This window comes from Canis aureus, chromosome 24, assembly GCF_053574225.1.
Source record: "Canis aureus isolate CA01 chromosome 24, VMU_Caureus_v.1.0, whole genome shotgun sequence".
Classification (NCBI taxonomy): Eukaryota; Metazoa; Chordata; class Mammalia; order Carnivora; family Canidae; genus Canis; species Canis aureus.
In genome coordinates, this window is record NC_135634.1 from 34,540,506 (window position 1) to 34,612,594 (window position 72,089).

Consider the following 72,089-nt stretch of genomic DNA (forward strand, 5'->3'; position numbering starts at 1 on the left):
GTTTCTTGGGGAAGAGTTGGCCTAATGGCTTTTCCTAATAGTGTTATTATTACATTTTCCAACTTAGAGAAATTAACTACATCTCACACTTGGGCAGAACATAAATAACAAACTAAAAAAAAAAAAAAAAGGACATAAATAACAGACTAATACTCTGTTCCCATCAGGCATTCTCTATCATTAAATTTGTGGCATAATCTTAGAGATATTACAAAGATCTGAAAAAAATCACATTTTACCTTACATTGATTCTTTTATTTTTATTTCTTTTTTATTAATATAGAATTAACATAGAATAAGACATGTAGATCTTCAGAGTGCTCAGTTTTAGTTTTTTTTCCAAAGATTTTATTTCTTTACTCATGAGAGACACAGAGAGAGAGAGGGGCAGAGACACAGGCAGAGGGAGAAGCAGGTTTCCTGCAGGGAGCCTGATGTGGGACTCGATCCCGGAACTCCGGGATCACGCCCTGAGCCAAAGGCAGATGCTCAACCACTGAGCCACCCAGGTGCCCCCAGAGTGTTTAGTTTTAACAACGGTACACACAAGCTGAAACAAGATACAAAAATATGGACATTAGACACACCCATCAGCAGCACTAAGGAAAAATGGTAAATCTGGGTTTAATACAGCTCCTCCCTGAGCTAGCTTTTATGCCACACACAGTAAATTTCCTGAGTAAATGAGATTCAAGTACAATTTGTAGAGAAAAAATTCTCAACACGGAGCCTGTCCAAGTCTGATGTTAATTTGGATGTCAACTATTTTGTAAATTTGTCCACATCCTTAGATATTTTCTCATTACAAAGGTAACTCATGTTTATTGCAAAAGCAAAAAAATCAGAAAATACAAAAAAATCCTAAAAAGAAAATACAAAGGGCTATTTACAAATATAAAACATTGTGTCTTTGTAATAAAAGGAAAAGATCATCCACAATCCTATTATGCAGACAAAATCAATATTAACTTTGTGTCTTACAATCTTCTTCCAAATACATGTTTGACAGGTAGATATAAGCATGTATGTCCTTTTTTATTTTTAAGTGGGATCTTACTATACATACAGTTTTATCTTAGTAGGTGAAATAAGGAGCTTCTGGCTTGAAGTTCAGCACCCACTGCACGGACTATACATCCCTCCCTGCAGAGACTGTTGCTCCCTGGACAAGCTTACGGCCAACCTCAAGGCCACCTCGTCCAGAACCTTGCCTCACCTGAGAAGCCTACCACCGAAGAACCCCTCGTGAGCCTGTTCAGCATTTTGTAAACTGTTTGGAAAACTGACAGGAACCTTCTGAATGTCGAATTCAAAACTTGTAAAACACCGTAGGAAATTTAGATATCAATATGCATAAGTCTCTGTCTTCTGGCCAATTACTGAGCTCCCAGTGTGAGCAAATGCTTCTCAGCAGTTGCTGGCATGAGGTGCTTGCTGCTAATGCCATAATCGTCTGCCTGTGAAGATCAGCGTGGAGGTGAGCAAGTATTTCTAATCCTGTCATCGAAACTCAGTGTGATTGAGGTTGTGCACTGAGGAGTTGGATTTCCAACACAAAATGACTACAGTATAAAGCAACAAGATAAATTTCTATGGGCAAATGTATTCAAGGTTCTTATTTTATCTATTGCTTTGGTTAATATTTTCACAGACCTTCAAAGCCCCATGGTTACAATTCGCTGTGCCTCCAATATAAAATCTCTTTCTTTTTTACAAAGAAACATTAGCTTTTTAATCCTCAAGTAACACCCCCCCCAAAAAAAATATATATGTATATATATTTCCTCTCTTGAATAGAGCATAGATCCCAAAAAGAATGAAGTAACCAGAGATCCTCTCCAGACAATATGTAAGACAGGGGCTGTGTTAACAAAGGGAGAGGAGGCGAGAAAAGGAAAAAAGGAAAGAAGAAATTGATTCCCAGTAAATTCAGCCAAAGAAAGCCTGTGATTCAGCAAAAGAGAGACATGGAAGATTTTGTGCAGCTCACAGGCGCGCAGATCACTGCCGCTGGGAAAAGGCTACTCCCTAATCTCAAGCTTCTCAGCCTGCCAGGAGCTGAGGAACATTACTCATAGCTATTCCTCCTTTCTTTTTAGGAAATCCAGCTCCAAGGGAAGATCCCAGGCTGTCTAAAAGAAGCTACCTATGAAGAAAAATGAGAACAATTAAGCCCTAAATCTGTACAAGAAACTTTAACAGCTGAGACTCGAAAACGAAAATGGAGATAATGCTAATGATTATGTTTTATAGCCTCGACATGCCTTACATCTGGAAGACTTCCAAAGCCCTCAGCAGGTTGTCACATTGATAGAAGGGGCCCCTGCTGAGACGCAGCTGCTTCTGGGGAAGAGCCGGCATCTGGAGAACAGCTGCATATCAATCCCTGAAATACACAGAGCAGGAAGGCAAGAGCAGTCCTCTGCAAGGGCGCCCCTTCCACCTGGAGCCTCCCTCCTCGGCTCCAAGGATTCAGAAAGGCTGAGGCGACACATTTGCTAACTCATGGAAATCCAATAAAAGCTTAACTATCTCTAAACTCTGGGGAAGGAGACGGTCTGGACGGGTAAGCTTTCTACTTAGCTGAAGGGTTTGGACACATCGAAGCATTAACTTTTGTTTAACCATTAAAGACAAAAACTTATCTAACATGTATCATTGGATTCCCTGACAGTCTCAATTCAAATGGACCAGAAATTCCTAATATTACACTTTGAATTCACCCAGCAGCCTCAGTATGAAAAGATTTATGATACATTTGGTGGGCTTTTGTTATAAAGAGGCATCCAAATCATTGTCTATGTACCTTTGTTTGTGTGTTTACACAGACACACACACACACACACACATGCACATACTCACTCATCTACAGGCTTAGGGAGAGGCAGGGAGAAAAGGAGGCAGAGAGGGAGAGAGAGAAAAATGACACTATGACAAGAATTAGCAGACTGCATTGCTAGTTCCACCCTTCCATTAACTAGCAGTGTGACCTTGAATTAGTCACCTCAACTTTGCTAAAACGAGGGAGGATCATTAGATGTTCTTTAAGGTCAAATATTAATGCCAGTGATTAAGAATTATATTATTCCAGGGGCATCTGGGTGGCTCAGTGGTTGAGCATCTGCCTTTGGCTCAGGTTGTGATCCCGGGGTCCTGGGATTGAGTCTCACATCAGGCTCCCGACGGGGAGCCTGCTTCTCCCACTGCCTAGGTCTCTGCCTCTTTGTGTCTCTCATGAATAAATAAATCTTTTAAAAAAAAAAAAAAGAATTATATTACTCCAAATTCCATTCTTCTCCCTCCCTTTCTATTTTTTCTTTCTTTCCTTCTTTTTCTTACTCTCTTCTTCCTCTTTCTTTATCTTTCTTCCTTCCTTCTTTCTCTTCCTTTCTCTCCTAGTTGTTCATCATTTTAAATGTTAAAACACATGACCCAAGTAAGCTTGAAATGCAATGCAGCCCAAATGAACCCCAAGGTGCACGAATTGAGCTTGACATGAGGTGTGCATTTTCAACTAGATGGGATGGCACCTGCCCTCATGGATCTTAAATCTTATTATAATATTGTTAAAACACCTTCTAAGATCACACTTCCTCAGTTCCCCACACCACATTTATGAATACATGTGTTGGGAAGATAGGAAAGAGAGATCACCATAGACCAAAATATCCTGAGAAGACTTCTTGGAAGCAGTGTATGGAAATAATGTAAGATTTGGATTGAAAGGGTTAAGGAAGAGATGCTCACTGGGACTGCAGTGTGTACAAAGTCAAGGGCATACAATACCCACAGTCTGCACGGGCTCAAGAAGACCCAGAGCAAGGGTCACACACCCAGATGCCCCTGGGGGCAGCTGAAGCAGTCCCAGGCTCTACACCAAGGAGTAGTGCAGACTATAGTGAACCAGAGAGCCTAGGCTCAGCCTAAGGACTTTGCTGGGAATTTTATAAAATATTGACTGAGCAAAACAAAGAGATCTCCAAGCAAGATAAACCCATAGAACCACAGTTTGTGAGCTGGTGTAATTACTTAAATGGCTCACGGTTTTATTTATTTTTTTTTAAAGAAGTAAAAGGAATCAAAATTGTATGGCCTTCATAAAAAAAAAAAATGAGTCAACTTAAGGTCTTGATGAATAAAACATGATGAGGTTAATTTTAAATCCCTTTTATGCTATCTGTCTCCTGGAGAATTTTCCATTGTCCTTGTACAATAATGTAAGTTATCACATTGGGGATTTTTTGCTCATCTATAAATAGCTCCTTCACCCATAACCCAGGGATGACAGCCTACTTTTATTATTTTAAATGTGTCTCTAACTATGAAAAAGCTATTTCCAGGAAGTCCAAATCTCACAGCAATACTGCTGTCATATTCTGAGATGCATATGTTGAGCAAATGTTGCAATAGAGAAGGTTTCTGTGCTGTGCCTTATTCTGATTCAGCAGAAGAAGGAAAAATGAGAAAGAAAACTGGCACCATAGGACTAGGAAGAAATCTTAGCAGCCAGTGCTAAGGGTAGTTACCAAAATCAGGAGCCAGAAGAGTTCCTATTTGTTCTCCAGAGGGTCCCCAGGACTCGAGACAGGCCAAGAGATAAACAAAACCGTATTGCAAAGATCCATATTTGATAAACTGTGTTTACAGTTAAAGTTATTTGCTTCTGTAAATTCAATTATCTCTTCTATGAGAAACCTTGTCCAGGAAAGAGGAAGCTTTAGCTTTAAGAATGTTAGGATTTCCATTCTAGGAGGAAGCTGTTACTAAGCCAGAGCTGGAAGCAGAACACTGTAGTCTGAAAGGATTGAGTATTTCCAATAGTGTTGGCAAGACCCAGCTCACCCCACACTCTGAGGCTGTTACCACCCACCAAGCACCCCACTGCTACCTATATACCCAATCCACATTTGACTACCCACAACCCCAACAGACTATGTTGAAGGCTGGGCCCTACACTGAGAAAGGCTTGTGATTGATAATAAATCTGGATTTGTACAAATTCTAGCTTGGATAGGGCAGCCTTGAGAAATCAGTCATCTGACCACCGAGGTGCTATCAGAGACTGCCTTTGCACACGAGACCAGTCCCCTTGCACTGTCTTGGGAATCTGCTTGCCAGCAGCCTCAGACAGACAGCCTCCTCCTGGAACCTGTCCCAAAATAAAAAATAAACTAAAACCAAGAACACAACAATTAATCCAGAATGAAGTTACCTCTCTCCAGAGAGACTGGTGTCCCATTATCCACCAGAGAAGAGGAATAACTCATAAATGGGATTTACCCAGGTCTTCACTGGTTCATTTGGACACTTTCAAATGTCCTCTGCTCCAGTTTGGCGGTTGAGAGCTCAGGGACTGAGACTCTAGAGAGTCACATGGCCAGTGATAAAATCCTCATTCTGCAGCTAATTGTAACTCAATTCCTTTCTGCCTCAGTTTCTCCATCTACAAAAAGATGCTATAGTAGCCCTACCATCTTGCAGAGCTATTGTGAGACACATAATAAGGCATGGGAAGCACTAGACCAGGGCCTGACATATAGTAAGTGCTCATTAACAATGGGCTATTCTTATTTGCATCATCTTTCAGGTGCCCAGGACCTACGCTCTTAGAGAGACAACAGTCTGCTGCACACAGTGCTGTTTGCCGTTATCCTTGATTACAACTCCACAGACATCCTTGATTACTGTCCTCTCTAGCATTTCATCCTCATAGGGCCAAGGGCTTCTACTCTTCTGACCTCTCTGCCAAGTCTGCCTCCCCTTCCAGACTTTTCTGTCCTGCCCTCTAGAACCCCTCTTCTATGGGATAATTTGTCTACTCATCCTACATCTGCTATCATCTTGGGTGATTTAAGCATCTCCATGAAAGAAGGTATATGCAAACATCCAGTCTAGGATTGTAAACTTCAATGTCAGCGGGAGCAAAGCAGGGAATAAGGGTGAACAAAACAAGCCAACCTAGCAGTGTAACGAGACAGAGCATAGTGGCATTACCATTAACTGAGAGAGGCAGGGAGGGGCCAGACTAGAGACTGAAGGCACCCCATCTCAGCACCAGCAGGATATGTCACATGAGAATGCAAATTTCTAGAGAAAATAGAAATCCAAGATCCTTCAATGTTGGCAACTATTTCAACTTTAAAAAAAAAAAAAAAGCAGATTGCAGGCCAAATAAAATAAGTCCATGGGCCAGATTCTGCTCCTGCACAGCCACGTTGAAAACAATGCCTCAGCTCCCTGTCTCCTAGGCAGCATCCTTTTTCTCCTGAGCTCCACATCCTCTCTGCACTGTCCTCGAGGTCTTTCTTCCAACCTTGCTTTCATCCAGGAGGTTCTTACACATCCCCCAGATATCACCGTAAACATCACCTCCACAGCTCCCCATTTCCTATTGCTATGATATTATAATTTCCTCTTTTTAACTTTCTATTTGCTTATCTGGATGCTCCTATAGGCTTTAAGCATGGGAAAGGCAGGCACGTTGCTGGCCTAGTCACCACCATATCCCTGTCGCTCAGCAGAGTGCCTGGCACACCGGGAATGCTCAAAAAATGATTTTAAAGAGAATCAAAAAAGAATTCATCAATCCTTGCTTTGCCCTCTAATCTCAATGCTGAAATCCATATGTGTATTTCCTAAATTCTGTCTTCACCTGGATAGACCCTCAGAAGCTAAGATTTACCACATCTGTGGTAGTTGTAAAAAGATTTCCATAAATTCTCCCTTCAAAAGAGGTGGGGCTTAATTTTTCTTCCTTTGAGGAAAGGCTGGATTTAGCTACTGCTTCTACCAACAGAATGCAGCAAGCGTGTTGGGTGCCACTTTCCAGATTAGATTATGGAGAGACTGTGTGAGTCCATTTGGGCTGCTATGATAGAATCCTACAGACTTGGGAACCTACAAACAATGGAAATTAATTGCTCCCAGTTCTGGAGACTCTAAGTCCAAGATCAAGGTTCCAGCATGGTCTGGTGAGGGCCCTCTCCTAGGTCACAGACTTGTTGTATCTTTACAGAGTGGAAGGGGTGAGGGAACTCCCTGAAATCTCTTTTCTAAGTGTGTTAACCCCATTCACGAGGGCTTCACTCATGATTTAATCCTAGTTCCTAATCTCTTGGAGGTTAGGTTTCAAAATGTGAATTTTGAGGGGACACCTGCAGTCCATAGCAAAAACTATGGCTTCTTTTTGGCTCAGTTTCTACCTTCCTCCATCATTCCCTCCCCCTCTCCTCTTGCCCAACTTTGTGCCTCTCTCTGGCATCACTTGCTTTGGAGGAAGCCATGTTGGGGCAGTTCTGTGGAGAGGCCCATGTGGCAAGCAACTACAACTCCTGCCAACAACCATATGATCGAGTTTGGAAGGGGATCCTCCAGAGTCAGTCAAATCTCTAGATAGCAGCACCTGGGCTGGCAGCTTGACTGAACCCATGAGACATCTTGAGCTGGAACCTCCCAGCTAAGCCACTACCTGATTCCTGACCCTGAGAAACTGTGTGATATAATAAAATTTGTTGTTTTAAGACTATGGTTGGGGATACTTTATTACACAGCAAGAGATCACTAATAAAACACCTCAAAATCGAAATAATTATTATCCTTCCTCCATCCTCCCCTCCCTCATTTCCTCCTCTGAAGTCCCTTGGTTCTATTAATAGCTCAGTCCTTTCAGGTCACTGAGATTACAAACTCCAGGTCCTCTTTGGATCTCCTCTGTGCTTCTTTGCACTCCCTACCTGACTTGAGACCAATACCACGGCATACACTGCCCATTCCCCCCTCTCCATTCCTTTTGCTGTCTTCCCACTTCACACACTGCTTACCCTTTTCCTGGGTTTCTTAACTCATTCCTCTAGCTCTGATCTTTCCCTCTCTGATGTATCAGTCAGATTTCTAGGTAAATTTTTAATCAAATAGGTCATTCTCATAATCAGAAACTTTAATAGTTTTCCATTATTAACGGAAAAAATCCAAATATCTTAGAACAATACAACCTGGACTGAATTCTCTTTTCCAACTTCACTCCTCACTACCATTTTTCAAATTTTCTAAGCTCATGCAAAAAATACTTCTGGAACAGTATTATGAGTTTGTTGCTCTTGTCCCAGATATCCATTGCAGTTAAATACTATGCCCCAAACTTAGTGACTTAAGCAACTGCTTTGGTTTGATCATGATTGTATGTGTTAGAGGTTTCAGCAAGATTTGGCTGGTTTGTCACTGATCCACACAGCATCTACTAGGCTGGAGGAATCTGCTTCCAAGGTGGCCTCTTCACCTATATCTTGGTGCCTGCTGTCCTTTCTCTCCACATGGCATCTCATATTCCCACGATGACTTTGGCATCTTCCTGATGGTCTCAGGATAACCACAAGGTTACATGGTGGCTAGTTTCCCACAGGGAGTTTTCCAAGATTGAACATTCCAAGTGATTCAAGCTTCTTATGACTTATTCTTGGCAGTCAAGCAGCATCACTTCCCTATTGAATGAATTTCAGGAACAGTCCAGGTTCAAGATAAGAGAACTTCACAGGAATGTGATTAAGGTTAGGTGTCATTCAGGGCACCTGGGTGGCACAGTTGGTTAAGCATTCAACTCTTGGTTTCAGCTCAAGTAATGATCGTAGGGTGGTGAGATTGAGCCCTGCATTGGGCTCCATCCTCAGTGGGGAGTCTGCCTAAGATTCTCTCCCTCCCCCTCAGCCCCTCCTGCTTGTGCTAATTCATGCTCTCTCTCTCTGAAATAAATAAATCTAAAAAAAAAAAAAAAAAAAAGGTTAGATGTCATTCTTTGACACCAAAGAATGAGGGGATGGGGGTCATCTTTGCAGACTAATTACCACTGTACTCTTTTCACTTGCGAGAACCCTTAGAAAAATTTGAAGATATTGGGAAATGGGTTCTAAAAATAAGAAAGACAAAGGACATTTATGCATACATAAATTTTTCTTTTTCTTGAGAACTCAGAAGCAAGAAGTGGTGAAATACATTAAAAAAAAATATTCTGCCACTCCTTTTTTTAGGTAAGAGGGAATGAAACAGGTTCTGGCATGAAACAATTTGTCCTGCTATACCAATGAGTACAAGTTGACAAGTAGTCCTCATATTATTGAATAAATGGTTTGAAAGCCATATTCACTATCAACAGTCAAAGAGTGATAAAGGTGAATCATGGTTATGAGGCCACATCTAGAATGTAAGTTAAACATTTTATAACTGCAATTATAATTCAACAAATATCCATGGTACTGATGTGGGAAATTAGCTCCCATTTTACCCTATACGTCCCCCAGATAATTCTGAGAATTCCATGGGGTCTTTATCTCTGGACTCCTAGTCTTCTAGGCACAGCTTTATTTTGATGACTGTCCCCACTTTTGCCCTCACTGGACTCCATAAGAGGCTGCTGCTCTCTCTTCACTTTCAATAGACTCTCCCCCCCCCCGCCCCCCATTTAGGTGTAGATCTTCTCACAAATCATTTGGATGCTTAGATTCTATTTTATTCAATTTTCATGGATCTTTATTCTCTCTTTTCTCTGAGAGAATGCTAAAAACATGGTTTAACTCTAGCACCATCCTCTTTAACTAATTGTATAGCTGGACTAAAGAAGAATTTCTCTTTCAGTCACCAAGTCATAGTACACATTGAGCTTTTACTGTTTACCCTGTGGGGTGACATGTCAAAGACAAAAAGAGAAGGCATTTTTAACTTTCAAAGAGGTTTTTACCCCCTTTGGAGATACAAGACTGATGAACACATGTACTCTAATGAGGATAGACCACTGGAGAAGGAGCATGGAGATCAGTTCAGCCCTTTGACCCTAGTGTGACCTTGCAGGGTCAATTGTGTCAGGCCAGAACCTGTTCCAATTTATCAGTCACCTATTGTTACAATATGGTGAATATGACGCATCCTTCAGACACCTACCATGTTCAGTCTCATGTTTGGCTATGTGTTCTTTGCTTATCCCACTGGATGAAAAATCCATTGAAAGCAGAGAGTAAGACAACACAGCATCTTCAACAGTGCCCTGCAAATTGAGGAATTCTCAATAAATCTTTGTCTACTTGAGATCATACAAGTGTTCAAATCTTAGTTCTCACATCCATCTAGTACTGTGTGACTTTGGGCTAGTTATGTAACCTCTGTCAGTACAAGTTTTCTCCTCTGAAAAAATAGGGTAATAATATCTTCCTCATAAATTTGTTGTGATGATTAATTGAGAAAAGAAATACATGCAAAACTGAGCGAATAAACCATAGAACACAATGAATAAATGAGGTGTATAAATCAAGCTATTATTATTTTGGGCAGGTTGTCTCTTCACCATGAGTCAGTCACCTCCTGCCCCCTTCCCCAGGAAGTAAGCCTAATCATTACTAAGGAATTCTGAGGACTGAGTATATTTTTGGCTCTCCCAACACTGAAGCCTAGGCTGGGAACCATTATGAGCTTAAAAACTCATGTTAGCATTCATCCTTCAACTGGGCACACTAAGAAAGACATACCTCATAGTCCTAACATAAACCCACCACTATCATGTAATGAAAGAAAACCACTCAAAACATGTTTCCTACATGAGCCCACATGTTGGCTAAAACCTTTCAAGAGCTCTATTATCAAGACAAATTCTGCATATCCTGCCAGGAAGGAGATCAAGGAAGAGAGTCAGGGAAGGACACATTTGATTTTCTGTGTCTCCTGCCGAATCCTTCTTATTCCTGTAGTTCAGGCAGTCTTGAAGATTCTAACTTTTCCAGCTCCTCCTTTTCATGAAGGATTTTTTTTTTCCCCTTTTCTCCACTGCACCAGAAAGGCCCTGAGCAAGCTTGAGCAAATTAACTCTCTCCTCAGGCTTTTTGGAACTGAACACAGAAAATTTAGTTTCCCCAGCCCTTCTCTCTCGTTGAAAATAGCCGACTTCTCCATGGAGGATGCAGCCGACCTCGGGGGCACCGGGCCACAGGGCCCTCCACAAACACCTTCCTTGGTGGCTTCACGTTCTCAGCCACTCCAACCCTGTAATTTTCCAGATGACTTGAGGTTTTGGAAGTAAATGAAGCAGTGAAACTGCTTCAGCTGCTAAATTCTTCCTGGAACCATTTGGAAATGACAAAAAGCTGCCATACGTGGCAATTTCAGTTTTGCAGACACTTTTCTTTACTTTTCCATATGAAGTCATTAGCTGATCCCAATTTCCTCACAGATCAAGATCAACTATATGCTGAGTATATATAAACAGATGTGAAGCCCATTTTTATTGAGCTATAACCAGATAGTAATACTTATGTGGCCTTTTGTAATTTACAGGGCATCCTTACAGACATTAAACTCATTTGATTATCACAACCAGTCTGTGAGGTAGAGCATGTATTATTATCCCCATATCTGGTGAGGACATGAGGCTCAAGGTTTGCCCCATGTTGGAGCACCACTACAATGCAGAGCTGAAACACAACTTAGGTTTTCTGATTTCAAGTGCAGTGCCCATCCTAGTTAACACTGAAACTCATATGCCTGCTGATGATGTGACCATTTCACTTGTAGTTCTTCCTTTGTTTATCCAGAACCCTCCATCTTCTCCACTGGTCCCAATTTTTGATAGTTGAATGCCTTGTGTTTTGCCCAAATTGATTTCTTAAGGAAGATGTTAAAATAGGTGCTCCTTTTAAGCTTAGATACATTCAAATCCAGCAAACCTAATAGCACACCAGCCATATTCTTTCCTTTAAGTGCAGAGAGGCACCAATTATAATGCCTCTTAATGAGAAGGGAAACAATGCCTTGTCTTGTCAGAGGTATGCAAAGACAGACGGCAGGAGACCAAAAAGCACCTAAAATGGCTATATAGAAAAAAAAATATGATTTCTGCAGAGCAGAGAATATGTTCCTCCTAGAGGAGTCAGACTGAACAATGAGATGCTCCCATTATTTTAATATGAACTCCTCTTCCCAGTCATCTCTGAGATGTCCCCTATAAGGCATGGGCCCTTTGGAGCTGGAGCAACTAAAGCCAGGTGTGCAAAAACCCTTGAAGAGGACACTACTTACTGCCTCTTCCTACTTTCCCTACACAGTCCCTGCGCTAGGACACCTGAGGCTGGCCAGTTTCCTGAAAGCCTTGAGAAAGTTCTGACACATTAATAAGCGCAAATGAATCAGCCAAAATGTGACTGAAGGTGACTCAAAGATGTATTATCTCCTAAATAAATTAGTAAGCCTAAGGGAGGTTTCTTCCATTTCAGATTTCAGGCTGATCCAAGCTATGCACAAAGATACACAAATGTTCATAGTAAAAAATAATAGTAAAAAATAGTAAGGATAGTTCCCAGTTATGAAGCACTCATTCTTTGCCAAGTAGTGCTTTATGTATCTCTTCTCTAGTTTTCAAATTAATCCTGAGACGTGGTTACTGTTTTACAAATGAGGAAACTGAGGCCAGAGAAGTTGAGTGACACCTCTGACAAGCAGTCCTGCTGCTCAGAAGCCTGTCCTTTCATTCAGGAATGGAGTTGAGGTGGGAATGGGCATTTCTGGCTGCTGTGAGATGTTACTCCTGGTTGGCTTATTCTTCAGCCAGCAGAGTGATATGGATGCTCAGGTTGTAAAACAGAAGTATGGTAGGTGGCTGGCCTGTTAACAACCCTGGGTTCTCTTTCTAGAACAAATTTCATGATCAATTATGCTTGGGAGAGTGAAGGGAGAGAATAGTGATAATTCAGACCTTTTTTTTTTTCTCTCTTCTTTTCTCTTTTTTACTAAGTTAACCTACTCTTTCTTTCCAAATGATCTATTCAGTAGTCCTCATGAATGAGAAAAATGAATAGATTAAAAAGATATGTTTATCCCTAGTATCCCAGGGGGCGACTGGAGGGACATTCAATCCCCTCAATAATTTCCAAGCTTCTTTAGAAATATGTTTCCCTGTGAATGTGAAACCAAGGTCATAAAATTTTGGAGTGAATGGAGAAACTGAAATACAATCTGCAATTCACCATCTGGCATCTACTTAATAACGAGGCCAAGGAAAGGAAAGAGAAGTGGAATTCTTAAAATTTTCCCAGATAAGCAAACCTGATAGAGAAATCCTTCTTGCTGGCATCTACACCACTGGCATCTGTGGAATAATGGCCACTTCATCTCTGCCTGACATAGCAGGGAGGTGAACCGATGGATCTTTGGTTCCCTCTCAACTCTGGGACTGACTAGTTACCACTGTACTTCTGTACTAATACAAGAAAAATGTAATTATATTTACTTCTCCCAGCAAGAATAGTCTTGCATTTATAAGTACAACTGGAAGCTGAGAGGGCTAAAATTCTCATTTATTCACACAGCCATTACCTTCTTACTAAGTTTTGTTGACCAAGGAATCACAGTCGGACCATGAGTTAGCAGGTCCATGTTGTTAGGTACTAAGCAATACTATAAGAAACAAAGACTTTTCTAGAAAAGAGGTTGGAGCTAGCTCAAGTGGAGGAGGATTGCAGGTAAGAATGGAGAGGAAGTCAACCATAGCCAAGAGAATGACTAGTACTGAGGAATTAAGAACCAGTAAGAATAACCTCATTCAAAGGTACCAAAGTATAAGGCAAAGAAGTAACCATGGGAGCTTTTGCATTGCTGACCTGTCTCATGACCAGTTCTCCCTTTTATTGGTAGCCATCAATTTTTCAATACCAAGAGGAACACAGCATGTGATTTTTTAGTAGATTCAAGGACAAAACAAGGGAATGGACAAAGCACACAGTTTCTAGAAAGGAACTATACTGCTTTCCTAGGGCTTTCCTAGACTATGAGAATCTACCACAAACTGGCTGCTTTAAAGAAAGAGAAATTTATTCTTTCATAGGTCTGGAGTCTGTAAGTCTGAAATCAGAGCTGATTCTTTCTGGTGACTCAGGGGGAGAATTTATTCCCTGCCTTTCTCTTAGCTTCTGATAGTTGCAAGCAATCTTTGGTGTCCCTTGGCTCGTGGACACATCATTCCCATCTCTGCTCCCATCTTCACATGGCCTTCTTCCCTGTGTGTCTCTCTTTCTCTTTCCATGAGGACACCAGTCATTGGACTTAGGGCCTACTCTAGTCCCATGTGACATCATCTTACCCTAATTACATCTGCAAGGATCCTATTTCCAAGTAATGTCACATTCTAAGACTCTGGGAGAATAGGAATTTGAGGAGAACACAATACAATCCACCATAGCAAATAAACTGTGATGTTCTTCTTGTTAAATTTTACTCGGTAGTAGCCACGTGAAGAGCCACAGAGCAAATCAGAGAAGTCCTCTAGGTTCATGTTTTATAGCATTCCTTATTTGTGTCTTCTCCCATAGACAAAGAGCGCCTTCGTGGATAGGGCAATTTCTTATTAGTTTCTGTGTCCCAGTGCTCAACACGGTGTCTGACATATCAGTAGACACCCAGTGAACATTTGCTGAATGAATGATCACAGGAGCCAAATCTCTAAGGCCGACATTATTTCACTGAAACTTCTATGTGAACCTGAGATCCATGAGTTCTTACTACTTTAATGGCTCAGCTCATCAGAGTGGTTTTCTTTTCTTTTCTTTTCTTCAGGAAGGAAACAAGGACCATGAGTTAATTCGTGGGAACACTCGTCTTGATGGCAGAGACCAAAAATTCACGTGACTCAATTGTGGCAATAAAAGGTCCTGCAGGGTCCTGCAATTTTAAAGTAAGTTCTTTGTTGCCATTTCCTCTTTTCTTCCCGGATATCTATTTTGGGCCTTCCACTCCATTCCAGGAATCCCAGCACAGCCTGCTAAATTGTCTGAAACCTCGTTGCACTTGGTATGAAAGCTCTCTTCCTTTTCTTGAAGGATGTTTGGGTGGGAGGTAGAAGGAGGAACCGCAGACGTGTCACTGGGAGGAAAACATATCCCTTATTCATGTGGGCTGAGTGTTACAAAGGCAGAGTTAAATTCAGGAAATACAATAACTTGATTCATGCCTGTTTCTTATGCTGCCAGCAAACATGAGATTTAGGTTCAAAAAGGTTACCAGAGACGAAAAAGAGTTCCCACCAGCACAATCCACGGTCAGAGTATGTGCCCTAGTCCACCTGTCATGTATTCATAGGTGCATCCCTGACCCTGTCAGAACTTTGGGCCAAACCAAAACGTCAGAGGATGGGGGCAGGGAATGCAAGTGAATTTACTGATTCACTCCAGGCTCAAGTCAACTTCTTGGGAACCAGCCCTGCTTCCTCTCCCCAGAATGTGATCCTTCCTAGCTAGGCAAGGAATTAGCTTCAAGTCAACAAAGGCAGCAAAACTGGCCTTCAGCTATTCCTACAGTGACTTTCCACCTCTCATGCTACCCTGGGCCAACTCTCCTTCCGTAACTTTCTTCCACGCCAATCAAATCTGTGCTCAAATTCCACGGTCAGCCTGCATAATAAATAACCACTTTAGAGCAGTGGCTCTCCAGCTTGGTGTGCACAAGAATCCTCCAAGCTATCCGACCTTTAATGCAGATTCTCAGGTGCTGCCCTCAGCTGTGTGGTGGGCCTGACCACCTGTACCTTCCCAAAGTAACTCCATGGACTGCCCCCTACTGAAGCTCCAAACGGAGGGAAATGAATGAATCATTCCCAAACAAAGGCCCCATCTATTTCACAAAATGGGAAGTGAGAGAAACTACACAAAACAACCACAAGAAAATATGACAAAATTTCCATCTTGACAGAGCCTGGATCCAGAATTCTCCATACTAGTTTTGCTTTAGACAGGTGAGGGACATTTTAAAGAGATGTTGGAGCATAGAGGCCCCCATGAAGGGAATCTCTCCTCAGGAAAGACACCCTATTAACTTCAAAGGTCCTGAAAGTACAAATCACCTACTGTGTGACAAATGCTGGACTGAAATTTACTTAGACATTACTACATTTAATCCTCACAAAACCCTGAAATGCCAACCCTGTGATGTTGTTGCCCACATTTTAGTAGATACAGAAATAGGTTCAGAGGGCTTCACTGACTTGCCCAGGGCCACAGAGTTGGAAAGTGACAGTATCCCATTTTATCCCAGTCTCCTGACTTGAAGGGCCCAGTGTGTGTCCCAGAGCTGCCTCTAATCTCTGGCCGGAGCATAGCTTGAAGGCAGTGACCTAGGGACCAAATCACTGAAGTGAATTACGGTTGAAATGAGATGGCTAGATGACTGATAGGCTAATCCCCAGAGATCGTGGCTTATTTTCCAAAATGCAGCTCCCAGCAATGCTGCCTTTCACCTCCCTCCCCAAGACATGAACATATAACCATCCTCCTCCTCCTCCATACAGCCCACCCCACCCTACACACATACTCCAAATTGCTAAGCAAAGATTGCAAAGTTCTAAAAATGATGCCTGAATCGTGTAGATGCAACAAGCTGATAAACACTCCTCTATCCATCACTCAGGGAACATTCCAGCAGCATCCTTCAAGGATAGACTTTGGATAGTGTCTCAACCTACAACAGCAGTCCTTGAGTCATGTCAGCTTCCACCTGTATGAAAGAAAAGAACCAGGATAGAGAGGAGCACATAATGTGATTTTTTTCCCTGAACCCCACACCTTCCAGAAATAGCCCTGATCTCAAGTAATAAAAGTAAAGACAACATTTCCAAGGTCTGAGATGGGGAAATAAGCAAAAAATAGAATGTTTAATCAATGCAAACATTCTTGGAATCTGAAACATCTGGGAGAGCTGGGGTGGTGTGTGGGGAGCCCGGAAAAGGGGGTGGGGTGGGTAGGGACTTGACATTCTTATCCATGTTTATCTAAAGCAGGAGCTGAGTAACCTGCTCTTAACTGCCCCCAGCAAGGCCATGTGGTCGCTGTTAACTTTTGTTACTAAATACAAAGATATCTGACTTTGAGAAGAGTCAAAACTCAATCATCTAACTTTACCAGATTAATATAAATTAATTACTAGTAATTACCCATTACTTATGGGCGTTCAGAACTGCCTTAGCATATGTAACCCACAACTATCCTAGTGGGCTGAATGAGGGGTATTTTGTTCTTTGGGGTTTTTTTGTCTTCTTTTTCTTCCCAATTTCCATGTAACTTCTTAGGAAACCAAGTGCTGTGCAAAATGAGGCCTCTCTGCACACTGGAAGTTTCACACAGAGATAGAGACCTCCCTGAAAGCTAATGGCATCTTGTAGGAATAGCAGGGCCAACTAAACAGATATCTACAAGCTGGCATGCTAGTTATTCCCTCCCTCCCTGTTTTATACCACTCATCCCAAGAATACTCTTTTAAAAAAGAGTTTATTTGACAGAGAGAACACAAATAGGCAGAGCAGCAGGCACAGGGAGAGGGAGAAGCAGGCTCCCTGCCTGAGCAGAGAGCCCGATGCAGGGCTTGATCCTAGGATCATGGGATCATGACCTGATCCAAAGGCAGATGCTTAACCAACTGAGTCACCCAAGTACCCACCATGAGTACTCTTGATGGTGAAGAAAGATATATGATGGAATACATAAGCAAACTTATGTGATTCAAATGAAGATAATTCTTGTTATGGCCCTTATTTTTTAATCCAACACAGATCTGACCACAGGGCATCAAGGTAAAAGTAGCTATAACCAAAGCCCCAGGAGAGCCACACGCCACTCCCATGTACGCAACAGCAGACTCGACCTTCTCCATGCTGCAGAGGGCTGTCCCATGCGCTGCTGAATCACTGGGCCCTAGCACATAGGAAGTGCAAAAGGGAAATCACTGAAAGAGTAGTTGTTTAATAAATGGATGTAGATTTATTATTATCACTTTCCTCCCTCTCTTTCAACCTGCTCATATGTTACCTCATTAATCCTCACCTCAGTCCTAGGACATAGATATTACCATTTCCGTTCTCCAAAGAAAGCTCCAGGAGTGCAGGTTATTTGTCCAAGGTCACATACTAGTAAGGTATGGAAGTGAGACTTAAACCCTGACTTACGAGTCACACTTCTGGGATTACACTATGCTGTTTCTTTCCTCACACATTCTTTCTCCTTGACCTTTGCCCATGGAGCCATAACCCAAAGTTTTATGCTAGATTTTTCCATCTCTAAGCCAACAATTGGTCTCATGAACTAGGTCATCTTCATGGTGAAGAAGGAGCAGCAACAATGCGGAGGTTGCCATGTTTTTCTCAAGTCTGTGTTGTTCTATTCCTAGCACAATGTTCCATATAGAGTAAGTATGATAACCACTGGGTAAATGAATAATGAATGAATATAGTGAGGTAGATACCATTTCTATCATCAACTTGGACATGAGAACCGACGTACAGAGAGGCTAGGGCAATTGCTTACCACACACTTGATCACTGCCTCGCTGAGAAGTAGTTCTACGTCTTTATCATGAGAGTCCTCACAGCCTCCGCTATGAGGTCTGCCTCCCTGATTGTGGCTGTTCGCTCAGCCAGTCTGTTGCTGCCCAAATTCTCAGCAGCCAGCAGATGGCCACCTGAAGACCCTCCATTTCCATCATGGTGTCTCTCCTGTGTTGTCTTTAACATAAAAAGAAGAGTCTGAGAGTCTCTTTCTTTGGGGAAGAAAAGATCAGTTGCTTTCCTTTCACTATCCTTTATATTACAGACTCAAACCATGACTTTATACAATAATATAATAATATAATATAAACCTTTATATTACAGACTCAAACCATGGCATCCTTTATATTACAGACTCAAACCATGACTGCAGAATGGGCTGGGAAGCATATCTGTGTAAAGGAAATCTTATTTCTCTGTTCTTTCTATTTCTAAAATGTATTATGATTATAAAAGTTTCCCATTAGGCTAAATTGATAATGTTTGGTGTCGATGGGGTTCGATTTTGCCAGTTCTATGGCATATTAAGTATGTCTTACAGCAGTAGAGCCACAATGACTAAAACTATGGCATCAGAGAATTGTGGAAATTGGATTCCTGCTCAGCCGTTAACCTTCTTTTGTGCAATTCCTAGCAACTCCCAACTCTTTCCTGACTCCGGACATCTGCAGTTCATCCGCTTTCCCAGATCCTCAAATTTGTTCCCAGGGTGGGAGATTCCCTGACTCTGTACTCCAAATTCCCAGAATTTCGTTTCCTTTTTTCCTTTGTCTAGATATTTATAATGTTTGGTAGAACTTCAATGAAGACCACTGGTTCACATGTTTAAAGCTTAAGGTTATGCAAAATGAATAATTTACTGCTGTAGCAATACAGTAGGTCTGACATTTACTTGGAATGAAGACTGCCTGTAGGGGTGTCACTATTTTATTTATATTTTTCTTCTTGTATCTTAAGATCCTCTCTGTGATCTATGACTAAAGACGCCAAAACATCTAGATTGTTTTCCTCACACAGAGGTGTCAATTAAGTCACTCTCAAAGCCTGATAGGTAGCTCCTAACAAGTTAACTCACATTCAAAAGAACAAATAAATAGACCTCAATGTATTGCTAAATTCCCAGAGCAAAAAATCATTTTAGTTGTTCCTATTAAAGACTAAAATTTTATTTAAGACAATATGAGTACCAGATGGCTCAGGGCCCATCTCCCACAAACAGAAAGTAAGCAGGTAAGATTAAAGTAGACCAATAAGGATGTCATGTCTCTCCCAATTCTAAATAACTTTTTTCAGCTTTAGCTACTTGAGAACTATACTATACTACATGTTTTCTATACAATCTCCTTGAAATTTACATGCAATTCTATGTTCATTCTTTCAATGATTGGGTGACCGTCAATCTTATTTTAAAATACAGAATAAAAATAAAATAAAATACAGAATAACACTTCAGGGGTAGAATTTAGTGATAAATAAAACATTTTTTAATTAAAATAAATAAAATACAGAATAATGTGTTTGGTTGTGCCTATACGCCACTAGATTTCTCAGCAGGATATACAGATAGGAAGATCGTATTAGAAATATGGGCCTGAATGTTGATTTAGGCAACAACAAGGATAGATCTCTCAGATATTATGTTGAATGAAAGAAGCCAAATCAAAAAAAAGAATACAAACTCTATGTTCTACATATATACATATATATGTGTATATATATATATTAAGTAAATATATATATATATGGTTCTAGGACAAGCAAAATTGATCCATGGTCAAAAATTTTTTAAAATCTTTCCTTCTAAAGAATGATACTGACTGAGAAGGAGCCTGATGGGATCTTCTAAGGTACTGGGCATGTTCTGTATCTTGACCTGGACAAAGAAAATATATATGGAAATCCATCGACTGTATACTTAATATTAGCACCTACTATAGACTGAATGTTTGTGTCCTCTCAAAATTCATGTGCTGAAACTCAGTCCTCAATGTGATTATATCTGGAGGTGGGGACTTTGGAAGATGATTAGGTCATGAGGATGGAGCCCTCGTGATGTGATTAGTTCCCTCGTAAGAAGAGACATGTAAGAGCACTCGCTTGCTCTCTCTCTCTCTCCCCTGTCTCTGTTCCATGCAAGGATACAGACAGCACTGCACCATCTGCATACCACCAAATTCAAATTGGCCAGCACTTTCATCTTGGGCTTTCAAGCTTCCAGAACTGTGAGACATAAATTTCTGCTGTTTAAGCCACCCAGTCAATGGTATTTTTGTTACAGCAGCCCAGAAATGACTAAAAGAGCACCCCCTTGGCACACTTTACTATAGGTATATGTTAACTCCATTAAAAGAAGAAAAAGAGGAGAAAAAATAAATCTAGGCCTAAGTTTCAAGAGTGAAGCAGGGCCTGGAGATAGAGATTCAGGGGTCACTGGCATAGAGCTAGAAGAGCCTTCTCAGGTAAAGCAGGACCAACTGCTGGAACTCAGCCCCATGCTGGTGTTCCCTGAAGTTGTGCAGTTCACAGCATTCACAGCCAAGTGCAGCAGCCCTCAGGAGAGCATGAGAGAACATTCTGTGAGCAAATGAGGAGGAAGGATGCCAGGGGATCATCAGCATGTAAAGGACAGGTAGGAAGAAAGAAATCATCAAAAGAGACATATCTTACCTCAGAAGCCTCTCTCTGCCTACCAAGCACGCTGACAGATGCATAAGAGATGCTGAGTTAATGAGCAGATAGATACAGGAATGAACAAATGAGACAAACTACTATGGCTTTCATATCTGAAAGGAAAACGTGGTTAAAATTTTTACAAGACATCAACTTGGAGAAACCAGTTTTAAAGATGAGAGGGGGTAAAAATGAGTCCAGGACCTGGTTTGGTGATGGAATGACAGGAGAGAATGAGCATCAGAAAAAGGGGGCTTGGATGACTGGCCAGATAGATCCTTAGGAGGAGCAACAGGCCTTCGGAAGAAAAAAGGTGAGTGCTAAAGATAGATTCCACTGCTTTCGACAAAACAAAAACAAAAACAAAACAAAAAAACAAAAAAAACCTGTATTCAAAGTGAGACAGGTAGAAGAGGAACATGTTGAGTGACTGTAGCAGGAAAAAGGACAGGAAACAGGGAAACCCTGACACCTGACAGGGTGTTTGTGACAACTGAGTAAATCCCGTGATAACTCTGTGGTGCCTCATGGCCATAAGCGTCTTGTTGTCGCACAAACCCACAGCACACATGTGCACAAAGATCCAGTTAGTCTGCAAATGACAGAGAATGATGCTACCATCCCTCCACTCAGGGAGCTAGAGGACCAATTGTGCATTTAGAGTGTATTCAGAGTGTATAACAAAAAACAAAAAACAAAAAGACAGATGGTGTGTGTGCATACAGCTAGCATAGAGCATGTGTAATAATAAGCACAGTTCTCGGAAGTCCCTGCTCACTCCCAGAACCCTGATAAAATATTCCACCCCTTTATTATAACTGCTCATAAACATCAGAGCCTCACATATACCCAGGCCAACTCAGGTCCTCTATCTGAGTGTGCCCACACTCCCTTCTCTCAAGTGGATACTTGGCTTTGCAATAAAGCCTGTTCTGCTATACTTTACTCGGACTTGTCCTTGAATTGCCTCTCTGGGGAAGAAGTCAAGAACCTGGCATCAGCTTGTAGTTGAGGTCTCAGGGCCTGAGAACTCACCCACTCTCTGGTATCATATTTTTGGCAAACCATCCAGGAGATACATCACTGCTTTCACTCCCCCTACTTTGATACTTAGTGATCTCCCTTTCTCTTCTGCTGTCTCTTTTCACCACAAGAGAAACCACCACAAGAGAACAGATCTCTCTGTTCAAGAGATCCCAGAAATAGTAGGTGCCTCCAAACTCCACCTGGCCTCCTCAGACAGTCTACTCAACAAGTTGTCCTTATGGGAATCTTTGGATCTATTCTAGTGATAGCCCTCCTAATTGTTCTTCTGGGAGTCCTGCCTGTTATTTCCATCCTCTGTAGGAATGCACACTTCCTCTGCCCCTTTTAGAAACACTTTGAACTTCTCTTCCAAGGTCCTGTTATCCTAAAACCTTAAAAATTACACCCTTTCTCTATCTTGACTTTGACTTTCTTGTTCTTGACAGTCCTCGGAAGTTGCCACTCTAAATGGTGGGCTCAGGTCAAGCAGTTAAAAGCCATTAGGGTGATTACCACCCTCCAGAAATCTCCTGTGTGAGGATAAGTTGGTCATGGAATGGGCTAGATGGACTTTGATCACCCACCAACCTCAAGCGAATGTCCGTGCATCAAGGCACACTGTTAAATCATGCATGTCCAACCCTGTGGCAATCCTGAATAGGCATCTTTTTTATTTCCAGGACTACTATTTCACTCTGACTTGAGTCTAGCTTCGGGAAAAGTCGCTCCTTTGCTATTATGGTTAAGGGCACTATTGATTATCTTAAAAGTTTCCAATCTTTTTCATCAGACTCTTGAGCAATTAATAGAACTCTTGGCCCCAACTAAGCCAGATTGTTAGGGACCACCATTTTACTCTGCCTTCAATGCTGTCTCTGGAGAACCTCTCTCTTTATAACCTCTTCTCTCACTTTATTTGGTCTATGGAAGCCAATTCCACTGGCTACTGGACAGAGGTTCTATTGCCTATTTTTCAGCCAACCATTCCAAAGTTAATACCCTGTCTTGCTGGCCTTCAGACCCCAGTCACACCTGGACTCACTGTGTCTGTGTTGCTTCCTCCATTAGTCAGGGTGGTCCATGGATTGACACCTCATGGACCTATGTGATTCATACTGCTTTTCTCTTTGTTTCCTAACATGCCCTTACTTGTAATCCTTCTTTTTACCCTAAGCAGGATCACTTTGCAAAACTAGGCCTCTCCAGGCATTGGTTCTGGCAAACGGCCAGCTTCTCCTCCAAGGGAAAAATCTCTCCATAGGCTTTTTTAAGAGTTATAGATAGAAGTCTCTCTTTTCCGATTCCCTTCAAAGCCTAACTTTATAGATCATATACTGCATAGCACCTTGTCTACTGTCCAGCTAGCCTGGGCTGGTGTGAGGGTCATCATTTTGCATGCTCTCAGAGAATTCAGCCCCACATGTGGACCCTTTGGTTCTGGAAGCCTTCCTCTTCTTTCTAAAGTCCCAAGGACTACAGACACTTGGATATACAGCTGGCTGAAGATCCACTCCCTGGAATGGGCAGGATGAATACCCGGGAACACCCAGAAATGTGTGGGTGTCAGGAACCAGCCAGAGGCCAGGAATGGTGGATTGACTCAGCAGACAGATGGGTCCAGGTGGAGGGAGAGCCCTCGAGTGAACACCAAGGTGCATAGTCTTTTTCCTTTTTCTCTCTCTCTTCCAGGCTGAAGAACAGAATTATGGATAACTCTCTTTCAGTGCTCTGTGACTCTCCCCTGAGCTGCATTTCTAAAAATTGGTAAAGCTTTAAACTAGATGGTCTAAAGAAAAGGAAATTGATCTTTTTCTACAATACCACCTGGCCTCAATATAAATTGGAGGGAAGATAATTTTGGCCTAAGAATGAAGAACTCTAAATTACAATAGTATCCTACAACTAGACCAACTTTTAAACAGCAACAAAAATGGATGGAAATACCTTAGGTACAGGCATTATGGCATTACACCAAAATCCCAACTCTGGGGGACATGCTATCTCTGCTATGCACATAACCCTCCCGGTCCTCCTAGCCAAGAACCCGACATTATAGGCAACCCCCTACTGGGAGGTTCCCCTCCTGCAAGGACACCTACACTAGGTACACCTGTACCTCCTTCTCCAGAGATAATATCTTCTGACAAAAACCCTATCCCTTCAGCTCCTCCAATACCAGCTACTCCACCTCCTTGTCAACTCTGATATCTACCCCTCCCCAGGAAGGACAGTGTTGTTGGGGTGACAAGTAGAGGAACCTTTGACCATCCAGACCTTTCTAAATTATGCCCTCGCTAAGAAGTAGCAAATGGCAAGGCAAGCACTTTCAGGTCCATGTTCCCCTCTCCATGACAGATCTGGCCTAGATGGGATGCCTGGGTGTCTCAGTGATTGAGCGTCTGCCTTTAGCTCAGATCCTGATCCTATGGCCGGGGGATGGAGTCCCACATCAGGCTCCCAGCAGGGAGCCTGCTTCTCTATCTATATCTCTGTCACTCTGTGTCTCTCATTGAATAAATAAATAAAACCTTTAAAGAAAAAAAATCTGGCCTAGATGAAAACAGCACCTAGGCAGATTTTCTGAAAATCCAGACAAATTCACAGAAGAGTTCCAGGCTCTTGATCTTTCCTTTGCCTTAAGCTGGGAAGATCTACATTTTATTTTCTCTGTTTCACCCCAGAAGAAAAACAGCAAATCTGGATAAAGGCTCAAGCTTATGCTGACACTCTGGCCATTAGGGACCCTGTATAATACCTGTGGGAGCAAACGCTGTGCCAGTTCAGGATCCCAATTAAAACTACCATTGGGGAAGGAAGAGAATGGGCAGAAAAACCCATATAGTGGCCTGCCTAACCTGAGAGAATAAAAAATTACATTATTAAATCTGAATTATGACAAAATCTGGAAAGTTGCACAAAGAGAGGATGAAAATCCTGCCTTATTTCAGTGGTGCCTACTAGAAACCTTTAAACAATATGCTAATATAGACCCTGAGACCCCTAAAAGACAAGGCATCCTGGGGACTCACTTTATCAGTCAGTCTGCACCTGATATCAGGTGCAAACTGCAAGAGTTGAGTCTGGAGCCTTAAACCCCATGACCCAATTTCTGCCTGGCATTTGGGTTTTATAATGATCAGGACCTAGCTGAGGAGGGGACTAAGACTCAGCATGGCCAGTAAAAGAAACAGACACAGCTGATAGCTGTGGCAGTTAACAAGGCCCTGCAACCCCAGAGCTACCCTTTGAGGAGTTCCAGCCCTAGGCCAAATACTAGGGTTTGTTTTAACTGGCCACTGGAAATCAGAATGTCCCCACAAAATGAAGCCTTGTGGGGTCAAACCTAAAGGATCCTGCCACCGAAGTGGAGAAAGAATCCACTAAAAAAATGACTGTCCTCAGATTCCAGGGGGAAGAAAGAGTTCCCAAACCCATGATGGCTGCCTCCATTGACAATCAATGGGACCCAAAAAACCTTGGCAGCTCCCTTGACCTTGACCATCACAACTAAGGAACCCTGGGTAATCCTAGATATGGTAGGTGGAAATGTTAATTTCTTAATCAACACATAGAACCACTTACTCTATCTTGACTGATCATTTGGGCCCTTATCCTCAAAAAGCTGTAAGATTACTGGAGTTCACAAGAGTGCAAAAGTTAAATTTTTCACTCTGCCACTCAACTATAGGATTGACAACCAAACGATTTCACATGGGTTTCTGGTCATGTCCCACCTCTCTACTAGGCTGGGATTTTTTGAGCTCCCTGGGAACTATTTTACATCTCCAGAAGTCAGGGACACACATATTGCTGGCCCTAGTCATGGACAAACATCAAAACCCACCAACAAAAGTCCCTGCTGAAATACGGACTCAAGTCAATTCATCTGTGATCAGGGAGTTTCTGAAAAGGCCAGAGACGGTAAGCCAGTAATAGCCTCTCTTAAAGACAAAACCAAATTTCCTCCCAAGAAGCAATATCTGCTTAAGCTTGAAGCCAAGCAAGGGCTCCAATCTCTCATAGATAAGTTTTTCAAACATAGACTCATACTGGCCAGCCAATCACCCTGAAACACCCCCATTCTCCCACTTAAAAAAAAAAAAACCCAATGGGGAATACTATATGGTACAGGATCTCAGAGTCATAAAGAAGGCAGTCATAAAGAAGGCAGTCATAAAGAAGGCCTATCTACCCCATTGTGGCAAATCCTTGCACCATCCTCACCCAGATCCCTAGTGATACTCACTGGTTTACTCTTCTGAACCTGAAGATGCTTTCTTCTGCACACTCCTGCATCTGGACTGACAGTTTCTGTCTGCTTTTGAATGGACAGATGCCCTCTCCAATGTTGACCAACAATATACCTGGATTGTATTACCTTACAGTTTCAGAAACAGTCTTCATATGTTTGATAACACCCCAGCAAAACTCTGAGAATTGAAACTAGAAACAGGGGCCCAGCTCCAGAATATAGATGGCCTGCTCACTTGTGGTCCCACCAAGGAAGCCTCCACTAAAAACACCATCCTCACCTTAAACTTCCTTGAGGATAAAGGCTATCATATTTCCCTATCAAAAGTACAAATCTCTCTACAAAGAGTTGAATATGTACGATGTATTTCAACTTCTGGAAGGAGGACCTTATCTGTAAAAAGAAAAGAGGCCATCTTCAAGGTAGGCCTTCCACAGACCAACAAAACAAAATAAAACAAAACAAATAAACCAACTCAGGGCTTTACTAGGATAGTAGGATTTTGCCACACCTGGATCCCAGGTTTTGGATTCATGGCAAAGCACCTTTATGAGGCCCTTAAAGAAACAGAGAATGAGCCCCTCAAGTGGACAGGGGAACAAAAGGCTTCTCAGGCCATCAAAGACCTTTTAGCCACCACCTCTGCCCTCAGGATTCCAGACCTAGAAAACCCTTTCTCCCTAAATGTAGCTGAAGAATGGAATAACCTTAAGAGTCCTCACCCAGAAACTAGGAAAAATCCCCAGACCTGCAGCCTACTTCTCTAAACAACTAGATTCTATAGCCAGTGGATAGTCAGGTTGCCTATGGGTCTTAGCAGCCATGGCCTTCCTAGTTGAAGGATCTACTAAACTAACTCTGGAACAACCTCTGGTAGTCCTAATACTCTGTCTAGTATAAGGAATTCTGGAAATAAAGGGACACCAATGGTTGACAGAAGGACACTTACCTAAGTACCAAACCTTTTTGTTGGATTTCCCAGATATAACCCTGAAAAGACCCTAAACCCTAAACCCAGCAACCTTGTTACTCGTAGGGGCAGAAAAAAATCTGACCCACTCTTGTACAAAAACTATTGAACAAAGCTGTTCTAATAGACATGATTGAAAGGACAAGCCTCTAGAAAACTCCAGATGAGGTTTGGTTACAGATGGGAGCAGCTTTGTAGACAATGGAATTAGAAGAGCTGGATATGTCACTGTTAGCCTCCATCAAATTATAGAGGCCAAACTTCTACCACTAACACCTCAGCTCAAAAAGCTGAACTTGCGGCTCTCACTGGAGCTCTCCAAATGGGCAAAGACAAAAAGATTAACATTTATACTGACTCTAAATATGTCTTTCTGGTTCTACATGCCCATGTGGCCATCTGGAGACAAAGAAGACTTTTATATGCAAAACAAAAACAAAAACAAAAACTCTCCTATAAAACATGGCCATGAGATAGGACAGCTCCTGAAGGCAATTTAAAAATCATTAGAAGCAGCTTTACTCCAAAGGCCACAAAATGGAGACTTAGAAAAAAGTACAGGAAACACCCTAGCACACAAAGCAGCAAAAAAGACAGCAGCGGCAGAGACCATTAAAGCCACTACCTTGGCCTTGTTACCCCAGGTAACAAGGATACCTGCCCCCTCACTAACCCAAAATATACTCCAATGAAGACATATTGGGCTAAACAAAGAGGACTTAATAAAGACCCTAGTGGATGGTAAATAAAGGAAGACAAAGTACTACTCTCCAGATGGTGCCATTGGAAAGTCATTAACCAAATACTTGACTCCAGCCACATAGGGAGAGATGCTCTAATGTCACAGGTTACCCATCTCTTCCTTGCAAAGGGGATCCAACGGTTAAAGATATTACTAAGGCCTGTCCTCAGGGCTTCTATAATAATCTAGGAAGCAAAATGAAACCACCTCCACTTCTAAAAGCAGCTCAACATTATGGTACTTATTCCAGTGAAAATTGGCAAATAGACTTTAATCAGTTGCCACAGACTCAAAGTCATAAAGTTATAAATATCTCCCAGTACTGATACCTTCACAGAATAGACAAAAGCATTCCATGTATGGCAGAAAGGGCTTCAGAGATCTCCAAAGTAATACTTAAGGAAATTATCCCACAATTTTATCTTCCCTGATCCCTGCAGAGTGACAATGGGTCTCCTCTGACAGCCAAAATCACCCAACAATTAGCTGAGGCCCTTGGGATCAATCATCATTCCATACTTAATGGAGACCTCAATCCTCTGGAAAAGTGAAAAAGGCCAACCATTACCTCAAAAAGACACTAGCCAAACTATGCCAAGAAACTCCTGAATCACAGATAACAGTGTTGCCCTTTGCTCTCCTTCGGGTCAAAACTGCCCCCAAATCCAATCTTCAACATATTCCCTATGAGATGTTATATGAAAGACCTTTACTTACCTCATACTTTCTAGTTGATACCAAGGTTCAAGAAATAACAAGACAAATCATAAACTTAGGACAAGTTAAAAAGAAAATTAAAGCCCTTATGGAATTTGGAAGTAAAATCCTCCCAGCTCCCAACTCCCAAAATTTAACCTCTTCATTCCTCCCAGGAGACATGGTCCTCCGAAGACCTAGAAAGAGGTCTCCCCCATAGATCTACTTTAATGCAAATGGATGGGTCCATAGTGGGTCATCCTGAGGACCTCAACCACAGTAAAACTCCAGAGAATAGCCTCCTGGGTTCACCTATCTAGGATTAAATCTGTTCCTTCTCAGTCAACACAGGATGTAAAACAGAAGGATATCTGTGAGCCCCTGGAGAATCTCAAGCTACTATTCTGCAAACAAAGCCAAAAGATAAGTAATGTGAATATTCCTGCTGGGAATCCTAGCCTTATTATTTCTTTCTATGTTACTGTGCTATTACAGACTTAATATGCTTGGGAAAAAGAACTCTTCTGTCATTGCTGGATATAACCATACCCAATATGCTTACCCTCCTTGTCATGCTTTTGACGCATCAAATTATTTGGGCTCTGAGTGGGAAAATAATACTTGGGTCTAGATTACTCCAGATCTCACTTGAAATACCTCCTTAAACAACTGTATATGTCACCATCAACTCTCCAGTAAAATGGAACAAATCTCACTCACTGGACAACCAATTCAGAAAGCAATCCAAAATCACCCAGTTTACAGAAGACCTAAATGGGACCCAAATCCTATCTTAAAAATACTGGCCCACCCAGTTAATGCATCCATCCACAAATGTCTGAGCCCCATTCACTTGTCTGGTATACCAATGTAGACTCTCAAATGAATGTGCCACAAAATATTTCTTGTCCTCCCTATGGACTGCCTAGATGCAACTCACTGCTAGAGGAGACTTTATCCTATGCCTTGTCCCATGCAACTATAATTCCCCTGATTACTGACTACCAGGATTGATTCCAGACAACTCAGATTGGCCTACGATAGATACTCAGGTATAGATCAGAGGGAAATTCTAAAGTTAAATCCCAGATTATGGCAGGGACATGACTACCCAAGATGTCATCCAGATGACTGAGATGACAAGGAGGATAATGACTATTGGGATTATAAGGATGGATAAAGTCATACAAAAGGACCCATTGATCCCTTCTGAAAAGTAGATTCCTTCAGCGCATTCAAGTTCGAGCCTCCTAAATCACCAACACCAGGACTCACATGCCTAGAAAAGGAACTCAAGTTCCTAGATATGTACAACAATCTGGGATATGCAGTTCAATGTTCAAACATAAATGGCACATCATCGAACTACTGAACAACTCAACATGTCTATCCCTCCCCGCCCCGCCCCAAACAGACTCAAATATTTACCAATAACCCATGGGTCATTAAATCCTCAAAAACATCTGAAACCAGAAGAAAGAGAGGAAGAGTGTTAATAGTTCTGAGAGTAGTGACACACATTGGAAGCTGCACTTCTTTGACAAGAGAAACAGTCTACAATAGTGTGACAGCCAAAAACATCATAAGATCTATGTCATTACTGCCCAAGAATCACGATGAAATTTCAAACCATTAAGGCAATCAATAGATTTCTTGGCAGCAATGGTGAGGAATCAAAGAATCGCCTTAGATTATTTATTGGCTGGATAAGAAGGAGTATGTACTTTGGCTAATACTTCTTGCTGTTTTTACACTAAGGTCTCTGGACAGGTGGAAATGGGAGTGACTAAAATCTTAGAACAAGCTACCTCACCTCACAACTTCAGCCAAGGCTCCATCATTTCTCGGGAAATCCTAGACAGAGCCCAATCTGCTACAAAATACCATCAAGGAAAAAAAAATACCATCAAGGGTTACCTGCCCAGCATCACTGTTTACTAGGACCCTTGATTATCATACGCCTAATACTGATGCATATTGATGCACATTTGCCTGTGCATACTCAATCTACTGTTGAAGTTTGTCCCTTCCAGGTTACAACAGTTCCACATTAAGATGATTGTCATGCAAGGATTTCAACCCATTTCCACCATGGACTTTCTTGCAGATATACCCATGAAACTCTGAGATCAGATGGCCAGAAAATTCTACTCCCATACCAGGCAGGGCCAATGCCCCTAAGTCAGCAGGAAGCAACTACAGAAGACAGATGTACTCCTTTCTATACCCCTTAAAGAATTAAGGGATGGAATTCTCAGAAGGGGGGAGATGAGGCAGGTAGAATTGAGTAATATTGGGTAACCATAAGAGGAAAAAAGACAGGGAACAGGGTGAGCCTGTCACCTGACAGGGTGTTTGTGACAAATGAGTAAATCCTGTGATAGCCCTGTGGTTTCTCATGGCTACAAGTAACCTGTTGCTCAAACTCTGGCGCACATGTGCACAAAGACCCAATTAACCTGTAAATGACCAAGAATGATGCCTCCACCCCTCCAATCAGGGATCCAGAGGACCAATCATGCATTTAGAGTATATGCAAAAAAAAAAAGTTAGACTGCATTTGGCATAGTAACTAGCATAGAGCATGCGTAATGACACGTACAGTTCTTGGAAGTCCTGCCTATTCTCACAACCCTGCAAAAATATTCCACCTCTTTATTGTAACTGCCCACAAAGATCAGAGCCTCACATCTACCTGGGGCAACTAACATTCTCTGAGTGTGCCCAGACTCCCTTCTCTCAAGTGTGTACTTTCACTTTGCAACGAAGCTTCTTCTGATGTACTTTACTCTGACTCATCCTTGAATTCTTTCTCACAGGGAAGTCAAGGACCTGGCAGCAGCTGGTGAGTGAAGTCTCAGGGCCTGAGAACTGTCCCAGTCTCCAGTATCAAGTGCAAATGAAATCACATAGCTATTTGTGACTCATCTACTACCAGAAGTGACTTCAGCTTGAGGAGAGGTAAGCTCAATTAAGCAGTGTGTGTGCAATTTCAGGGAAATGGGGTCTGCTTCTTAGAATCTACAAGAATGCAAGGCCTCTTGAGCAAAAGTCTGGGGGTGTTTCTTTTTTTAATGGATCACCTAGTGGGGCCTCAACACCCCTATTACATCTTTCCCAAGGTGGAAGAGCTGCTAACTGCAGAAATGACGTCAGTGCCAGCTTGTAATGGTGCTGACTGGGGATGGGCATGATCAAGTTGCTCCGGGTGATGTTTGGCTCTCTCTGGCCACCTTTCATCTGGAGCATCTCATAACACTTTACAGGAGATAGTTAATTATACTTCCTGAGGCTTTGGGCAGGAACATGCATCACAGACTGCACTTACGTCTGTGACTATGTCAGAAGAAATGCTCAAGGACTAATTACTTTGCATTTGTATGTATCATCTCCTTTCACATGGGATCTCAAAGCAATTTCCCAAGGTAAGTAGAAGAGTTAATTGCTTTATTCCTGGGAGGTCTATAGCATACATATCTAGGGCAGAAGGGTCTAGTCACAAATGATGCTTTCTGTTCAGGTTGACACTGGAGTCCTCCAGAGATGAGAACCCAAAAGAAGGATAGTTAAGAAAAAGGCGAAGCATTTCAGGTGTGCCCTGTCATGGAATCATAGGATGTTAGAGCTGGATGGACCTCTAGACATCATCCAAATTCATGCTATCCAATATGGCAACCCTTGGCCATGTGGGACCACTAGACTTGAACCATGCTGGTCCAATTGTGATGTGTCATTAAGTGTAGCCTACACACCAGATTTTGAAGAGTTAATACAAAATTGGATGTCAGATGCCTCACTAATAATGTTTACATTAATTACCTGTTGAAACAGTAATAATCTGGATATACGGGGTTAAATTGGATATAAATTGACTTGTTTTTTTTATTTTTTAAATGTGGCTGCTATAAAACATTTAATTCCATGCTTCTCACATTGTATTTCTATGTAACAGTGCTGATCTAGATTACTTTCCTCATTTTAAACATATTTAATCCACTGCCTAAAGAAAGGAGAGTCTGATCTGTCTAAGGTAGGACTTTTAGCAGAACTAGGATTCAGTCCTAGTTTTCAACTCTAGGTTTCAACCCACATCTCCTAACTTTGCTGATCAAGCACAGATGCACATCATCTCAAGGCACTGCCCATTATGCTTCAACAAGCAACTGCCCCTACCTCTCCAACACATCACCTTGTAAGAGTTGACACCATGAAGGTTCTGACAGAGTTTGCGTGCCCTCTCCCATAATCAGAAACAATATGATCCCCAAGCCACCTCAGGGAAATATACTCTTTGAAAGCAGTGTGTCTTAAACCTGACTCACTCCCCTGACCCCCCATTCATCTGAGCAGCCTCTATCTTACCCCAACTCATGCTCATAAGAAGGTTGCTACCTAAGGCCTCTCCAATATAGAGATTCTAGAACCAATAGTACAGTCTTCTAGTGCCCTCTTGTTCAGCCAAAGTTAAAGTCCAAGAGCTCACCTGCCATGGTGAAACCAATCACTCCCTCAAAAGTCAACTGCAGACCATCTCAGCAATCTAAACTTTCCAGAGTAATGTGATAAGAGACAATTAAGCCTTTCCTTCTCAAAAACTCTGTCCACAAGCCTGATATAAAGAGAATTAACACTTGGGCAATTCTTTTTTCTCCACTACTGGATTCTCTTCCTCTGGATGATCCTAAAGAAGGAAAAGTGACAGCTGAGCCAGAGAGAGCTGTTGGCCTGATATTCCTAGATGTCCAGAGTTCCACCATCTCAAGGGTGACCTCATTTTCCTAAGTTTGCAGTTGGGACAGTCAGGCTAGTGCTTTCCAGGAGCCTGGGGGCAGATCCTATATTGCCTGAAAGGAAACAGCATGGTCTTCCCATCATCATCAGGTGGCCTTCGACAAGGAATCAGTCTTCACCTTATTTTTCACTTGGAAGAACAAAGCACTTGTGTCATTGGAGCAATCAATGTCATCCACGGCCATCAAGCCCACTCAACTGACAAAGGAAGAACACTAAGGAAATGAGTCCACATTGAGAACATCCATTTCTCTGAGGCCCTCGGGTTTACCCTTGAATAATCCACCCAGTAGATGAGTGGGTCCTCAATTGCATAGCCTCCTTTTGGGCCCATCTTTCTCTTTCCACCACTTCTAACCCATCTTCTGTTCACCAGTGTCTCCAGGTTTTTTGTGCCTGGAACCACACCTAATACTTTCACATGCTTGATCTTACCTATCTTCTCATTAAATGCTATCAGATAGATTCACTTTATAGAAACCTCTCATTTAAATTACCCATTAATCCTGAATGCCAGACCTGACATCTTGATCTCTTAATTCCTAGGCCATAGAGTTCTCTTACACTAACCCACACCATGATCCTCCCTCAGTTCTATCCAAACTAAAAAGAGCTTGCACATCAGTTATCTTCCCTCTAATCTGAGATATTACACTGCCTGCATTCTCTAAGACAATTGTGGGGGTTTGGTTTTTTTTTTAAGATTTTATTTGAGAGAGACCATAAGTGGGGGGCAGGAAGAGTAGAGAGAGAGAAGGAAGCCGATTTCCTGCTGAGCAAGAAACCCAAAGTGGGGTTCCATTCCAGGACCCCGAGATCATGACCTGAGCCAAAGACAGACGCTTAACCAACTGAATCACCCAGGAGCCCCTGTAAGACAATTGTTTTTGAAGCATTGTCCCTTATTTTAAAATAAAGAGTTCATCTCCATGGACAGGAGAGGGGCATAAGCAGAGCATAAAGAAAATGTTTGGTTCAGGGTGGGGTTGCATTCAGAGTAGTTTAATATGGCCAGGAGTAGGGTGTGGTTGGGAGAGAAGAGGGGTATCCCCTGGGGTAACTTAACCAGACAGGGAAGGCCAGCAAAGAGGAGTAAGGCCCCTGCATGCCAATCCTGGTGAGCTCTGCAGCATTGGCTGGAGCACATCATCTCAGACTGCAGGGTGGGCAGACACTTGTAGGCACAAGTTCTATAAGTGTGCATACTTTTACTTTGTTTTCATTTTCCACATGATAAGAAAAAAAACTTGCACCTTTTACAAGGTCACCATAAGACAGAACAGTTAGTGAGCTGAGTTCTTGGGTCATGCATAGCTCTGCCACATTTCCAACTGGTCCAGATACTGTTCTCTGTGATGTAGTGGGCATGTACCCTTCTCCTAGAGTCCTCGCCTCTGCCTGATGGATCGTCATGAGCTCAGCCTGGATCTAGTGGCCCTCTGAAACCCCACGGCCTGGGCAAATGAGTTCTGTACACCATCCTTGGAGAAAGTTTCTGTTTTCCCCTAGGCAACAGTATAATTGCCTGCCTACAAGTACTCCTCCTCGCTGGAGAAAGGGTTCTGCTCATTTTTCATTGTCAGTTATTTCCTTTGGCTTCTGTTGGATGTTAGTAATTGTACTGGTTTTGCAACAGTTCATGAACATTAGGAAGATGGTATCACTTATATGTGGAATCTAAAAAAAAAAAGAAGAAGAAGAAGAAGAAGAAGAAGAAGAAGAAGAAGAAGAAGAAGAAGAAGGAAGAAGAAGAAGAAAAAGAAAGAAAAAGTTTCACTCAGACCCAGAGAGTAGAAGAGTGGTTGCCAGGCACCAGTGGGAGCAATAGGGAGATATTGGTAAAAAGATATAGATTTCAGTAATAAGATGATTAGGTCTGAGGATCTAACATTAGTGTTACCATAACACTGTATTGTATTTTGTACTTGTAATTGAAATTCACTTAGAGGGGCACCTGGGTGACTCAGTCGGTTAATCATTCCACTCTTGGTTTCTGCTCAGGTGTCCGGGTCATGAGATTGAGCCTCTCCCCACCCCCCCACCCCACCTCCCCACCTCACCCCATCACCGCCCCCCTCCTTGCCCCAGTCAGGCTCCAGGATCAGCAGGGAGTCTGCTGATAAATCTTTTTTTAAAAATTTACTCATAGAGTAGAACTTAAATATTCTCACCAAAAAATAATAAGGTAAATATGTGGGGTAATGGATGTGTTAAATAACTTGATGGGGAGTAGAATTCTATCACAATGTACATATACCTTAAATTATCATGTTGCATACTTAAAATGTCTTCCAAGTTTATTTATCAATTATACCTAAATACAGCTGGGGAAGGGGTGGTGGGCAGAGAACATTAGAAAGGATTTCATCTGACTCTTCACTTTGACTTTGAAGAAAGAATTTAATTGACTCAAGCTTCAATTTGCTCGTTTGTAAAATGAGAATAATGATGACAATTTTATAAGATTATCCTGGGTGCTCAGTAAGATTATATATGTGAAATCCTCAGATATAAACTTTAATGTATAATAAGGTTTTAATAAATACCAATTGTCCCTCAATTTAAAGTATTCTGAATCTTTCCAACATGAATTGGTTTGTCTTATGCAAATATATGTGTCAATCATTCTCATTTTTTTAAATGCTGCTTTTTCACTTTGTTATAAAAATCCTTCCCGCACTATCAAAAAAGTGGTATATTTTGTTAGAGGACTTTTAGATGGCCTTATAGTATTAAAAAAAGGCTTTCTTAAAACTGGTCACATTTTGTCCATCTTCTTCCACTGTCATTTTTGGCCTCCATCTTCTTGAATTCTATCTTTGTCTTTGTTTAAAAGTAATGAAATTAGGGACACCTGGGTGGCTCAGCAGTTGAGCATCTGCCTTTGGTTCAGGGTGTGACCCTGGGATTCAGGATCGAGTTCCATATCGGGCTCCTTGCAGGAAGCCTCCTTCTCCCTCTGCCTGTGTCTCTGCCTCTCTCTCTCTCTCATTGTGTGTGTCTCATGGATAAATAAATAAATAAAAATCTTTTTAAAAAATGAAATAAAAATAATGAAATGAAATACTAGGACTCATTTCCTAAACTCTGGAATGGCTCTCTAAATTCTGTCAGACTGGGATCCCTGGGTGGCGTAGCAGTTTAGCACCTGCCTTTGGCCTAGGGCGTGATCCTGGAGACCCGGGATCGAATCCCACGTCGGGCTCCCGGTGCATGGAGCCTGCTTCTCCCTCTGCCTGTGTCTCTGCCTCTCTCTCTCTCTCTGTGACTATCATAAATATAAATAAATAAATAAATAAATAAATAAATAAATAAATAAATAAATAAATAAAAATTCTGTCAAACTTATATACCCCTACTCTCCCTCCCTTATCTCTAAGGAATTTATGAAGTGCACAGCTTGTCATGTGCAAGTCAATGAATATCTTTGAAAAACAGAAGAAAAAGTGAAGTTTGCATTTCTCAACGTTCAGACACTAGATGTTCAGAAGAGAGTGATGAGGATTGTGCATGTATTGCCATGTGCACTCACCTTTAAAGTTGGAGGAATCTGCTGATATGAATAGATTTATTTGTTGGAGATGTGTCAAACTTGCTCTGCACAAAAGGGTTAATATGTCTTCTCAACATTTGAAATCCCGAAAAATATACTGTCACAGGGAAGGCTGATGGTCTAGCGTTGCTCATGAAGGAGACCATGACAACATAACTTCAAGTTACAGCATGTGTCTGGGGGGTAAGAAGGGAAAGACAGGGCAGCTGGAGCCATGGAGTAAGTTCACTGAAGAATAAGGGGGATTTTCTTCCTAAAGACAGGTGAGGCAATTGGGGTAGAAGGAATGGGGGAAGAGGATGAAAGAGCACATGCTCTGGTGGTGGTAGCACATTATGGAGCTATAGCCATAAGAACATGAAGTCGATTGGAGTCCCCCACTGAGATATCTGAGGACTTGAAAGTGTATGGGACTTCATCCAGTTCCTCTGCAAGGAAAGTCAAACAACTCAGTATGCCCCTTCTCATCTTGATATTATAAAACTAGACCTTGTTTTTTGATGCAGAGATCCTCTGCTTTCTGAGCCCCAAGAAGCACTGAATGAAAAAGCTAACCAACAGAAATCTTGTTTGCCAACTGAGATCAGGTTGGTTTTATTTGGAGGGAGGGTTCTGGAGAGAGGTACTGAAAGACTTACCTCCTTTTCTGCCAGAGGGGAATACAGAGTCCTGCCATCTCTGAGAGACTAGAGTAGGGGCAGAACAGAAAAGGAGCTCTGTGCTCCTCACAGAGCACAGAGGACAGACAGTGGCTGAGAGGGAAGCTGGGTTGGAAAGATGGGTCAGGAGGAAAGTCAGGGAGGAAAAAACCCGGAGTAGGGCAGCACAATGGGAAACCTGCCAGCAGGGGGCGCTCCAACTGCCAGGCCATAGCCCTGACGCTAAGTGTAGCATCAATCAGGCTTGGCACAGATTGTGCTGGCGGGAGGGTGGAGGGGGTGTAATCCCAGCCCTGTAGGATTTAAGGAGCAAACAGTGGGGCACCGAACCTGCTTCGCTGGTATGTGCATCGTCTTTTTTTTTTTTTTTTTTTTTTTTTTTTTTTTTTTTTTAACACAGAGAGAGAAACAGAGACATAGGCAGAGGGAGAAGCAGGCTTCCTGTGCGGACCCCGATGCAGACTCATCAAGGATCTCAGGGTCACGACCTGAGTCGAAGGCAGATGCTCAACCGCTGAGCCACCCAGGTGCCCCTGTGAATCGTTTTCTTATGCTGCTTTCTTCTTCACAGTTAGCACTTTGTTTCCCTCTCTAGGGTAATTTAAGGAAATAAGCTTAGCCCCTTCCCACTCTCCTTCCAGGCCCTATTCAAATTCTAAATTTGGACCTTTGGGCATCCAGGTATTCTTTCAGTATTTCCTCTGTACTAGCATTTAAAGGATCAATAGTATCAAGCTCTCTTAAATTCAGTTTAGAATCTTTCTCTTTTTTACTACCTTTGAATGTAGAATAGATTGTGCTTTATTATCAATGTTGTTTGACCAGCAATGCTATCACATGTTGGTGGGTAGGGGCAGCAGCTATGATAAAGTTTTAAAGAGACATCTACCACATATGTCTGGGTATCTAGGGATTTTTTTATTGCAATTAACAGAAACAAACTTTGACCTAAGGAAGGAAAAAAGATGTTTTTCATATGAATACAGTAAAATTGATGTTTTTCATATGAACACAGCATATGAAGGAAGAGCTGAACAGGCTCACATCTGTAAGGATAAGTGGGTAAGTACTATAATTACTGCTTCTCTTGAACATGACAAATGTAGGAGGAGATATTCCCCCAAATGAAAGTGGTACTTTTGATTAGAAAATAAAGTAAAAGATGTTGGCAGACCAAAACAACATAGAGACACAATCCAGTCAAATTCAAACTCCTCCTAATGAGTAGGGATTTTGCTTTTTTAAAAGTGCCTTACCTATCCTTCTAGCTTCCTATGCTAGGTGATTTAGAAGGAAAACTCAAAGGGCCCATCTCTTATAGGCAATTTTCCAAGACAATGTTAAATAGCCACTCTCCTTTTCTTCTCCTTTGGGCTTTGTATTACCCTTATTCATTTTCCAGATGCACACAAATCTAGATAGGGTATTTAGACAGAAAGAAAGAGAAGAAGAAAAGAAAGAAAGAAGAAAGAAAAGAAAAGAAAAAGAAAAGAAAGAAAGAAAGAAAGAAAGAAAGAAAGAAAGAAAGAAAAAAGGAAAGAAAGAAAGAAAGAAAGAAAGAAAGAAAGAAAGAAAGAAAGAAAGAAAGAAAGAAAGAAAGAAAGAAAGAAAGAAAGAAAGAAAGAAAGAAAGAAAGAAAAGGAAGGGAGGGAGGGAGGGAGGGAGGAAGGAAGGAAGGAAGGAAGGAAGGAAGGAAGGAAGGAAGGAAGGAGGGAAGGAAGACAAAACATCCTGATTAGAAAAAAAAAAAAGTAAAACTATTTTCTATTCATAGATAGCATGATCTTGTACACTAGGGAATCCACTAAAAACATTATTTGAACAAACAAGTTAGCAAAGCTGCAGGATACAAAATTAATATACAAAACTCAATTGTATCTCTGAATTAACAATAAACATGCCAAAACCAATTTTTTTTAATTCCCTATACAATAGAATAAAAAAATAAAGCACTTGGGGAAAAAAATTTACCAAAGAAATGGAAGTCTTATACACAGCAAACTATAGAATAATATTGGAAAAAACTAAAGAAGTTCTAAATAACGGGAAAGGCATTCCATATTCATGGATCAGAAGACTTAATATTGTTAGGATGGCAATACTCTTCAGACTGTTATACAAATTCAATATAATTCTATCACAATTCCAGGTGCTTCTTTGTAGAAAGTGACAAGCTGATCCTAAAATTTACATGGAAATACAAGAATCTAGAATAGCTGAAGCCGTATTAAAAAATAGAAACAAAGTTGGAGGACTTATCATTCCTTATTTCAAAACTTACTCTAAAGTTATAGTAATCATGGGGCACCTGGGTGGCTCAGTCAGTTAATCATTCAACTCTTGATTTAGGCTCAGATTATGATCTCAGGGTCGTGAGATGGAGCCCCATGTTGGGCTCTGCACTCAGCAGAGTCTGCTTGAGGTTCTCTCTCTCTCTCTCCCTTTGCCCATTCCTTGCTGCATATGCACTCTCTTTTTCTCTCTCCTTCCTTCTGAAAATAAATAAATAAATCTTTAAAAATAAAATTTTAGTAATCTTGAGACAGCGTGGCACTGGCATAAATACAGGCATTATAGATCAACAGAAGAGAAATGAGAACCCAGAAATAAATCTTTGTATTAATGGTCAATTTATTTTCAACAAGCATGCCAGAATAATTAAATGGAGAAAGAAATCTTTTCAGCAAATGATTCTGGGATAGTTAAATATCTAAAAGCAACAGAATGAAGTAGCACACTTTCCCTAAAACCATACAGAAATATTAACTCAAAATAAGTCATAAACCTAAATTTTAAGAACTAAAACTGTAAAATTCTTAGAAGAAAGCATGGGAGTAAATCTTCATGATCTTGGATCAGGTAATGGTTCCTTAAAAGACAGAATGCCAAAAGCACAAAAATAAATTAAATAAATAAATCCTCATTAAAATTAAAAACCTTTTGGCTGCAAAAAAAAAATACCATTAAGAAAGTAAGAAGACAATCCCCAAGAAGGGGAAACATTTGTAAATCATGTATCTGATAAGGGACTTATTACCAGAATATATAATAAATCTTTACTACTCAATAATAAAAAGACAAGCCACTTAAGATATATACAACATCTGAACAGACTTATCCCAAAGAAGTACAAAAATGGCCAGTGAACATATCAAAAGATGTTCAAAGCAAAACAAAAATTAGCCATTAGACAAACGTGAAGCAAAACCCTAAGAGATATCACTTCATACCCACTAGAATAACTATCATCAAAAAGACAAACCATGACAAGTATTGTCAGCAACATGGAGAAATTCAAAACCTAACCTGTGGCTAATAAGAATGCAAAATAGCACAACCACTTCAAGAAACAGTTTGGCAGTTTCTCAAAATGTGAAAGATAAAGTTACCATATGACCCAGCATTTTCACCCCAAGGTATATTCACAAGAAAAATAAAAACATATGTCCACACCAAAATAATTGTACATTTCATGTACAATTTCATTACATGTTCAATAAGAGATTTATTCATAGCCAAAAAGTGGAAGCAATCCAAATGGCCTACCAGTTGATGCATGGATAAATACGATGTGCTATGTTCACACAATGGAATGTCACTGAGCAACAAAAAGAAAGGAAGTATTGACACACGCTACAACACAGATGAACAGTGAAACATTACGCTAAGTGAAAGAAGCCAGTTTTTTCCCAAACCACATATTGTATGATTTGATTTATGTGAAATGTCCAGAATAGACAAACCTATAGGACAGAAAGTAGATTGGTGGTTACCTAGACCTAGGAGAGATAGAGAAAAGTGAGGCATGACTATGATGGGTACATGTTTCCTTTTGGGGATGATGAAAATGTCCTAAATTTAAATGTGGTTGTATTAGTCTGTTATGGCTTCCATAACAAAATACACAGACTGGGGGTGCTGAAGCAACAGACATTGTTTTTGTTTGTTTTGTTTTGTTTTGTTTTGTTTTGTTTTGTTTTGTTTTGTTCTGAAGGCTGGAAGTCCAAGATCAAGATATCAGCCAGCAGGTTTGGTTTATTCTAAGGACTTTCTTTGGCCTCTGTGTCTTCATATGTTGGCCCCTTGGTGCATGGGTTGTCTGTGTTCTAATTTCCCTCTTCTTATAAGGGCACCAGTCATATTGGATTAGGCCTCATCCATATGATCTCATTTTTTTCTTAATTAGCAATTAAAAGTCTCCAAATACAGTCACTGAGGTTGAAACTTTAACATAACAGTTTTAGGGGCACACAGTTCAGTCTATAACGGTGGTGAGGCTACATCGAATATACTAAAAACCATTAAATTATGTAATCTAAATGGATGAATTTTATGGCATATGAATTATATCTCATTATATCTTTTGTTTAAAAAGGGAAATTGGGTACACCTTGGTGGCGCAGTCAGTTAAGCATCTGACTCTCGGTTTTGACTCAGGTCTTGATCTCAGGGTTGTGAGATCAAATCCCATGTTGGCTCCACACTCAGCACAGAGTCTATTTGACTCTTTCCCTCTCCTTCTGCCCCTCCCTATTCTGTGCCCACACTTTCTCTCTCTCTCTCTCTGTAATGAATAAATAAATCTTTAAAAAATAAAAATAAAGAAAAAGAAATGGGGAGGCCCTTAAGATTTTCAAGAAGGAAGGTAAAATGATCCTATCCATTTTATAATAAATTTTCTGGAAGCCATCTCTGGGATAAAAGTACAAAGAGGCTAGAGACAAAGTGGACAATACAGAGATTAATGCAATAATCCAGATTGGATGCTCGGAGAGTCTTAACTAGACCAGAGGCACTAAAACAAGAAAGAAAGGAGAAGACAAGAAGGATTTGGGCTGGTTAAATGCAACGCCCTACTAGAAAACATCTCCATGGGCAGGTTACAGGCTGACTCAATGGACAGGTTACATAGACCATTGGAGTGATATTCAGGATTCTGAGAAGTCTCCAGGAGCCTTGAAGACCTATCCAGTATCTGCCTGGAATCTCCATATTGCTTTGTTTTAAATTGTGCATAAAGCTTTGAATGAAATAAATTCTTCACTTCCGTGTTACTCAAAAGGAGTGGCCCATTAAATAATTACCATTCACTAATGCATTTAGCACAAATAATTATGAAGGATCTGTTGATCACATGGCTGGCTCCAGAAACTGTGACAGTCACAGGTACTACTGAAGGGAAGGCAGGAACGAGAAATGCAGAGCATGTGTGATGAAGGGCTTACAATAGGCTCCCTATGTGGACGCTGCAAAGGGAAGGGCACAAACAGCTCAAGGAGGAAAACAGGAAAGGGCATGGAACCATGTTTCCTAGGCCTTGCCCTATGCTGCATTGGGAAATTGGTGCAGCCTTGATTTAACACAGAAGGAGCTTCTGTTTATTTTCTATTATTTCTTGTTTGGAACTTGATTTTCTAGTATATTTCACTATTATAGTCAAAGTCCATTACAACCAAGTTGGATAATAAGGTATCTACATAAGGTAATGCTTATTCTGTGTTCATGGATGCATACTGAATATGCTTCTTTCTCTCTCTCTCTCTCTCTCTCTCTCACACGCACACACATACACACACGCACACACACACACATATACACACACATGCACACATACAGTCACTCCGAGAACACTTGTAGAAGCACATTTGTCTCTGAGCCCCTAGTCTTCCCTTATACAGTCCTTTCTCTCTTCTATCAAGAGCTTGACCTCCTCCAATCTTCTCTTCCTCCTACCTCTCACCATCTCCTTTTTTAAAAAAAAAAATGGATCCTAATCATTTAAAGAGAGAATTCGGCCCAGGGAAGCAGAGATTCAACACATAAAGACCTCCATTTTGTCCAGCAGCTCCATCACTAACCAAGTATATAATCTTGGAACTCTCTTCTATCTCTGACCCTTGGTTTCCTCATCTATAAAATAACTATAACATCACCTGCTTCACAGGGTTATTTTGAAGTTTTAATGAAATCAGAGGTATGTTGGGTTTACATCAAAATAAAGAGGTAGGTTGGGTTTACATCCTTCTGCATAGCAAAGGAAACTATCAACAAAACTAAAAGGCAACCTACAGAATGGGAGAAGATATTTGCAAATGACATAACTGGTAAACGGTTAGTATCTAAAACGTATAGAGAACTTATACACTCACCCAGAAAAAAAAAAAAAAAAACCAGAGTCCAATTAGAAATGGGCAGAAAACATGAACAGACATTTATCTAAAGAAGATATACAGGTGGCCAACAGACACATGAAAAAATGTTCAACACCACTAATCATCAGGTAAATGCAAATCAAAACCACAATGAGATACCACCTCACACCTGTCAGAATGGCTAAAATAAAAAACACAAGAAACAAGTGTTGGTGAGAGTGTGGAGAAAAAAATGAATCCTGTGCACTATTAGTGGGAATGCAAACTGGTGCAGTTCCTCAAAAATTTAAAAATAGAAATAACATATGATCCAGTAATTTTGCTACTATGTATTTACCCAAAGAATATAAAAACACTAATTTGAAAAGATATATGCACCCCTATGTTTATTGCAGCATTGTTTACAATAGCCAAATTATGGGCAACCCAAATGTCTGATAGATGAATGGATAAAGAAGATGTTGTATATATACAGTGGAATATTACTCAGCCCTAAGAATGAAATCTTGCCATTTGCAAAAACATGGATGGATCTAGAGGGAATAATGCTAAGCAAAATAAATCAGTCAGAGAAGGACAAATAACGTACAGTTTCACTCATATGTGGAATTTAATAAATAAAACAAAGGAAAACAACAACAACAAAAAGAAAAACAAACCGCAAAACGGACTCTTAATTATAGAGATCAAACAGAGGGTTACCAAAGGAGAAGTGGGTGGGGGATAGGCGAAATAGGTGATAGGGATTAAGGAAGGCATTTATCATGATAAGCACCAGGTAAAACATAGAATTACTAGGTCACTATATAGTACACCTGAAATGAATATAACACTGTATGTTAACAACACTTGAATTAAAATTAAAAAGAAGGAAGGAAGAAGGAAGGAAGGAAGGAAGGAAGGAAGGAAGGAAGGAAGGAAGGAAGGGAGGGAGGGAGGAGAGAGGGGGAGGAAGAAAGAAGAAGGGAGAAAGGAAGAAAGAGAGAAGGATGGAAAGAAATAAGAAATATGAAAGTACATACATGGTTCTATATAAATATAAGGCAGTATTATTTCTCCCTTGCGTATTACCACCTGAACCCTTTTACGATTTTGCAGCATGGAAGGGTAGCCCTGAGCCAGGAGGTGGAAAAATATTGGGGATGAGGGCAGGAGGTTTTCTAGACTCCTCAGGGATCCGCACGTAAGCAAGTGCCTCCTTTCTGCCAACATATAAGACACACACATATACACACACACACACACACACAAGTTTTTAATCCCTAAAACTACTCCAAATTTTCTATTCAGGTCTCAGGGGTGCATTTTCATACCATGCTGGCTGAACTAAGAAGTGGAAACTTCCCAGAAAGTCCTATCCACCGCTGTCCAATTTCAGATTTGATAAGCTGGATAAACCTCCACGATGGCTGTTTCATTTGTGTTGCACCATCTGGTGGACTATGCCTGGAGGTACAGGGTCTGCTCTGGAATTGCCAAGCAGTGGCAGGACCTTCTGGTCATGGCCTCAGTCAGGGCACAAGGGGAAGGAAGACTAAGGCCCAGGAGGCTGCAGGCTAGTCAGCCTCTGTAAGAAAACAGGCTCTATGGTAAGCAACACAAGAGACTCTAACTCATCTTCCTTGAACATGTAACAACCTACAAGTAGTTGAATCGGCCCCTCCTACCCTTACACCCCAGAAGGCTGGCGGGTAAGTCCTTTGCAAATGATAGCATTCATCCTGGTTCTTCTTACCAGAGTATAAGCCTCTTGAGGGTATGACATGTCTTCATTGTTTCTGCACCTTCTCCTTGCCCTTCCATGCCTGCCTCTACACACACACACACACACACACACACATACACACACACACACACCCCAAACTAGACTGAGGACAGGACTCAGTGCTTCTACTTACATTGACTTGAGCAGACAACCTAAAGAGAATTAGATTTTAAGTGAAGCTCCCTAGCTACCTGATGCTGTGCACCCTTGGAGTATGTATTGATTACCTTTCCTCACCTTCCACCTCCAGTGAAATGGGGACACCAGCACTCAATGATGACCTAATGAGGTCACAATTGTACAGCAAAGCAATAAGTTTCATTCAGAACCCAACTGGTCTATCAGCAGACACCTGCAAAATGCATACTCTATGCCAAGCATTGTGTGACATGCTCAGGGCAAATGAGTAGAAAAGAAAGGGGAGGCAGAGAATAAGACCATTTTGTCCTGCCTTCAAAGAATTCATACCCCCTCCCTTAGGAAACAAGATATGTTCACAGTACGTAAGAGCAAGCTAAGAACTATGAATAATGAATGGGCTACTTGGCCGTAACTGTCACAGCAGAGAAGAGACTGGGGTGGTCATTGAAGAACTCAGGGAGACTGAGTGTACACTCATGTCTACCATCACCCTGATAACCTAACTGAACATTCTGCTGAGTGTAGCACCTTCCAGAGTGGCCTGAGGTCTCCTGATGGGCTCAGTATTGCTGCCTCTAGACAACTCATGTTTCTTCCAGGCCTTTCCCCTGCATGACAGGCAATTCCCATCTTATCTCTACCTTTTCAAGTTCTATTCATTCCTCAGGCCCTACTTCCTGCTCCACTAGGAAAGTCTTTCCCAATCACCCCAGGTCACTGATGTACTCTTCTTCTCTAAATGCATAGATACCTTGAAATCTGTATCACGTGACAAAGCACACACTCCTAATCTTATATTTTCCAACACCACCTATGTGTATGCCTTTTGTCCTTAACTAGGCTGTCAGTTTGGTAAGGGAACAGGGAAGCTATCTCTCCAGCAGCCCCACAGCACCTAGAAGAGTGCTGAACAGGTAGGATAGACTCAACACACGCAGATTCCAGCTCTCGGGGTCTCACAGAGAAGGGAGGCGCCCCCTCCTGGCTGAGGAAGCAGCTGCAGCCGGGCTCCTGGGAGATGACTCAAGAAGTCGGGGGCGGGGGGGGGGGGGGGGGGGGGGGGGAGAAGAAGGGAGGAGGAGGCCCTCCCAGCTCCTCTAATGCAATTGCACCCCCTGCCAAGAGGCCATTAGTGGGACCTTCCTCATTAACCTGCCTCCCCTCCTACTCCAAGCTGTATGCTTTCAGGACTTCTTTTCTCCTCTTTCAGACTAATACCCACTTGAGCTGGTGTTCACCTAGACACCAACAAAGGAGAGGAGACATCACAGTTTGGCTTGCCTCAGGCTCCAGAGTCTTATCCTGAGATCCAGGGGCTTCAAAGAGAGTTTCTGTGGAACTCTCTTAATGGGCCCTCTCCCAAAGTACATTTCACAAAATAGTGGTCTTGCTGAAAAGCAGTTTTAAGTCAAACATGTTTAGAAACACTGAGTTAAAAGAATTGGGACAGAATTTTCTGTTTTGTTTCATTTTCCTGCAGAAAGTTCCAGAGCTCTTAATGGGCATTATAAGTCTCCAAAAAGAGGCTGGAGCACATCACTCCAAATGTATTTGGCCAGGGAATGGTTTTTCCAAGATTGCTTCCCACAGAACACTTTAGGAAATGCTGGTTAGGGCTTTCCTTTCAATCTTCTTGAAAATTCCCCACAAAGGTTTCAGAGCTACAGCCCCCAAACATTTTCCCTTTTAGAAATTGTGATACACATATTGATACATATATATAAAATAAATTTCTCTGAATACCAAAGTAAGACCTTTGTGACAGAAAATTTGGAGAATGAAGAAATATACAAATAAGAAAAATCTAAAACCACGGCAAAGTGAAGAGCGTTCCAGTCCTGTGAGTATTTTCTACTGGAAATGAGGTAATCCTGCAGACTTTCTGCTACTTGAAGGGGCCTTCCCAGATAAAATCTTGTCTTTTTGTCCCACAGCTCATATTTGAACTTCCTTCTCCATTTCACCTATTGAATCCTGCTGAGCAAAGATCACTTGCTCCCTGCATGGAGCCAACATGCTCCAAGCCTCACCAAAATCAACACCCTCAGAAATAAAAGCAACTATAAAATCTGAAGGTGCTATCAACATGGTGAAATCACCAACAGGCTAAAGGAGAGCTCCAGAGCGCATGATGAGATTGTCACACTTTACCAGGCACTTCCAGGCTATCTAATTTAATGGAGCAAATTCACAGAAACCAAAAGATTTCCAGTCTGAAGAGACCAAGAGGATAAAGAAGGGGGACTTCTCTTTTTGTTTTCCTCATGGGCAGAATAAAGAGCTTATTACAATATCTAAAGTCACTTCCAATGTGAGTAGTCAATACAATTATCATTGCTAAATTATAAGACCAAAGCTACTATCTTGGTAAGTGCCTAAGAAAAAGTAGCTCCAATGGTAAAGAAGGCTGAATCTACCATGTGCCTCAAAGTAAGTTAATTCCCTCTCCTCTCCACCTTTTCATCTTGCTTTACCCAGAGGAGATCATATTTCCAAGGAAACCATTTAGAAGATAAAGAAGTAACCAAAGCATAACACACAAGCATTCTGGAGAGTCTGTAAAAGGAAAACACACATAGCTGCCCCACCTTGCTTGGAAGGAGCTCCTCCTTCCCCCGCCCACCCACCCCTACCCCTACCCCTTCCCCCGCCCACCCATGTTCACCACCATTCCAGGCCACCTCCCACTGGAATTTTCACCTAATCCTTCAATAATATTTAGGCCAACTAGGAATAAAAATATTAAATGAGATAATATGTAAGTGCCAAAAAAAAAAAGAAATTAGTCGTTGTTATTTTAAGTATACGTTTTTAAGACCGTATAATATTCTAAGGCCTGGAAATCAAGCAAAAGAGAAAATACAGAAGCAGTGTTTGGCTTTAGTAACAGGACGTTAGCCACCAGGCAGGATCTCCCTGCAAAGACCACTGTGGTATGTCACTCTAGAAAGGCAGCAGCCAGTATTATATACTAGCAGTGCTACTATTCAGTTCCTTAAAATATCCACCCCCAAGATCAGTCTACTTGATTTGGAAATGTCTCTTAAATCTCTTTTCCTCCCTCGCAGTCAGCACACACAGTGTAATCATTGCAGTTCCAGCAGTCCCCACGGGGCTACCTGCCTTCAGCCTTCCTCTAGCCTATCCAGTGCCATCAAATTAACCATCTTCATTTGCCACTCTGATCTGTGATCATCTTCCTCCCCAACCTAAAATCCTTCTCAGTCTCCCAGTAGGTATGGAATTCAATCCAAACTTCAGCCTAGCTGCTCTCTGCAATCTACCAGTCTCCCCCACTTCCCTTTCACTGCTGGCCATTGGCTGGACTCAACCAAAACCAAGAAGGTTATGCAGCCCTTTCCTGCAGCCTCCTGTGGCCCAGAGCAGCTGTAAAAGGAGAGGGAGTGAACCTGAAGGGGAAAATAGAGAGTAGTCAACACAGACACTAACATAAGCTTTTAAATGTAGAAATGTAGAAAATCGCACCCAAAAGTACCCAGGAAAAAAAAAAAGAGTTAATATTCTTATAATCTTGAAGTTGGTCTTTCTAGCTTGGGCTAGACCCTGGCAGTTTGTCTCCAGAGCCCATGCTTTATATATTTGTGTATGTGAATATACACAAATTAAAGCAAAGGATTTTAAAAGGTTAAAAAATCAAGAAGTATGTTGTAAAACTCCAAAAACTATTTAATTTTAGTAATAAGGAAATTTAAATGCGCATGTGACACTATTTTAATCTGTCCATTTGGCAAAGTTTTAAAATAACCTATCACCCTAATATCATCCCAGGTATGATTCAATGGGCAGAAGTGTACACTGATAAAACTTTCTTAGAGTCAGTTGGGCAGCAAATATCATAAACCTTAAATCTTTTGCACTCTTAAACTTAATCCTAAGGAGTAAATCATGAATGTGCACAAAGGCTTAGCAACAAAAATGTTTAGGGCAGAAGAGTTTAAAATGACAAAATGTTAGATATAAATTAATATCCCTAAAAAAGAAAATAGTTAAATAAATTACGATACACCTATATAACAAAATATTATGCAACCGTGAAATATGATATTCTAAAGATCGTTCTGACATGAAAAGATATTCAAATATACTGCTGAAAGAAAAAGAAATTTAAAAAATATTGTGAAAAGTGCAATATTGCCTATGCTAAAATATGCATTTAAAAAGGTTAAAGAAAAAAAATAAAAAATAAAAAGAATCATGTAAAATGTTATCAGTGGATATCTTTGGGTGACAAGATTCAAGCGGCTTTTATGTATTTCTTTGTCGTTTATCTATACTTTTCGAATTTTCTGCATGAAATACTTTTATAATAAGAAAAGCACAATAAAAACATTGTGAATTAATAGAAAACTGCTTCTCTTCTATGCAGAGTGATTTTTGTACCTGATCCTGAGCTGCCAAATGATGCTGTCCAACCTGTCTGTGTGCCGTATGACTCCAGTAGGCACATTCTCTGGGAAGTTGGGACTTGTTTCCAAATAAAATATAAAATAATAACTACTATATTTCAAAATAATTATTCCAAGGACAGGAAAGGGACAACATTCGGTATAAGTGACTTCATCATATCAAATACTGGCAGCGTGAGGCCAAGGACACTGACCTCTTCATTCACCCTTCTGAGCTGCAACCTTTAGACCAAGCGGCTTTGTACCAAAACTTCCAATGCCTACAAAACCCTTTGTGAAACTAAACCACAGAAAGAAAGAACCCTTGTCTAGCAGCTAAAGGCAATCTGCCAATTTATTTCCATCCTTCATCTAATTGTCAGTTAGCCAGCTAAGTGAAAAAGGTAACCAGAGACAGGAGAGAAGGCTACTTACTGATAACAATGATAGATAAGTAAATAAAACATTCATAAGAGTTGGTTCTCTATGTCTCAGACCCATTTTATGTGCCTCTCGGTGGTAGCAGTTTAAAGAATCAACGTTGCATGAAAAGAAATGGACAATGGGACAAAATAATGACACAGGATGCAGATATGCATATCACAAAACTAGGAATATGATATGAGGAGGAGATACCTGGAGGAGAATTGCTCCTTGGCTAGACCTTAATCTTCCAGTACTTCTAGAAGAAACACTGTCTACTGCTATTTGGTAAAACCTCCCAGGTGAAGCTGACCACACTATGGCCTACAGGGTTGAATCGATGTGTATTTGCTTTTACTTTTGCATTGAGCTGGGTATTTCATATTTCATAGGTCAGAGGCACGTGGCAAACCTATGTTAAATAGATATCCCCCGAAATGTGAGAAAAGATCATTTGAAGCTAAGAAAATGATTTCTTCTTTTTGGTATTCAAGTGCCATATGCTCCAGTAGAGGTCAGCCTCTCACAATTGATTCAAGGACATGAAGAAGCCCCTCCCTCCGACCTTATCACCTTAAAATCCTCCCCTTCTAGTTAATAGTACACTGGAAAGAATCCCACAAATTAAAGTCATTACATGATAACTGAGGGCAAGTTACTTAACCTTTCTAAACTTCAGTGTCTTTGGCTATAAACAGGGGAGCAGATGAGGGGAGCATTTTAGAAGTCAAGTTATGTGATAGGATCTAGCACAATATCGGATACAAAATGCCTGTGAATGTAGTTTCCTTGCCTTTTTCTTTCTTCCTTAAAAATGTCTTCATTCCACCCTACAAAGGTCCCAACTGGCTTGCATTCACACTGAGTTATCAATCACCAATCGTAGATCCCTTCTTGACAATTATTTCTAAAAGGAAGAGAGAACTGAGTGCTAGCAGGAGACAGAGACAGAAGAGGTGGAAGTATGGAGGGGCTCGAATGACCTAGAAAGAAAACAGGATGGTGAAACATGTAACAATATCACCCACTATTAGTTCGCAGAACACCAAAATTAGACGAAAAGATTTAAATCTTTAGGAACTAGACATACATACTGAAGTCTAGTTATTTTATAAAATATCCTTAAGGTCAAAATCACAAAAGCTATTAGAAGACAGGTGTTAGAAGCCCTGGGCCCTTGCCCCAACCCCCCTCCACGACCTGCAGGAGCTGAATAGCACACTCACGAGCAACAAACTTGAGCACGTGGTTTTAATCTCCATCCTGTCACGGAAGCTGCGAGACCTGAGACAAATTGGCCAATGCCACCAGGCCTCCTTTCTCTCCTCAGCACAATGGGGATGACAATGACTTACTCATGAACTGCTGAACAGGTAAATAAGATAATAAATGTAGGACATTTAGCGTGATGTCTGGCAGTTTGGGTTCTCAAAAAAGGAGAATGTCTATTAATTTTTTTTTAAGATTTTATTTATTCATGAGAGACACAGAGAGGCAGAGACACAGGCAGAGGGAGAAGCAGGCTCCCTATAGGGAGCCTGATGCAGGACTCAATCCCAGGACTCCAGGATCACACCCTGAGCTGAATGAAGGCAGATGCTCAACCACTGAGCCACCCAGGTGCCCAAAGTAAGTCTATTAATTATCTGTGTAGTTCTAGAAAGGCCTCCTCCCTGAACATCCGTTTCCTCATCTCTAGAAGGGGGAGCAAGGAATTGAGAGAGAATTTCTAGGGTCCTTCCAGAACAACAACAACAAAAAAACAATAAAAACAAAAACCAAAAAATGTGTCTGATTCTCGTGTGGAGGCCCAGCCCCTCTCGGGTCAGCTCTCTCATGGAGCCGGGCAGCTTGAACTCAGAGACACAGCCTACAGTCCACAACCTGAGCTCTGACAGCTGCTTCCATCATACAATAGGACAATGTGGCAAAAGAATCCGTGAGAGAAAAAGATTCAACTCAGGCCAATTTGAAGGAAAGACTTTGTCAAGATCATTTTAAAAACGAAACGTGACTTCCTCTTTTTTTTTTTTTTTTTTTTTTGTTTTTTTTTTGTTTAAGGTCAAGCAATGAGAAGGAATACCAAGCTGAGCTTAGTCTCCAGAGGCTTCTACAGGATCACATGTCTCTTCAGAAATGCCATTTTAACTGATGTAAGTGTGAAGGAGTTAGAACCCCAGGGATTAAATTTCTGCTGAAATACACATGTTTCTTGGGGGAAAAAATGAGCTCTTGACCCAGGGAATGCAAAGCCTTTTGGAAAACTCTTCTAAGCCTGATATGGAGGGTATCAGATGCCACTGGCCTTTCAGAGCCCCCTCCATGTTGTAGGCTAGCATGAGATCACACCTGGCCGTGCTGGCCTCGGGGCCGGGGCTGGGGGGTGGAGGGGGGTGGGGGGGGACACCTGTCTTAGCTTGTCTCACATATACACACACACATTCTTAGGCCTGGGAACTTTTTCCCCCACAAAGACATATTTTATGACTACATTTGTATTTTTATGACAAAACAATCCCACATTCGTCTGAGAGGAAGTGAGGTCTGAGTAGTCTGAGAGACTGGACACCTGGCCTCTGCCAAGCCAGCCCTGCCTCAGCTCCACTCACCTACGAGGAGAAGTGCTGCTGGGCGGGGGAGACTTCTCCTCTGAGAGTGGGTCTGAGCCTGAGTGTTCGCCCCACTGGTCGGCCTTCCCGTGAGCAAGTCAGCTACAGCTGGTCACATCATATTGGACTCTCATTCCCATCCCCAGGCAACCACATGATCTTGTTGTCACTGTGCAGGAGTTTCCATTTTTAAGAATTGTATGTAAATGGAGTCCTACAGTATCAATTCTTTTTTTTTTTTTTTTTTTGTTCTGGCTTTTTGCCTTCAGTATAATAATTTTGAGATTTATTCATGTTGAGTGTATCAGTAGTCCACTTCTTGTTGTCGCAGCGCTGAACTCCAGGGTATGAGTAGAGTACAATGTGCTTGTTCGGTCACCTGGACACGGATGGATATTTTGGTTGCTTCCAGTTTGGGTCTAAAACAAATAAAGCTGTTATGAATATTTGTGTACAAAATTAAGAGTATTTGACTTTCAGAAAGAAAGCTCCAAGTCCCACATGCTATCTTTCCTCTCTCTGCTTCAATGTCTTCAGCTACCAAAAAGGTGCAACACATCCTCCTCCCCAACTGCTGTGAAAATTAAGTGGCATAAAGCATGTGAAGGTGTTTTATAAAGTATAAAAAACTCTCTACATGCAATATTAATATTCTAATCAGTACATATTCATTCATAATCCAGTAGCTACTGGTCAAAGGTAATGGGAGGATTATTGTGTGCATGAATGTGAGTGTGCGTGTAAGTGTGTGTGTACAGGAAGGCACTCTGCACAGACCAGGGTGAGATGAAGAACAAGTGCAATGCAATGCCCCATCCCTCAAAGTACCCACCACTTATGTGGAGCAAAGGTGGTGAGCACCTAAAAAGATGAATAAATGACCCTAGACAGCAAGGTGCAAAGATATCCCTAGGAAGCACAGGAATCTGCACCCTGGACAGCTAAAACCAGAAAGCAAGACAGAACTATGAACTGCAACAGTCGGGAGGCCTTCCTGGAGGAGGGGAGGTCTTCTGGTCCTTAAGCATGGCAGGAGGACACAGTGGGTGACTCATTCTTGCTCAAGGATCTGCCCACAGCCCGTTGTCCTGAGTGAGTGAAGAAAGTGGAACCAGAAGGGGGCCCCTGAAGTGCTTATAGCATACATCCTTCTCATTGCAGTGAGGCCCATACTTTGCAACCTTCCCATGCTCTTTTCTGATCAAAAAAGGCCTGTGTTGGGCACCTGGGTGGCTCAGAGGTTGAGCATCTGCCTTCGGCTCAGGGTGTGATCCTGGAATCCTGGGATCGAGTCTTGCATAGGGCTCCCTGCAAGGAGCCTGCTTCTCCCTCTGTCTGTCTCGGCCTCTCTCTCTCTCTGTGTCTCTCATGAATAAATAAATAAAATCTTTAAAAAAAAATTTTTAAAGGCCTATGTCATGTTGCTCCACCTGATGATATTCAGTCCTGACTAGACAATAGATAGCCAGACAGAGATGAACTCTCACACCTCCCTGCCTGAGGTACAAGGATGGTCTGCAGCCTCAGCAGTCAGTAGCAGCAGGACCCTTCAAAAGCCAGAGTGAGGGCTGGGAAGGAAAAGAAAAGAGCTAGTTAGAGATCTATAAGGAACAGAGAGACTCTTCCAGGCTGTGCAGCCAATATCTAGCCATCTCCTCCTTACACGGGAGATGGGAGATGCCTTCTCTGAACAGGATAAACAGAGAAGCTCTAGAAACAGGAACACCAGGCAAAGCTCCAGCCAGAAGCCAGGTGCTGTCCAGAACACCAGACACTCGGTGAAAGTCTGGCATAGCCAGTGGTGGGCACCACACCCCCACCTTGTCCTCAGTAACTCCCAGAAAGTGGCAGCCAGGCTTACAACCCCAAACTAAAAAGCTCCTCTCTGAGGCACCTGACAGGCCCAAGAAGGGGGAGGGCCAAAAATACCTATAGATATTGATGTTTTATGACCAACCAATTATCCGATTCTTATTTGACTATCCTATTGAAAGACCCAGAAATCAAACAGCAGAGCCCACACACACAGCTACTCCATTCAGCCTTTGAGTACTTCACCCTTCGTAAGACAACCAACAGGTACCTGAGATTGGAGAAAAGCCTATCACACAAAAGACAGATGAAGAAAGACAATAAAGGTAGTAGAAGACAACATTTTAAAGCATATTAAATATAACATAAGAGATACAGGTAAGGATGACACAAGAACCAAGACCTCTGAAGCAAATCGAGTACTATTTGTTACAGAATAGAGAGCCACGTGAGAAAGAAGACAAAGTTTTAAAAATAAATAAATAAAAAGAGATCCTGAAAACTTAAACGTATGCTGGCAGAAATTTAAAAACTTGAAAGGGTTAGAACAAAAAGTTGAGAAAAATCCCTACAAGGAAGCATCATAAGAAGAAAAAGAGCTAAGAAATACAAGGCAAGAATAGAAGAACATGAGATGGTCAATCCGAGACATACATGAGACAGAAGGCAGGAATCCTAGAAAGATACAGAAAATCGAGGAGTTCAAATTAAGAAATTTTCTTAAAACTGAAGTGTTTTCAGATCTAAAGGACCTGACCGGGCCATACTCCGTCACTGAGAAAAAAAAATCCACCCCCGGTACTTCATGTGAAATTTTATAATACCAAGCTCACAGAGGAGACTGTAAAACTTCTAGCAACACCAGGAGTTGGAAGACAACTGTGCCAGTTACTAAGCTATTGCCTCTCAGCCCCAGTCCACCCACAGCGGGGACTCTGCCAACCCCATTTCTCCTTGGCTAGCCGGCTTCCTGTCAGAGCACGTCAATAGGTGGCCTGGAGAGGGATTGGAAGTCTGCACAAGGAATGAGCACACGCTTGCTCCTGTTGCCTTCTAGGCCGATCCACATCATCTCTGTCACAGCTCTTCCCCTGGCCGTGATAGCAGACCAATCTCCAGGTTTTGAGTATTTTATTTTTCTAGAACAGTCCAGAGCCTACCTCCTGCCACCCTTCAGAGATCTCAGCACAGGCTGGCAACACTTCCCCCTCTGAGGTCTGACACTTAGCAGCATGAGGCTCCTCCATCGAGCTTCTGGGTTCTAATTCTCCTAACCCTTTCTCTTTTCTTGCTTTCATTATGCTTCCTGCAGTTACTATCTTTCTGTTACCTCAGTGTCTGCTTTTCACTTCTTCAGCTGGCAACACCTGAATTTGGGCCTGGCAATACTGATTTTAGGCTTTCTGCCTCCAGAACTGTAGAAGAATCCATTCCTTCTGTTGTCCAAGCCACAAAACTTGTGGTCATTTGTTATAGCAGCCCCAGGAAACTAATACAGGGGGGTGCAGAGTGTAATAAAAGAGATGAAAGAGGGATTAATTCACACGTTCTAGAGTGTATGGTGTAAAATGGAAAAATCAGAAAACTAATAAATCCAAGAGGTGACCATCAGAAGAAAGAGTTACTAAAATTGATCTAGGGACTGGAAATGAGGGGAAGAGAGGGCTGTTGTTTGTTAGAAGACTTATAGTACTATCTGGCTTTATAAGCTATATGAAACTTAAACTGTACTAACTTACTAAAAAAAGCTTGAGAGGAAACTTGATCAATTCATCCCATTTTCAAGAAGTATTTTGTCAACCCCTCTTTCTGGACAAAGCAGAAAGGAGTACTTGGAGGAAAATAAAAATCAGGGAGTGGACAAGATAGACAGCCATTTATTATGGTCCACTCTAGGAGCAAAACAAAGCTCTATAGAAGGCCGCACACAAAGACTATCACCTCTACTCCTCATGATGACCTGTAAGACAGGTATGAACTGAGAGATAAAGACACTGAGTGTCAGAGAGATAAAGGAACTTTCCCCAAGAACATCCTACTTGGTCTGTCTGCCCCAGAGCCTTTGCTCTGCTTTCTGTCTACTCTGTGCAGATGAAACAGATCTCTTGGTAAAGAACTAAAGGGAGGAAAAGACCCTTTCTGCCTGATGGAACATGAACGTCTTCACGGAAGTTGTGGCCGAATTTCATAAATATTGAGAGAATATCAATTTCTTTGAGTTATCACTACTTGGTTCCATAGGAGTCTCTTAAATACTAAAGACCAATGTGCTGGGTGCACATTTTTTTCCCTCATCTCCATTTTGCAACAGAGAAAGTTAAGGCTTTGGGCAATCAAGTTATCTAAGTGATAAAAGCCGTTCTTGAACTCAGGTCTTCAGTTACCAAACTCTCCGCTCCTTCCATCTCGCTGGCACCTAATAAACACTTGCTGAACTGAACTGCACTGAAAATAAGCTTGCAGCAATACCTGCTCTATACGGTTCGGGGGGAAGCAGGCTAGGACAAAGCAGAAAGCAATGAGCTGGAAATTAAAGTAGGGTTCCAGAGAATTCAGAGTCAAATGACGAAGGCTGGCTATATTGCCATTGCCTCTCATTTACTCGAGCCCTTACACAATCGAGAGCTACAAACTGACAAAAAAAAAAAAAAAAAAAAAAGGCATTTCAAGGCAAGCAAAGTCCAGCTGGGAGCAAGACAATCTGGCTATAAGCATTGAACCAAAGCCAAAAGAGAATAGAAAAAGTCTCCATCAGACAATCCACCCATTTAAACTTGATCTGCCAAACCAAGGCTCCTTCTCTCTCTCCCATTCCAATTAACAGCTAAGCTCCCAGCAACCGACATGCTGAATCACCCTCCAGAGCCACAGCTGACGGCTCATAAAGCTTTGTGCTCATCTCATCCTCTAATAGCCTGGAGCTGTACTGGTGTCACAGTAGCAAATTCGCTCCCAAATTGGAACTTTATTATTTTACTGTACAAAAGTCAGCAGGGTTCTTGAAGGAGCTGCAAACCATCTGTTAACCCTTTCCAATCTCACCTCTCAAAACTGCCATCAGAAAATACAGCTTCCTGTCAAAAAAGTACCTTTTGATCACACCCCCTGAAGCCACTGGCACCAATGTGAGTGCATATTCAGTTGCCCAGCTTGGTAGGATGTTGGGTCCAGCCAAACCTCTCTAAAAAGGCAAGCTCAATCTAAAATGCCAGCTCTATCACTCGCTAGCTGGCTAATCTTGGACAAGTCTCTGCATCTCTCTGAGTCAGGTTTAAACTTGTAAAGCAGTCAAATCGCACTTCTCCCTATGAAGACTTAGGATTGACCATGAGGTGGCCTACCTAGCGCTTTGGCCATCTCATAGGAGGCACCTGCTGGATACCTGTTTTCCTTCTTCTTTGGTTCACTTTCCTGTTCAGATTAAGCACTATCATTTCCTTTCGTTTTTGCGGAAATTTTGCCTGAAAAGGAAAAATAGAAACCTGTTAACTCCTGGGTATAAATGATCCTACCACTCTGCTCCTCTCCTTGGTCAGGATATCCTATATCTTGAGAAGGCCTGATGAACCTGAGAACACCTGCCACAATAAACATGTGTAATTGTAATGACACTCAGGCATTAGAACCTATGGAGAAGTACAGCAAAAGAGAAGAAAATTCAGACAAAGGATCTGGAAAAGGATATATACAAGCTTTATCATCTCCATAATTTTACCTGGATGCAGCTAGTTGCAAAAACTCTGCCCCAGGGTTGAATCAAGTAATTCAACAGAGACATTGACCGTTTTGTTTTTAAAAATGAATAGGTGTTTGTAGACTGAATGTAGCATGAAGCAACAAGGAAACGAAATCCCTCTACTTCATCCAAATGGGAGTTTGTGAGGTGAGACACAGGGACTGGGTCGGGGGTTGGGGGAACGATTAGTGACTTACTGCAGCGTGTACCTGTGGGGCAGAGTCTGGAGAGAAAAGATCTTTTCCATTTTCTACTTCATCTGGAAAATGTTCTTTCTACCAAAAGTAAGAAGAATAAAAGAATTCTCCTGCTGAGATGCCACAGAATGCAACACAATATAGAAAGAAGTCTCTCCTGGGCGTAGGCAGCTATAGCAGGTGCTTGACAGAGATTAGAGAAGAAATGATCAGCCCAGAGCCTGGCATTACACAGAGCAGTCTAGCTGCCTTAGAGGCCACAGTGTCTAGAAGTACTATTATTGTTAGCATTATTATTGTTAAGAGCTAACATTTATCAAGATGATACCAAATGTGAACATGGGGCTGAACATGGGGCTGTCTCATTGAGTCCTCACTCCTAGACCATTCTTAGGTCCCTTTCAGAAATGAAGAAACTAAAGTATGCAGAGAAACACAACCACTCAGGATATTTGTACATATACAATACAGTATTGTTAGCTACAGGCACTGGGATATACAGTTGATCTCCAGGACTTACTCATTTTAGTCTATCACTAAAATTTGTGCCCTTTGATGAATTCCTTCCCATTCCCCCCTCCCCAGCTGCTAGCAGCCAGCATTGATCATATGTTAATATTGGTTGGAAAATTCAAATTTTGGGGGTGCTTCCCAGATGAAACGTGAAACCAGTCCCCATACATGAAGGACAAGAAGAAACCAAAGAAAGTCAGGCCACCTTAGATCAGTAGGTGGCAAGTTTAGCATGCAAGGGAACTCACATACAAGGCACATCTTAGGTGGCTGTAAGATGAGTAGATTTGCATGCCCCTCACCAGAATCTTAAATGTTTAGATAGAAGCCTTAACTGGGTTTCAACACCACTTTACACTCTCAAGGCTACATCCTTGAGATAGGAACAATGGGCAAAGTGTACATTCCAAGGACTTGGGAGGTGGCAAGAAGCCTCCCATTCCCAGGTTCTAGCTCAAGGGTCAACCAGCAGTCACGTGCTCTCAATGATCTCGTCCCACACTTAAATGTTCTTATCACAAAAAAAAAAAAAATGAGTGAATAATAATAATAGTAAGGTAGGCAACAAGAAACTTTTGGAAGTGGTGGATATGTTTATGAGATAGACTTTGATGATAGTTTCACGGATGTATACTTATCTCGGAACTTATTAAGTAGTGTACATTAAATATGTTTTCCTTCTTGAATGTCAAGATAGAACATGTCCATGGTCATGGAGTTTGTATATGACAGAGCCCAAAATTCAAAGTCAGATCATCTGATTTCAAAGCTACAATTTAAATTATCTTTGCACTTAAATTCTGAATTTAGAACAATTGCACATGAAGAGGAAATTTGAATAAAAATTCTAATTTAAGGCAACAGACATCCCTAGGTATTCCTGGAACCCAGACTCTCGTGGGCTCTAGAAAAGGAAAAGAGAATGTTCTGGAAACTTAGAGAAAAAAAAGAAGATACCTATAGAACCAGGAGAATAAATAATTTTTTTTTTGGCCACCCTTAAAGAAAGATTTCTTCATTCTCATGCAGTACATTATTTGTGGTTGCATCTACATCTCTTTAGGCTATGTGAATATGTTAATTGTGTATGGAATAGAAGTTCAGTCTACCTCAATAAACCCTTGTATAATGTCATAATAAAGCCATAAGTTAAAAATAAAAAGCATTTAGGTATCATTAAGAAATGATTGTCAAACAATATCAAATACTGTTAAAGAAGCAATGTACCTCACTAAGAATTCTGTCAAAATCCCACTGCACTGAGACTGCAGGCCAGATGAACATCCTCCCTTTTCCTACTGGGTGGCACTCATTAAAAAAAAAACATTCGGTAAATTACCCAATTTTAAATTAGTTTCAAGACACATTATATCTCTACCCTAACAAAACTCCAGGTTGCTTTGGGCCATGTCCCAATCAGATGTGACTGGAGGGGTAAGGGTACAGGAGACAAAATATGGCAATTGCCCCTCAGGCCTGGGATGAATCAGCATTCTTTAGAATGGAGTGTTGGTGGATAAGCATTACAAAATATGGCTATAAAACATAGGATCCCTATGTCTGCCCAGCTAGAATCCCCATGAAGTGATTCTTTCTGCCAAAGACAGTGAAATAAAAGGAATGGGAATGAACACAAATACACAGCCCAATACAAAGCACAGAGCACAATGTAGAGCATGTTGGAGAGAAATGTAAAGGAGTTGTCCCACAGTAATGAAAAGTGAGTCCAGGTGTAGAGAGAGTGTTCTTGAAAGAGTCAATTAAAAAGATTTGGTAGTAAAAGTAAAACTTGATTGTGCATATTGGCTATTGATCATTTTCTTCACATTTATGAGGATTATTAAAAATTCTTGGCAATGGAAGAAGAGAATTTGAATAAAACTAAAACAGAAACTTTATTTTAGCCAATTACAATTAAAAGTTTCCTAATGAGAAGAAACAGAACCCCATTCCCCTTGTTGTTAGTATATATACAATATTGTGATCCTTAAGCTAATTGTATACCAGATTATTTGTAGTTGTAATTTCATGGTATGGCTTGAATCATCTTAATTTATCACATTGCTTCCTTCAAGATCTCCCAAATAAAAGCACTAGATATAGGTCTAGACGTAGCTATAGATACAGATATAAATGATACAGATGATACAGATAGATGTCTGACTCACCTCCTGCGGTCAACACTCTAACATAGTAAACTAGTAAAGCAGAGCACAGTGTGCACTACTGACTTTACAAGTCTTTTCGGGTCTGTGTGTGCTCTGAGTTTCACAGGTATGGGTATTATTAAGTCGCATCACGGGACAGAGGATTAAGGAAGAGGCAGAGAAGTCCCTAACACTTTAACCATACCCACAGACCTCACAAGGACCTCTTATCTACCTGTTATCCATCCCCAAACACTCAAAAGTTCTCAAAACACACACACACACACACACACACACACACACACAATATCGTATTCTTAGACTCAGATTGTTGAAATAACTCTTATTTTTCTCCATCTAGTGTCACAGCCATATAACTCTTACAATCCCCAAACAGCATATCTAAATCACACTATCCCCGCATTTAAATTATTTCACGGAAGGTTTTCAGAATCTATTTCTCACCCTATTCAGGCCCTGTCCTAAGCTCATGGACAATCAGAAGAAAAAAAAACTGGAATTCAGTCAATGATAGCCTTGGAAAGCTCAGGTAAACATAAATACCTTCAGACAGGCTCCATATACCTTACTTATTTACTGCCAGTGCAGGTCCAACCCAAATTTACGCTGCAAAAAGAACAAAGTAATTTATTCACTTATTTCTTTATAAATGTGTTAATTAAAGCGATTTGGATGCTGAATAGGAAAATAATTCAGTCAATATGTACAAAATGCAAAATTTTAGAACCATGTGCCATAGAACATTAGCTCAGAAAAACATTGCGCATGTAGTGCAGACTTTTGAAGATTAACAATGAATATTAGTATAGTAAAGGCTCCAGAATTTCAAAATAAAATGAAGACTTCTTAATTTTGTTTAGCCCAGTGATTACCAAATATACATGACCACAAAATACAATGTATTTTTTTGTTTATTTCTTTATTGCCTGGTCTCACCTCCATGACAAGCATTCTATATAATAATCTCCTGCATAACTCTGATATAGTGGCTCACAGCATTGAAATATTGATTGTAAAGACCATGCATCAGCATAGATGTATTAGTCAACTAGGGCTGCCATAGCAAAATACCATGGATGCAATAGCTCAAGTATTTATTCTCTCATGGTTCTAGAGGATAAAAGTCCATTATCAACCTTGGTTTATAATAAGGCCTCTCTTCCTGGTTTGCAGATGGCCACATTCTCACTATATTCTCACATGACCATTCCCCCGAACATGCTGGGCACACAGAGAGAGAGATCTCTGGTATCTCTTCCTCTTCTATAAGGACACCAGTATTACAGGATCAAGGCTCACCCTAACCTTAATACCTCCTTAAAAGTACTCCCCAGTATAGTCACATTGAGGAGTGGGGCTTCAACATATGAATTTGTGGGAACACAACTACAACTGAACTTATATTAATAAGATGACTTTTGGAAATTTTCTAGAGCTGGGGGTGCTAGTTGCCAGGGGAACCAACCATGAATAGAGGGTTAGAGCTTTCAGTCCCACCCTCTGATTTCCAGGCAGAGGAGAGGGCCTGGAGGTTGAAACAATCACCAACAACCAATGATTTAATCAATCATGCCTTTGTAATGGAGCCTCCATAAAAACCCAAAAAGGAAGGGGTTCAGAGCTTCCAGGTTGCTGAATCAGAACTCTTCCATGTGCCACTGTGTTGAGATCTCACACTCGTGGGGACAGAAATGCCTTTGTTTGGGACCTCGCCTATGTATTTCTTCATTCAGCTGTTGAACCATATCCTTTAATATCCTTTGTAATAAACCAATAATCTAGTGAGTAAACTGGTCTCCTGAGTTCTGTCAGCCACTCTAGCAAATCAGTCAAACCCAAGGAGGAGGTAGTAGGGATTTATACCTCTGATTTATACCCAGTCTGTTAGTGCCTAAGTAACAACCTGGACTTGTGGCTGGAATCTGAAGCAGAGGGCCATCTTGTGGGACTGAGTGCTCAACTTGTAGAATCTGATGTCATTTCCAGGAAGATAGTGTCAGAATTGAGTTGAACGGTAGGATACCAAGCTCGTGTTAGAGAATCTTTTGGTGGCGTAGGGGAAAAACCCACACACCAAAATGTGACCAGAATTTTACTATGTTATCAGTTACATTAACTACATTATACAGTTATATGAAAAATAAAGAGAGAAAAAAGGAAGAAAGAAGGTAGCACAATGAATATAATGAAAAAAGGGAAATTATAAAATAAAGTGGCTTGTTATTTTTCTTTTTATAGTAGAACGTAATAAAATATCATTTATATCTTTAAAGTATTCTTAAATGACTTACTTTCTAAGTACTATACATGGTGGGAGTTGACGGTAGACTGTGTGGCTTTACCTGTTAGGACAGCCATCCAGTTTAACAAACGCCAACTGCAGCACACATATCTACAATGCACAGGTCTGCATGGCCTGAGGGAAGGGACGTGGAATCCTAGAAGTCTCATGAGCCAGCACTGACCTGAACAGAAAGAGCCAGAGAACTGAGAGTTCTCTTCCTTCCACTCTGATTTGATAATGGCTGTCACTTACCTGTCCCTGGAATAAGTCCATCCCATGGAAAAAATGGGGGAAAATAGCAGAAAAAATGGAGAGTTTTTACTACCATACGTTCTGATCTTCTATAGGAAGAAAACCACATAAGCTTTCTTCCTATTTTCTTAATTTCAAATATAAACTAAGAATTAAAGGAATTGTAAGATTTTTCAGGGTGTCCCTTTGTACCTACAAAAACTTGTTGCCATAAGCCTAAGAATAAAAGAGAAACTGAAGAATTCATCAAATGCAAATTACAATGCAAAGCTCATCTTTCCTTCTGTTCCCAATGTCTCCCTAGAATAAACCTAAACAAAAGGCGTGAAAACCAAGTGCAATTTTAGAGCCAAGGTTGATTTGCATGTGAGAAGGACACATATGCAAAATCCAGCTAACCTCAAGAGTCCATTCAAATACAAAAGTCAAAGTGTAAATCTTTATCGGGCAGTGATGTGGATGGAGCTAGTGTATTCTAAGTGAAATAAGTCAGTCTGAGAAAGACAAATACTGTATGATCTCACTCATATGTGGAATTTAAGAAAGAAAACAGATGAACATATGGGAATGAGGAAAAAAGAAAAAGAGGAGAGAGGGAAACAAGCCACAAGAGACTCTTAATGATAGAGAACAAACTGAGGGTTGATGGAGGGAGGTGGACGGGGGATAGGCTACATGGGGGATGGGTACTAATGAGGGCACTTGTGATGAGCACTGGATGTTGTGTGTAAGTGATGAGTCACTGAATTCTACTCCAGAAAATAATATTGCACTGTATGTTAACTAAGTAAATTTTTTTTTTAAAGAGTAACTCTTTATCACCTGAAATCTGAAAAGACAAGCAAATTCAGGCTCATGGCCAAGATCTGCCTACCTGGAGCAGAATCTGCTAGAGCCATAAACTTGTAAGAACACTTACATGGTAATTTTGATTACTTGTTCAAGGCTGAGTATCTTGAGAATAAAAAACTCTTGGGAGTGTAACTTTAGAGAGATCCATACACTTTCATGGGTTTCACCTCTAGGGATTCCACTAGGTTTCCACCTATTCCACCACTGTGAAGAGTGAAGAAAGATCCCCTCCTGGCTCCAGGAAGAGGAGAGGAAGAGTAACCATTATGAAATACACCCCGACCAATCTTCAAAACAAAGACCTACTCTCCAGGAGTTAGAGGTTTTTTACAGCTTTATCCTACCAGGGTGAACTGCATTTCTCATACCTAACCCCTACCTCACTTTTCTGTCTCACCTAAGAAGTGGCGGGGGGCGGGGGGGCGGGCGGGGGGAGGCTAAGTAATACCTGTGAAAGTCATAGCCCAGAAATGTATGTCCCCTAAGAGACTGAAATTTAATCATAAGATTACAGAATCCTTCTCCTCCCTAATACCTTACCATGGCACCAGCAGGGCTCCATTAGAATAACAATGGGATATAGCTGTAAAAATTTTGAGATGGAGACTATCTGAGGAGGAGTTCTTAGGGAAGCTCACTGACAATGGGGAGACAAAAATAAGGACATTAGAGAAGCCTAACACCTCCACAGAACCTATGGCTCCAGTAACATTATATACAGCCCAACTCTTGGTGAGATTTGCACAGAAAAATCCCACTAATGGCCAATTTACCTCAGTTTCTATTACCCAATACATCATGTACAGATTTCAGCAAAATAATAAGAAGTCATGCTAAGCAGAAAAAAAAAAAAAAAAACAGTCTGAAAAGACAAAATAAGCATCAGAATTAAACTCAGATGTGACATCAATCTTGGATTTCCCAGCCAGGGAATTTAAAACAAGTATGATTAATATATTAAGGATTTCAACGAAAAAAAAATTTTTTAAATACAAGAACAGATGCATAATAAAAACAGAGAGATGGAAACTCTAAAGTATCTAAAGAAAATGCTAGAAATCAAAAATAACAGAAATGAAGAATGCCTTCAGTAGGCACATTGGTAGTTGGACATGGCCAAGGAAAGAATCCATGAACCTGAAGATAGGTCAAATAGAAACTTTCCAAACTTTCTCTTTATCCAAGAGAAAAAAGAATTAAAAGACATACGCAGAACATCCAAAAACTGTGGGACAATATCAAAAGTGTAATATACAGATAATTAGCATACCAGAGGGACAAAATAGACCGGAGCAGAAAAAATATTTGAAATAATACTGGCTAAAAGTTTTTTTTTTTTAAGACTTTATTTATTCATTCATGAGAGAGAGAGACAGCGAGAGAGAGAGAGAGAGAGAGAGAGAGAGAGAGAGGCAGAGACACAGGCAGAGGGAGAAGCAGGCTTCACGCAGGGAGCCCGACGTGGGACTCAATCCCTGGTCTCCAGGATCATGCTCTGGGCTGAAGGTGGCGCTAAACTGCTGAGCCACCCGGGCTGCCCTAAAAGTTTTCCAAAATTAATGATATATATCAAATCACAGCTCCAGGAAGCTCAGAAAACATCAAGCAGGATAAATATCAATAATATCTATAACTAGGTGTATTCTATTCAAACTGTAGGAAACCAAAGACAAAACCAAAATCTTGAAAGAAGCCAACTTACCTGTAAAATAACAAGGATAAGAATTACAATGGAGAGAATTCTCATCAGAAACCATGCAAACAAGAAGAAGTTGGGTAAAATATTTAAGTGTTGAAAGAAAAATATCACCAACCTAACATCCTATATTCAGGAAAATTATCCTTCAAATATGAAGGAGAAATAAAGACTTTCTCAAATAAAAAGTGAAGAAATTTATTTCTAGCAGACCAGCACTCCAAGAAGTTTTAAAGGAAGTTCTTTACATTGTTTATCATCAGGGAAATGTAAATTAAAGCAACAGTAAGATATCACTACACAACTACCAGAATGACCAAAACCAGAAAACTGGCATCAAATACCAGCTAGAACTCATGGCAGCACAAATGTGTGGGAATGCAAAATGGTACACCCACTTGGGAGGACAGTTTGGCAGTTTCTTATAAAACTGAACATGCTCTTTCCATATGATCCAGCAATCACACTCTTTGTTTTTATGCAAAGAAGCTGAAAAGTTATGGCCACTCAAAACCTTGCACACAAATGTTTATAACAACTACTCATGTTTGCCAAAACTTTGAAGCAACCAAAATGTCCTCCAGTGGATGAATGGATAAATAAACTGTGGTACATCCAGACAGTGAAATATTATTCAGTGCTAAAAAGAAATGAGCTATCAAGTCTTTATGAAAAGACGTGGAGAAACTTTAAAAGCACATTTCTAGTGAAAGAAGCCCATGCAAAAAGGTTACACATTGTATGATTTCAACTATACAACATTTGAAAAAGGCAAAACTACGGAGACAGTAAAAGATTAATGAGTGCCAAGAGCTAGGTACAGGGGAAAGGATCAACACTAAAACACCCTAAAACAAATATAGTCTTTTAAAAAAAAAAATGTTCTTGGGATGCCTGGGTGGGTCAGTTGTTGAATATCTGCCTTTGGCCCAGGGCTTGATCCTGGAGTCCCTGGATAGAGTTCCACATCAGGTTCCCTACATGAAGCCTGTTTGTCTCTCTGCCTATGTTTCTCTCTACCTCTCTCTCTGTTTCTCTCATGAATAAGTAAATAAAATATTTTTAAAAAATCGTCCTTCAAGAAGATAAGAAATAACAGATCAGAAACTAAGGTCTATGTAACTAAAGGAAGAGTGTTAGAGAAGGAAAAAATGAAGAGTCCCACCCTCACTTGGATAATCTTTCAGTTTCATGAAACCTCTATCTCTATACCATACCACAGTCATGGTAGATATTAAACTTAGGTGTCTCCCTCTGAGTATTTAAAAGTATGGCCCTTATCTGCAGTGCTCCTGATAGAGGTTTGATTATCTCCTTTCCTGAGGTAAATATATTGGAGATAGTATAATGAAATCTATATCCAAAGAGAAGCTAGAAACAGAAAGAATTCTCTGGATAAAAAAAAAGGGAGTGGGGCAGCCCCGCCTTTGGCTCAGGGCATGATCCTGGAGACCCCAGATCGAGTCCCATGTTGGGCTCCCTGCATGAAGCCTACTTCTCCCTCTGCCTGTGTCTCTGCCTCTCCCTCTCTCTCTGTGTTTGTCTCTCATGAATAGATAAATAAAATCTTTTTAAAAAAAAAAAAAAAAGGAAAGAAATCGATAAACTAGAGAATCTGGATCTTATTAAGCCAAAGGGTAACTACTGGATAAACAAATCATGTATGATGTCATGTAACACTAACATACTCAGGATTAAAAGCAGAAACCTGTGAGGAGAAAAATGAGAAAGGGAGAGAGAGATTGACTTCTCTAAGGTCATACAACTGGCAAATGACAAAACTGCAATTCAAATTCAGATCTTGCCTCATATCATCACGAATTACAAGTAAATGATAAGAATTTGTGTTTTTCCCAAGTATGCAATTAATAAGGGGACCTTTTGTCATATGCAAGAACCAGGCAGCAAAATGCTGTATTTGTGACCTTAAGGGAATTTTTGCAACTTCCCAAAGGATCTAATTCATATCGAGGAGAAGCTAAAAAAAAAAAAAAAAAAAAAAAAAAAAAAAAGACAATCTGTGACAGTTGTGTCAAGCTGCTGGTCATTGAATTACAATAGAGAGTCCACTTGCCAACAGTTTTCTAGAAAAGAAGAAGCCAGACTGCTACTTTTTCACTGGAGTCAGTTTCCTTATTACTGGAATGGCTAAGTCAGCAGTAAAGGGCTCAGAAAACAGACCCAGCTACCATCCCCCTGGGCGTCCTCATGCTGATTAATCACAACAGCTGGATCACACCAGCTGGAAAATATCCCTTGCTCCTCGGAACTGGCCTAGTACTGACTTTCCATACCATTCATCTGATATTTAACACACACTCTGTTAGATTGGTGGCCATATTTTAAGCACATTGTTCTATTCAAATTCTAAGCTATTTGAGGACAAGGACCTATATGTTATCTTGCAAAGCACCCAACAATTTGCAGGATGCCCAATAGATGTTCCATTAAACATTGATTGAATGTCTACTGAGGAAAGGAAACTGTCCAAGTATTCAGGGGTGAAATTGGTCTAGAGTTAGTAGTTTGGAAGCATCTTTCCAAACTACAACGAGGTAAGGCTCATCAAGAGGTCATCCATTCCCCTATCCAACAAATATCTCTGCACCCGCACAGCACTACACAAATGCTGGATTCATATTTGGAAGAATGTGGCCATTAAAAAAGAGCAGAATTAAATATTCATCATCTTTTGTTCATCGTACTATAGAATTATTGTATTGTTTTATCTAGTTGTCTATGTGTTTATTCTGCTATCAATAATGTGAACTTCCTATTGGCAGAAAGTATTCACTCTAGATAGATATATTTCTCTTTAATGTATAGGTGGTTTATAACATACTTTTTATATCTAGATATGTATAACTTACATTTACATTTTGTCTAGTTTTATTTCATAAACTATTAGTGAGCATTATCTTCCATCTGATAGAAACCATGCCTTTAATGCAGTTCTAAGATTCCTAATCATTGCCTGATTGCCTTCAGTCAGTTGGGTGTCTAACTCTTGATTTCAGCTCAGGTCGTGCTCTCAGGGTTGTGGGAATGAGTCCCACATGGGGCTCTGCACTCAGCACAGTCTGCTTGTCCCTCTGCCTCTGCCAGAACCCCTGCTCACTCTCTGTCTCTCCCTCAAATAAACAAATAATTTAAAAAAAATTTTTAATTTAATTTCCTAATCATTTAACAAAGGTGCAGACACCTGTCCAAGAAAATCCTTAATGCCCACATTTTAGCTGACAAATCTCTGTCTAATTTTTGGCTCTGAATTGCTAATTCATCCGGTAGCTAACTCCTTAATCCTGCCCTTCATTATTACCATTCCAAGAGACTTTGATGTTTTACAGTCTCTTGCCAACATCCTGATTCTTTAACCCACCAACTGCTTTTTGATTCTACCTTTCACATACTAGCTTTGAATGTCCCCATAAGCCTTATCACCTTGACATGGCCATGATAAAATGAGTGTTTATTCCCTTCCAAACACTGTGAAAACCCTAGTTACACAAAGATGAGCATATTTATTATTACTCGCTATCACTAGTACTTCATATCCATGCCATTCAGCTGATATTTAACTTAAACTCTATTAGTTTGATGGTAAATTTTTAAGTGCCTTATTCTAAGCTATTTAAGGGTGAAGAGTTACCCATTTCTCTGCAATGATGCAAGTCTATATCTGTGTTATCCAATATGGTAGCAACATGTGGCTACTGAATCCCTAGAATGACAGGTACAAATGAATTCTTAATTTCATTCCATTTAACTTAGCTTAAATGTAAGTAGACATTTATAGCAGCATTATCAACAGTAACCAAACTATGGGAAAAGTCCAAATGTCCATCAACTGAAAAATGAATAAAGAAGATGTGTCATATATATATACAATGGATTATTACTCAGCCATCAAAAAGAATGAGCTCTTGCCATTCGCAATGATGTGGATAGAGCTAGAGAATATTATGCTAAGCAAAACAAGTCACTTAGAGAAAGACAAATACCATATGATTTCAGTCATATGTGGAATTTAAGAAACAGAACAGATGAACGTAGAGGAAAGGGGGAAAAAAGAGAGGCAAACCATAAGAGACTCTTAACTACAGAGAACAAACTGAGGGTTGCTGGAGGGGAGTTGGGTGGGGTTGAGCTAAATGGGTGATGGGCATTATAAGGATACCTGTTGTGATGATCACTGGGTGTTATATGTAAGTGATGAATCACTTAATTCTACTCCTGAAACCAATATTACACTATATGTTAACTAACTAAAATTTAAGTAAAAACTTAAAACATTAAAAAATTTTTAAGTAGTTATAAGTAGCCACTGACATCTGTAGTAAACTGTGGGAGAGAGACAAACACATTTCAACTACAAAAAAAGACAACTTGGCTATATTGGTAGCTTGAACAAAATATTCTGTGAGTACAGAATAAGGGACAATTATGATTCAAAAGGCTGGGGAAAAGGGCACCTGGGTGGCTCAGTAGCTGAGCATCTACCTTTGGATCAGGCAGTGATTCTGGGGTCCTGGGATCGAGTCCCACATCAGGCTCCCTGTGGGGAGCATGCTTCTCCCTCTGCCTATGTCTCTGCCTCTCTCTGTGTGTCTCTCATGAATAAATAAATAAAATATATTTTTTTAAAAGGCTGAGGAAATTTAGCAAAATATATGGCATTGAAATTGTAATCTAAGCAACAAATAAGATTACACCAAAAAGAAAGTTCAGAAAGGGCATTTCAGATGGAGGAAACAACATGAATAAATGCTAGTGGAAATATAAGTTATTTCTATTTCTGATTTTAACACCCAATTACAATGTGTGTTTTGGGGAATGGGTTCCCACACCATCAAGCAATTCTGTGACACCAGCTGGGTGTCTTACAACTCAAAATAATTCTGAGACTATTTACCTGGAGACACATCAGATCCCCCAGGCTAAGGTCTCAATCCCTCAAGACTACCCCATCCACCACTGAGCTTCTGACCTACTAGCTACTTCCTACCAGTGTCTCCTTGGGTTCAATTAATTTGTTAAGGGTGGTTGACCGAACTCAGAAAAACATTTACTTACTACATTACTGATTTTTTATAAAAAGATATAACTCAAGAAAAGCCAGATGGAAGAGATGCATAGGGCAAGGTAGAGGGAAAGAGCACAGAGCTTCCATGCCCTCTCAGAGGGCACCACTCTCCTGACATCTCCATATGTTCACCAAGTAGAAGCTTTCCAAACCCAGTCTTTTAAGTTTTTTATGGAAGCTTCATTACATAACCATGATGGATTAAATGATTGGCCATTGGGAACTGAACTTAATCTCCAGTCTCACCCCTTCCCCAGAGGTCAGGGGTAGAGGTTGGGACTAATAATATGGCTGGCTCCACTGGCAA

At 40.9% G+C, this 72,089-nt stretch overlaps 1 long non-coding RNA gene across 1 annotated transcript; it reads left to right on the top strand.

Moving 5' to 3' along the window:
- The first annotated feature begins 31,311 nt into the window (after window positions 1–31,311).
- Window positions 31,312–48,298, top strand: LOC144296519 (uncharacterized). The gene is made up of 4 exons (XR_013363617.1): window positions 31,312–31,433; window positions 31,510–31,651; window positions 38,094–38,220; window positions 47,686–48,298. It is a non-coding gene; the product is annotated as an uncharacterized LOC144296519 (long non-coding RNA).
- Window positions 48,299–72,089: the final 23,791 nt, after the last annotated feature.